General features: G+C 38.4%; 2 protein-coding genes across 3 annotated transcripts; one reads left to right on the forward strand and one right to left on the reverse strand.

The window, feature by feature from the left end:
• The first annotated feature begins 3,111 nt into the window (after positions 1-3,111).
• Positions 3,112-8,349, forward strand: LOC145120929 (Long-chain fatty alcohol dehydrogenase family protein). Of its 2 annotated transcripts, XM_079056719.1 has the most exons (4): positions 3,112-3,378; positions 3,453-3,733; positions 3,816-4,085; positions 6,425-8,349. In XM_079056719.1, exons 2-4 carry the CDS (start codon positions 3,467-3,469, stop codon positions 8,231-8,233), a joined length of 2,346 nt encoding a protein of 781 aa, XP_078912845.1. In that variant the 5' UTR covers positions 3,112-3,378; positions 3,453-3,466; the 3' UTR covers positions 8,234-8,349. The 2 variants fall into 2 exon arrangements, with proteins under 2 accessions (XP_078912845.1, XP_078912844.1); XM_079056718.1 differs by having other exon boundaries at positions 3,112-3,733.
• Positions 8,350-42,288: 33,939 nt separating this feature from the next.
• Positions 42,289-43,184, reverse strand: LOC145121060 (late embryogenesis abundant protein). The gene has a single exon (XM_079056845.1). The coding sequence runs from the start codon at positions 43,005-43,007 to the stop codon at positions 42,405-42,407; it is 603 nt and encodes a 200-aa protein (XP_078912971.1). The 5' UTR covers positions 43,008-43,184; the 3' UTR covers positions 42,289-42,404.
• Positions 43,185-72,089: the final 28,905 nt, after the last annotated feature.

Raw genomic sequence — 72,089 nt, forward strand, 5'->3', positions numbered from 1 at the left:
TGGCGGGCGCTGAGCCCGCTGGGCTTAGCCCGGCTGGAACGCTTAGCGTTTTGGCTAGGCGTGATTCTGTCGTGCCGTCTTAGGCACGTCATCATATATATATATATATATATATATATATATATATATATATATATATATATATATATATATATATATATATATATATATATATATATATATATAAAGTTCTATTGAGAAAGAGAAAAATGTTAAGATTACGATAATGAATAAGGACCATCCATTTCTTCAGTTCCGCTCCAACTATCTAGCATATCGATGGAGTGGTTGTATTCATATATGAAACGTAACGTCACCACCTCCATTTTCCTCCGCCACCCTTCACCACATCCGCCACCACTGCGATCGTCACCGCTACCACTGCCACCACCAACTTAGACACCATCCTCTACCAACTCCGCCACCTGTACCACCAATACCTCCACTACCAACCACTATAATCGAACATGAATAATCACTTGTGAATAGATATATACAAATAATCATATATGCTTACACTTGGTTTTATATTCACATATGAATTACGTCTCCCATCGCATCGGTATGCTTGATTGACATATGACAAATGTTGGAAGCGGTAACAATATTAGTAGTGGTAGTGGTGGTGGTTGTGGCTGAGGTGGTGGCGGCGGAGGTAAGTGGTGGTGGTAGTAGTGGCACTGGTGGTGAATGGCGGAGGTGTTGGTGGCAATGATGATGGCGGAGGTGGTGATGGTGGTGGCGATGGTAACGGTTAACGGTAGAAATGGTGGTGGCGTGATAGAGGTGGTGGGAGAGCTAGTAGAGGCGGTGTTGGCGGAGGAGAGGGAATCTATTGGCGTTGGTACGTAATATTCATATATTCATATATTTAATTTTATATTCACATATGAATATTACATCTCCCGTCTCGCCTGTATGACATATAGTTTTCGCAGTAATGAATAATTGTGGCCCATATCCATTCTTGCACGAGAGAGAGAGAGAGAGAGAGAGAGAGAGAGAGAGAGAGAGAGAGAGAGAGAGAGAGAGAGAGAGAGAGAGAGAGAGAATCCATATCAAATAAAAAAGGAATTTCTTATAGAAGGTAATAAGTTTTTTATGTGCATATTTTTTTGGCGAACCGACAAAATGAGTCATTAAATGATTCAAAATTAACATGATTTAGTAGGAAATAATGCTGAAGAAACACTTTCATTACTCATTTTTTAGTAAATTAACAAAAAATTTAGTTTATGGACAAAATTAATGAATAACAAAAAAAGCGTCGTAACAATGAACTATTGAGTCGTTTTTTTCGGGATTTTTTGTAAATGATGTTATTTTTGATTAATCTAATGTTTCATTTATAAGTTTCGCAAAAAAAAAATATCCAGATTAAAATTTGTTACCTACCTACCAAAAATATCATTTTTACCTGATATAAATATAAATATAAATATAAATATAAATATAATATATATATATATATATATATATATATATATATATATATATATATATATATATATATATATATGAAAAGTGAATATACCGTATTCGGTGTATAAGCTTAGGTACACAAATCCACTGTACTACGTCGTTTTGTGTCTTATATGTATTGTAATCGTCCAAAGTTTTTAAATTTCAACTTCTAACTTGATTTTCGACATTTCACTATTATATTCATCTTACATCACATCTTTTCACCGAACACCTACAAGACTATATGTATGTATGTGTGTGTGTGTGTATATATATATATATATATATATATATATATATATATATATATATATATATATATATATAATATTATTGTTGTGAATAAAAATTATGTAACAAGATAATGGTGAAATTTCTGAAAATCTTGGAAGTAAATGAAAATAGAAGTTAAATTTTAAGAACTTTGGACGTCTATAATGCATATATGATACATAAACGACGTAGTATATTAGGTTTGAGTACCTAAACTTTTATACTTTGTAGGTTATATTCATTATTCCATTATATATATATATATATATATATATATATATATATATATATATATATATATAGAGAGAGAGAGAGAGAGAGAGAGATAGAGTTAAGTTTAAGTAGGGATCACTAACTTTGTGAAGATCAATATGATCACTTTTTCAACCCTCATTTTATCGTTTATTTTCTATAGAAAAAAATATCTAAAAATATGTAAATTCAACATTTTTGAAGCTTTTTCCATATTGATATTCGGAAAAAAAAAATCTACAAAAAATGCGCATCATATGCATATTTAAAAAAATGGAAAACACTCATTTTTTCGAAAAATAAATTCAACGAATCACTTTATATATTAACATATTAGACAATTAAGACATTATAAAAAATATCAAAAAAAAGTTAAAACAAATGTGCATATATACACAAACTCAATTGTGCATGATTTTTCAACATTTGTTTTAAAGTTTATCTTATATCCAAAAAATAACTAAAATTATACAAATTCATCATTTATTAGCTCTTTTGAATATTACGTTAAATGTGCACTATATGTACATATACACATCTACATATATGCACATTAATTTACAGATGAAAAACATATTAATATGATAGGACACTGTTATAGAAGATGATTTTTTGAAAAAAAAACAAAACAAACGTTTTTCTACTTATGTGTATATGGTGCACATTTTACGTTATATGCATTAAAAAATCTAATATGAGTATGGTTAGAGGTTAAAAAGTGATGAATTTACATATTTTTAAATATTTTTTTCGATAGAAATAAGCTCTAAATTTTTTTTTTCCAAATAATATGTATTTGATGCGCATGTTATAGATTTTTTTTTAAAATATCAATATGAAAAAAGGTTTAAAAAATGATGAATTTATATACTTATTTTTTTTTTTGGTATTCGGTCGGTTCTAAAATGAGGGTTGAAAAGATAATAATAATGATCTTAAAAAAAACAATTATAAATAAATAGTTTTTTTTAACATACTTAAATAAATAAATAAACCTTATTAATAGATACTGGTGATATTATGTGGGCCATTTTAATAAATAAATAAACCTTATTAATAGATACTGGTGATATTATGTGGGCCATTTTTGTCTATATGGAGTTGCAACTGGACTTTCAAATTTAGCTTTGATATTGCAGAGGATTTACAAGAAGCTTGAAAGGGGCTTGCAACGTATTCCAATCAAAGACGACCGGACTTGAGCCTTGTGGAAAAGTGGTGCCCCTCTCCCTTATCCATCGGTCGACCCATGAGGCCATGACTCTCTTACCCTTCTACCTTTCATATTAAATACCTCTTCTTTCAACTTCCTAGCTAGAAATCCCACTTCCTTCAAATCTCTCTTTCTACATCCTCGTCTATTTTATTTATGTCAGCCTTTTTGAGTCGGTGAGTGTGTAATTTAATATACAGCAAGCTTCAGGAAATTTTACTTACAACGCCAACTTTACACGTTGCAACAGAATAGGGGGTGTCGATGAGAAGTGTTGGGGAAAAGCTGGTGATTTGGAAAAGAAAGAATATATTGAGGACTAGTATGTCGGGATCTCCTTTCAAAAACGAGAAGAGATGTAACGAACATAGTTATAACTATGCATGTCCACTCTCTTCTCGACAAATGGAGTCTTTGGTTGCCTTATGTGACACATTATTACCATCAATTAAAGTTTCTAAAGATCATGTTGATGGTTCACTTGTCAAACTTTACCAGACTTCAGCTTCCATGACTGGAACTCCAAATCAAGTGAACTCCTAATCTCTTTATGAATTACAATAATTCAATTAGTTTAGTAAAATTTGCTAATGTTGTTTTATGGCAATCGTAGGTTGCGATGATGATGCTATTGAAGACAGAGCACCCGAAGCAAATCTTGATTCGGTTGACCTTATGGTTCTTATCAACAGCAATCGGAACGTTGATTCTTTGCGGAAGGGAAAGTTTGTCAAATAACTTTCCTTACATACAAAAATTCTCTAGGCTTTCAACCAAGAAAAGAGAAAAAATATTGTATTCATGGTCTCTCAGCTACTTTTTTCTCCTGAGAATGTTTTTCCGTGCCCTCAAATTCGTCGTTCCATTGGCTTTCTTCACTCAGGCAAGTCCCTTTTCTTCAAATTAATCTCAGATTTACATATGATGAGATATGATAACTTAGCATGTCAAACAACAAAATGTGCCGTATTTTTAGACTTTTCAAATATTTTAACAAAATTTTGAATATAAAATGTATCAACATGCATTAATTATATAACTAACCTTTTTAGTTACGAAATAGAAAATACTTATATCTCACTTTCTAATACGGTATATAATTAAACTTATGGTGTTTGACATATCAACCTAACCGTCGTTGTAAAAAGAACTTACCTAATATATAGGGTCTAAGGTCCTTTTTATCACCAAACATGGATTAAAAACGCACATATTTATGTTACTGGTTTAATCGTTAATTACTAAACAAGGCATATTTTTCCATGCATCCGTCAGAGATCGGTTGCTACTTGTACGAGCCATCAGGGACCCAAAGTTATATTTAATTATAATTATCAACTGTTTATAATTAAATTTACTTTTTGTTTAGTATAATAAAATATTTAAAAACTTATGAATTATAACAAATTTTGTATCCTAAATTATCTGTTATAAAGAATTACTAAAATTATATCACTTAAATACTTTTAGACACACAAGTCATATTAAAGATCACAAAGATATATAGTGTCTCATACTGGGATAAGAAGCAAATAAAATAATCACACATGTTATATATATATATATATATATATATATATATATATATATATATATATATATATATATATATATATATATATATATATATATATATATTGCCGGAGCCTCGTGGGGCTCTGGTTTTGAGATTCCTAATTACCTGTATGTATATTAGTTAAGATATAAATATAATTACTAAAAGGACAAATTAGCCCTCACATAAGGTAGGTGCTTTCACGACTCACTAAACGGGGGATCAAAATCTTTGCGCAGTATCAACAGGCCCCTCTTCCGGCGAAAAAAAGCCCGCTTCTCTTTGTCTTCGAGCTTGGAGGTTTGGCTTAAATCCCCCTCCAGTTACTTTCATTTTAGATCCTATTAATTTAAGGCTTTGCCTTTCAAAGAAAAAAAATAAAAAAAGAAAGAACAAATTCGAACCGGCCTTTCCCCCCCCCCCCCCCCAATCTGCACTTTACGCCACGCCGACTCCCCGCACGAATGGTGTAACGACTGCCCCGCTGTCTCCGACATGGACCCGGTGAAATTGAATTCTCCGTGAAGATGCGGAGTACCAACGGCTAGACGGTAAGACCCTGTGCACCTTTACTATAGGTGTTTTTTTGTGGAAACTAAGACTAATTAAGAATGTCATTGCTGTTGATAGCACTTTTCCCAGGTTTGGAATGAATTTTGCCTCCAAATGTGTTTGCTGTTCCTCTCCTTGCATAGAAAGGAACATCAAATCGTGAATGAAAAAGAAAAAACGTGAGGAGAATTCTCAACTATATATGTTAGAAGGTGCAAAACTAATAGGGGCCGGAGCTGCTACAATTGCTTCAGCGGGAGCTTTTAAGCTGATTGTGTATATATCTGATATAGTTTCTTTATGCAATTTATTCATTAACTAAGAAACTAGATAACAAATAACAAAGTGAGATGAATTTCATTGTCAATCACAAAAATAGTCTTTAGATATCAAATAACAAAAAAATCTGAAAATATGTGAAATTATCAAACTCCGAAAATCTGTGAAATAATCAAAACTAACTTTATTTCACTAGGATTCTATGTAAAACAAAAACTGTAAACTTGTTGAACTCTATAAAAAACAAAAGAAAACAAAAATCGATCAAATGTACAAGTTTTTTGCCTCTAGGCTTTGAGTTTAATAGTAAACCCCAAAAATTTATTCCCCTTCTAGAAAAACGCGTCTTGAAACTCACCGGAAAAATAAAGTCGCCGACGGACTGCACGTGCACTCTCTCTACTCTCTGCCGGTCGCTGCCTCCGTTCGCTCTCTCCGACGGACTGCACGTGCACTCTCCATTGCTCGCTGTCTCCGTTTAAATTTAACATATAATTAGAAATTATTAACTAAAAGATATATCAAAATTTTAAAGTTATTATAATTTCAAATTTAACATATAATTAGAAAAATTAAATTGAATTTTGAACTGTTGTCTAATATATCTCTTCGACATGTGGTTTAATATTAACAAGGAGATATATTTGAATGACACATGACAAAAGATTATTAAAACTATTTTTTTATTAGAAGTGAAGAGATAAATAAAAAGAATGAAAAGCCAAAAGCCAAAAAAAAAAAAAAAAAAAAAAAAAATCTCTTTAAACGCCAAAAAAAAATTCTGATCTATTTTTAAGTCTTTAACACTATCTTTGAATTTTGTATACTATTTGCAGGTAAATGAAAAGAATGAAAACCCCTCTTGGAAAGCCATGAATTATTGCGGACCTGATCCTGATTTGATTCAACCCATCCATCATAATCTCAACACAGAAAACATTTTTGGCCCGCTTTACAAAGGCGTTATCTACCTGAATAAACCCAGACGAGTCGTGGCAGAAGCCCTGCAGAGATCGAGACTAGGCATTTCAGTTCCCCGTCACCCAGCCAGATTCTACAAGAATCCCAAACTTCCATCAATGATCATCAAATGTGATGCAGTAGTAGTTGGCTCAGGCTCCGGCGGTGGTGTGGTTGCCGGCATTTTGGCTAAAGCCGGCTACAAAGTTCTTGTATTGGAAAAGGGGAACTATAATGCAAGAAGTAATCTTTCTCTTCTTGAAGGTCCATCCATGGAAGAGATGTACCTTGGAAAAGGATTGTTAGCTACAAGCAACATGGAAGCTGTGATACTTGCCGGCTCCACAGTAGGTGGAGGCTCATCGATTAACTGGTCGGCATCGATCAAAACCCCACAACATGTACTGAAAGAATGGTCGGAATGTTATGAGCTGGAGCTGTTTCAAAGTAGACTATATGAAGAAGCCATGAGTGTTGTGTGCGAGAGGATGGGTGTCCAGTATAAAGTGGAAGACGAAGGATTCAATAACATGGTTTTAAGGAAAGGATGCGAGGAATTAGGTTATCCAATCAATAATATCCCTAGAAACTCACCACCAGATCACTACTGTGGGTGGTGCTGCTTTGGCTGCAAAGATGGAAGAAAGAAGGGTACCTCCGAGACATGGCTCGTGGACTTAGTGGAATCCGGTAATGGTGCAATTCTACCAGGATGTGAGGCCCTGAAAGTTGTGCATGATCAAAAGAAAGGAAGGGATAGGAGCACAGCCAAAGGGGTCATCTTCGAGTTCCTAAACCAAGACGGATCTAGAGAAGTTTGTTTTGCCGAGTCAAAAGTAACCATTGTCGCATGTGGGGCTATGTGTACCCCACAACTTCTTAAGAGAAGCGGGTTAAAGAATCCCAACATAGGCAAGAACCTGCATATTCATCCCGTGGCAATGGCATGGGGCCACTTCCCTTCAGAGAGGTGGCCGGAAGTCCAAAAAAAGAGCTACGAAGGAGGAATAATGAGTGTCATGTCCACCGTGGTTGCAGACTTCAAGGGGTCAGGATACGGTGCTATCATACAAACACCATCACTGCATCCTGGTATGTTCTCGGCACTAATGCCTTGGGTTTCAGGTTCAGACTTCAAGACACGGATATCTAAGTTCTCAAGAACAGCCCATATATTTGCACTGGCAAGAGACAAGGGTTCTGGAGAAATAGGACCGAAGACTTCGATTACTTACCAGATGGACATAACAGATGAAGAGAACCTAAAGAGAGGACTAGAGAAATCACTAAGGATACTTGCAGCTGCTGGAGCAGAAGAGATAGGAACCCTACACAACAAAGGGAGAACAATACATGTCAAGAATGTGAGTTATCATGAGTTTGAAAGGTTTGTGAGAGAGGAAAGCTCAAGGGTGTTGAGTGATCTATCAACACCTCTATGTTCGGCACATCAAATGGGGAGTTGTCGAATGGGTGTTGAAGCAAAAGGGTCTGCTGTGAATCCGATGGGAGAGACATGGGAGGTGGAAGGGTTATATGTTGCCGACACGAGCGTTTTCCCAACAGCATTGGGTGTGAATCCAATGGTCACAGTCCAGGCTATTGCTTATTGCACTGCTCAATCTGCTCTCGAATCTCTTAGAAGAATGAAGGGCACGGGATACCCTATGTTAAATAAAGTTTAACAGTTTGGTTTGTGATTAAATGCTATAAGTAATGTCATTTGGATATAAGATGTATAATAAGAGTTTTTCGGCCAATAAATCTATTACGACAATATTCTCAAAGTATTGCTATATAATGTGTTAAACAGTTAATTGCGGTTGGAAGTTTACCTAGAAGAAAATGACGAATTTCCTCTAAACAACTTTAAAGTAACTTTTACATTTATTTAGAATGAGTCTTCCCATTCAGTTTAAAATTAAGCACATCAGTTGAGAAACATGCTACTACTGAAGTTTACGAGGAGTCTTAAAACTAAATGATTGTTATAGCTTTTAACCTGGGTTAAGTTAAACCATTAAAAGGACTAAAATAGAAGGATAGCATAGGGGGGCCAACTTTTCGAAATTATAAAATAAATATTCCGTTCATAAAATAGATTTTGAAATTTTACTTAATTCTGCAAAATTATTTTATGAGCAGTATTTTCATAAAATATGAATAACATTGTAAATAATTCATACTCTATGTTAGCATTTAGAGTAGAGATTTTTTTTATAGCTTATTAGTCTTTGGGTATAGGTCACACTCTTCATATTAATTTTTTATTTCAATCACACCACTTTAATTTCCCTGACGTCTTTTTTCTTTTATTTTTTTCATTTTTCATTTTTTCAGTAATTATACAAAAAAAAAGTTATTGTTTTATGAAACATACAATATAAATAAATTAATCGCCCTGAGTATTAAGTGCTTTTCAAAATAAGACTTTTCTTCGTGTCCGATTGATTCAATCTAACTTCTTTTATTTTCAACTGGATTTTCTAAATAAAGATACAACTTTATTACATCTTTAATAAATGGACTACTTAGATAGACCATTATGTTCTACATATTGGGCTCCAACACTCGACCTATAATTCATGGGCTTCACTATAATTCGTATTCCTATTTATTACTCCTTCGTAGGCTTGCACAAAAAAACCGGTTTACGATCCGAACCGGTGGCCGAACCGAAAACCGGTTCACCCTTGAACCGGTCCACTGTTGAACCGATCCGATGTCGAACCGAACCGCCGGTTTGTAGTGATTAGGACTTCTAGCCATTCGAACCGGTTTATGCTGAACCGGTCTAGAAAACCGGTTTTGAACTGATTTTGAACCGGTCTAGAGAACCGGTCTTGAACCGGTTATGAACCGGTCTTGAACCGTTCTTACAAACTAACGATGCATATATTAGCCATGATATCCTAAGAAACAAAGCAAACATTGTAAAAAAGAAGCAATTCCGTCCGATTTTTTTTGAAATGGTTCAACGAACCGGTTTTGAACCGGTTTAGGAACCGGTTTATGGTGAACCGATTTGAGGTGAACCGGTTTGTACTGAACCGAACCGGTTTGTATATGTTCGAATTATTTTGGTGATGAACCGGTTTGAAACCGAACCGATTTAGGGGTGAACCGATTTTTGACTTCGTTGATCAGAACCGAACCGGTTTTTTGAACCGGTCCGGTTAAAAAAAAACCGGTTTGTGCATGCCTACTCCTTCGTCCATTCAATTGCATTACTACAAATACATAGTGGTGCACAAACCGGTTCATTTTTCAAACCGAACCGGTTCTTTAAACCGGTTCGGTTCACTACCTAGCCAAGCAAAAATTGGTTCGGCCTCAAACCGGTTTGATCGGTTCTATACCGGTTCCAAACCGGTTCACACGATATAAACCAGTTTCAATGACTAAAATCACGAACGGGTGTAAACCGGTGATTCGGTTCTCAAACTGGTTCGGCTCACTGTGGACCGGTTCAGCGTAAACCGGTTTATATTTGTATTTATATTTTTGTATTAAAATATTATTTGGGTTTAAAATTGAGTAACTAATGAGAAGGTTTTATAATATATATAATAGAATTGGACATGATTAAATGAAGATAAAGGGTTAAAAAAGGTTCCTTGGTTCCATGGCTTAAAATGGTTATTTGTTGAACTTTTGCCTCTCTCTCTCTCTCTCTCTCTCTCTCTCTCTCTCTCTCTATATATATATATATATATATATATATATATATATATATATATATATATATATATATATATATATATATATATATATATATAGAGAGAGAGAGAGAGAGAGAGAGAGAGAGGCAAAAGTTCAACAAATAACCATTTTAAGCCATGGAACCAAGGAACCTTTTTTAACCCTTTATCTTCATTTAATCATGTCCAATTCTATTAATTAGTCACCCAAGGGTATTTTGGTATTGCATAGTAATCTAACTGACGATCGTTATCTCTAATTATGTAAATCATATATCTTTTCCTTCTTATATTATCTTTATCGACGATAAGAAGATTTTCATTGTAGAAGTTTTTCATTGAAATCGTAATAGTAGAAGTTTTTTCATTGAAATCGTAGTAATCGATTTTGCATAAGGTACTGTTTTATGTCTTTAACCTATATTCAATCAATTTAACAAAGTTTTTTTGTTTTGATTGAAGTATTGATCGACTTTAAGTTTTATGAATTCGAAATCATCTTTCATTGATTCGTCATTGAAATCGATATTAATAATCTTCGATTATGCTTGTTGTTTATCTTATTCGATCTAGAAAAGTGTTTTTTTTACCGAAGTTTAAAATCGTGATTGATTTCAAGTTTTGTGGATTCTGATTCATCTTTTATTGATTCGATATTGAAATCAACATGCATTGTTGTTTGTTTTCTTAATGCGTTCATTGATTTCAGGTGGTATGGATTTGCAATTAACTTTTACGGATTCTGCATTGAAATCGACATTGACATCATCAAGTTTTTGTTAAGTCAAAATAATCGATTTATATTGTTGTTTTTGCATAACACTGATGTTTAAATGTTATGTTTTTCAAATTGTAGGTGATAATTCATCCTTACCTATGGAAGCTTCTCCTTTAGATGTTAATATCATCTTTTCTGATCATCATGTTGAATATAGTAAGTGTTTTTTATTTATTTATTTTATTCTATGTTTAATATTATGGAGTTTCCTTTGTTAAGCTTGTTTTATGTTTAGAAAATTATGTGTGAACTGTATCAATACTTCGTTTTATTATTCATCTATTCCGTTAAGGTTCACCATGTGATTATTTTTAATAATTTTATTAATTTAATATAGGCAAAAGTAATGCATCAAGTTGTGAATCAGAACAGTTCAGGAATGAAAGTGATTCTTCTGATGATGATGATGAAATGTTTATTCCTGAGGTTCCACATGAGATGAAGCCAAAAGAGAAAGATGTTTATAATTCTTTGAAGGATGGTGTTGAATTTTACTTGCAGTATGCTAAAGAAGCTGGATTTGATGCTAGTCTGTCAACAATAAAGCGTTTTAAAGGAGAAATTTCACTTAGATATGTGATATGTAGCAGATCAGGTTTTTCTGAATGTGTTAATCATGATTCTAACAATGAAAAGCAGCCAAAACGTAAAAGGAAAACATCATCAAAGAAGATGGGATGTCCAACTCTTATAACTTTCAAGCGTATGGCTTTTGGTTCACTGCAATTTTGGGTATATAAGTTTATGGAAAAACAAAACCATGTATTGGTTTCAAAAGAAAATCATCATTTGTTACGTGTTAATCGGAAGCTTGATATTGTTGAACAATCGTTCATTCACAAACTTGGAGCTTATAATATTGGTGCCACTAGAGCTTATACATTGTTAAGTTAAATTAAGGGTGGTTATAATGTTAGTGGTGGTACTATAACTGATTTCAAGAACTTTAAAAGGGATTTAAATGTTTCAGTTGGTAAACGTGATGCACAAATACTTATTGAAAGAATGGAAGATAGATTAAAGTATGTTCCAAACTTCTTTTTTGATTGCAAGATTGATAAAGGTCATGTTACTGGTCTCTTTTGGGCTGATGAGGCATCAAGAAGAAACTACAAAGAATTTGGAGATATTGTATCTTTTGATGCCACCTACAGTACCAACAGCGTGGGCATGAACTTCTTTTCCCGGAGAAGAAGCAATGACGGTATCTGGGGAATAAGCATCGGCTAACTCTGTGCCAGCAGCCGCGGTAATACAGAGGATGCAAGCGTTATCCGGAATGATTGGGCGTAAAGCGTCTGTAGGTGGCTTTTTAAGTCCGCCGTCAAATCCCAGGGCTCAACTCTGGACAGGCGGTGGAAACTACCAAGCTGGAGTACCCGACATTAGCCTCCGAAGACATGATCCATAGTAAAGAAGTAGACATGGTACGAATGGGATTGAGAAGGAGCTCTTCCCTTTTTGGGGTGCATTATAGCACAGTCCGTGACTACGTTTTTCGTGTCTGGTACTGCACGGTTCCACTCTGCAAAAATGCCTGTATGCCTAATCTATGCAGAGTAGGCGCTCTATTCAGCAATACAGGATGGTCATCCAGAATTTCCTGAAGTATTTCCCATACAATCGGTTTTACGACTTTTTAGGTCGACCACTACACTACATAGAAGCGATAGCGAAGCCAAGCCGTATAAAGGCGAGCAGCCCTTATAGCAATAGCAAACGGCCTACTTATAGCCCTTCCCAATTTCCAGTAGTAAACTTCCCAAGCCATGATTTTATTATATATCTTTGTCATTCGCTCCTTGCTCGCGGAGCGGCAATATGATATTTTTTGGGCATTTCTAATCATATCAAGTCTTATTCCTATTTTGGTATTTTTCATTTCGGGATTTTTAGCTCCGATTAGCAAAGGAGTAATGTAACACCCCGACTCTCAGGTATAAACTTTTTAGCTTTATATTCATTTTGAAAGGTCTACTCGACGAGTTGGAAGCCCTGACTCGTCGAGTAGGAACAAATTTGGTCGCGTATCTTAAGTGACCAACTCGATGAGTTGGAGGATACAACTCGACGAGTTGGAGCTGAAGGATGAAACCCTAATTTCCAGGGTTTTACACCCTATTTAAAGGGCCATTAGCCTCCCTTAGCCTCCCTTACATCCCCCCTTGAGGTCAGCAACCCTAAATCGTGTTTACTCTCCATATTTGTGTGTTTTAAGCTTGGAAGGTGGATCTTGGTGAGAAGAGCTTGAAGTTCAAAAAGCTTGGAACAAGGAGAAGTTGTAGATCTGAATTCTATTCCATCATAGCATCACTTTGAAGGTAACAAGTCGTTACCTTGGCTCTCCATTAGCTAGATCTCTTCATTCATGGGTTTAGAACCCTTTTAGTGTATTGTTGTGGTATTTCCGGTTTGACACTGAACTATTTTGGAAATAAGCATTTGTGCATCATTTTTACCAACTGAAACATTTAAATCCCTTTTAAAGTTCTTGAAATCAGTTACAGTACCACCACTAACATTATAACCACCCTTAATTAAACTTAACAATGTATAAGCTCAAGTGGCACCAATGTTATAAGCTCCAAGTTTGTGAATGAACGATTGTTCAACAACATCCAGGTTCCGATTAACACGTAACAAATGAAGATTTTCTTTTGAAACCTATATATGGTTATGTTTTTCCACAAACTTATATACCCAAAATTGCAATGAACCAAAAGCAACACGCTTGAAAGTTATAAGAGTTGGACATCCCATCTTCTTTGATGATGCTTTCCTTTTACGTTTTGGCTGCTTTTCATTGTTTGAATCATGATTGACACATTCAGAAAAACCTGATCTGCTACATATCACATATCTAAGTGAAATTTCTCCTTTAGAACGTTTTATTGTTGACAGACTAGCATCAAATCCAACTTCTGTTAGGCGTGTCAGACCCAACAAATACAAGGGGTACGATATACTCCAAAAGAATCCCACTATATTGCACTAAAAGGTAGTACAAGGCAACCAGGGTCGATCCACAGAGACACGGGATAAATAGTCTATACCTCTTTGCGCAAGGTACTATGGTCACCAACAGTAAAGAGGGGGGTTTAGAATGAAATAATTAAAACAAACAATTAAAAACACAAGTAATCAACTAAAAAGGTGAATTAAATTCAGAAATGGTAAGGACTCCAACCTCATGTATGAAAACTTAGCAATGTGATTCCAAGATAACATGATATTTGCTCAATTATATCTAAGTTGGTACTTGAAAGTGTTAACAAGCTCTAACACTTCCCATTCACCACATTAATTAACCAAAACAAGCTCTTTGATTAACCCTAACCTTACTAACCTAATCTAAACACGCTCTTAGAATTAGATTGAAAGATTGCATTAAACTTTATGTGAATGTTCTCAACAACACCCAATACTCCTCACAAGCTCGGGAGCGTAAGAGTGTGTGAATAAGATTTACACTAAATTCATTCAATGGAAATCAGTTTAGTGCTTGTTACTTGTTCAATTTCACAAAACAATTATGGATTTTGTAAAAGAGATAACTTGAATGACCTAACCCTAATTCAAATGGCCAATAAGAATCACAATTAGAATCAAACATTCGATTAAATCAAAATCAAATTCACTAGATAGAAATTAAAAACAAACATCAAGTCATATGATTGAAATCACAACTAAGAAGTCAAGACATGAAGTTGGAGAAACTAGGGTTCTAGCCACACATGGCTAGAACAAGATCACAAGAATAAAAGATGGAAATAATGTGCAATTACAACTTACAAATAAGAGAAATAATGTTTCCAAATGATAAATGATCAAATCCTTGCAAAAACCTTCGAAATCCCCTCTCAAAATGTGCCCTGATATGTTGTGTGTGTCTCAAAATGGCCCTCAACCCATAATATGAAAGATAGGAAAAACTGTCAAAAGTTGGTTTTTGGGTCGAACACGGCCCGTGTTAAAATAGGCTAAACTGACACGGCTCGTGTTCAGCAGCCAACACGGCCCGTGTTGATTTGCACTAAACTGACACAGCCCGTGGTCAGCATGGTCAACAACTCCTATTTTGGTCAACACGGCCCGTGTTGATTTTGCAGTGTAAATCCAACACAGCCCATGTACCCCTCTGACTCCGAATCCAAACTTGATTTTTCCATCTTTTTCGTTCTTCGCCCGATCATCTCGAAATCTTCACCAATGCTTCCCGGCACCTCCCAAAGCGCATTCCAAGCTCCGGTTTACCTGAAAAAGACATGAAAGTGTGCAAATAAGGTTGTTCTAGAGACTAACATGAATATGATGAAATGCAAGAAAAAGGAAGAACAATTATGCTAAATAGATGCATGAAATGGGACTAAAAGGTGTGCAAAAAGGTGCACAAAATGCACCTAACAAATCTCCCCAAGCTTAGACCTTTCTTGTCCTCAAGAAAGAACAAGAACTGAACAAACATGACGATTTCTAGATGGCAAAAAGAAACATAGAGCAAAAAGGGAAAGAAAGATCCTAAAGGCTAGGAATGAATGCATGCAATGAAAACCATGAAAAAGAAAAATATGTACAAAAGCACTAAAGATACAAAATGAACCAAAGAGAAATTTAAGAACACAAGTAATTTATCTATATAAGTATGATCAGACTTTACATCAATGTGGCTCCAATCATTAATACCTAGGCAACCATCCTGCTTCCTTCCACATATCACAGACTCCCAAAGTGAGGAAAACCCGAAACGGTGTAACCCAATAATCCAACCATAGTTTTATTTAAACTTCATACCTTAATTAGCTTTATGGGAAAAAATAACACAGTCCGGATCTCATGTCCTTAAGACTAGATGGCCAAGAATCAGTATCGACGCATCCTTAAGAACCCGTCACGGCGAATCAGCTTTCGCTGAAACAGTGAGCCCACCCGAAGTATCATATCACACAGTTCTTCATTCGCCAGATTTGACTTTGAGGCGGCTTTTGATTTTGATTGAAGTTGGATTTGTATCTTCATTTTGAACTTTGAATTCTTCAATCAACTTTTGAATTTCTGAAAGTTTCTTCGATTAAGTGCTTGAAATTTTTGATTTGGGTACTGGATATGACAGTTGTACCCATTCTTCCTTCTTGACTGTGTGGATCTGATACTTAAGCTCTCTGTTACCGCGAGGGTAACGCATTTCAACAAATAGGTCCGCATTCTGTTGGTCCAGAGTTGCCGAAAAAAATTCTTTTTAAACATTCAGAATCAAATCATCCTAAAGTTGTTATTACCGCCCACAAAACGTTTCAGTATGCAATTTTTTTTTTTATTTTCTAAGGCTGGGGTCTCGAATTACGGTGTTTGGGTCCCCTAGTTATGATAACTGATTCTACACTTCCGGTAACTATCCGGTCGCCTCGGGTATTTTGTTTTTCATTTGATTTCTCGTTTTCCCACTTCATGGAGCTATTGTATGTAAAGATTGTCTCATCTCGTATTAAATCTTTTTTTTAACGAAATGCATGAAAAAGAAAATGCATGGAGATGTTTTATTTTTTTTTTTGTTTTTTTTAAGAAACTAGGAAAAAAAATGGAAACTAAGAACATAAACAAAAACTTCTTTTTGGATTTTTTTTTTGAAATTTAATGCATGGAGGTGATCCTAATGTACAACTCTACCCCTCCCCAAGCTTGAATATAAGCATCGTCCCCGATGCTTGGAGAGGGTGGAACAACCTAATCACCGAAAGGTGGTGGGGGATGGTAGTCGGGACGGGTAAGAGTCCAAAATAGTCACAAATGCACACCAATTGGATTTTTACGCAAAATATGAACGATTAAAGATATGGAAAGAATTTACCAAATCGTTCTTGGAGCCTTGCAATTGTGGTGAGAACCTCCTCTTCATCTTCCCCAAGCTATCCGTGAAATATTTATGGAGCCCGAGATTCATTTTCTAGGTATAAAAACATGTTGCAACACATTTGGAACATTAAAAACTAAAAACTTCAAAGAAACGAAAATGTTTTGAAGGAAAAGACAAAAATACCCTCGGGTTGCCTCCCGGTTAGCCGCCCTTGTTTTAAGTCGTTGGCTCGACTTGGCCCCTTAATATGCTTCGTTCTAAGTATGTGGGCCTCTCCAACACATCAACCTTCTCGCCACCTCCTTCAATGGAACATTCAACCTTCCTTTGGCTTTCTTTTTACGCACAAACCAAAAAGGACTTAAACCCTTAATATCGGAGATTGTCCACTCAGTCCTTTTTTGGTATTTGTTCAGCAGGGTTATCAACTCATTCTCTTACTTCTTCGATAGTTTATTTGAGTTGATGACTGGTTGAGTGCTCTCCTTCTTGACATGTATATTCTTTAAAGGGTCCGGTGGAGTTTTTGCTCCCGAATCTTGTGCTTGTTCCACTGGTGGAAGAAATTTGGCTTTGGTAGTAGGTAATTCTACTTCTCTTCCATCAATCCGCATGTGCTTATCATCATTGAACTTCAAAATCTCCAGCACCTCCTCGTTTATACCGCACTCCTTTGCAAGTTCTTTGGCTTTGTCCCTGTCTAATTTTTGTGACAAGACTAACTCCATAAAATCATGGTTAATCGAGTTTAAGCTCTTTTCAGCCAATGGCTGGATCATATTCACAAAATTAACAGATTGAACATCAGAAGGAACCTTTTTTGCTTCATGAACATTGAAGTTGATAACTTCGCCATCAAATTCCATACTTAAAGTTCCGTTGTAGACATCAATTTTTGTTTTAGAAGTTTTAAGGAAAGGTCTACCCAAAAGTATGGAAGTTGAACTTGGAGAGTCATCATCTCCCATATCTAAGACATAAAAATCAGCCGGGAAAACAAATTCATCAACTTGCACTAACACGTCCTCCAATACACCTTTTGGATGTACCAAAGACCGGTCGGCAAGTTGGATTATCACACCGGTTTTGCTCAATGTTCCTACACCAATTGATTTAAAAATAGAATATGGTAGGACATTTATGGATGCACCTAGATCGAGCATGGCTCGAGGTACATAAAGATTCCCCAATTTGCATGGCACGGTAAAGACACCGGGATCATTGCACTTTGGGGGCATCCTCTTTTGCAAAACCGCGGATACATTTTCCCCAACTTTTACAATTTGGTTTCCTTTCAATTTCTTTTTAGATACACAAAGATCCTTAAGGAACCTTGCATATCTAGGTACCTGCTTGATGGCCTCGAGGAGTGGGATGTTAATGTGAACTTTCTGGAACATTTGCATAATCTCACTCTCCTCCCGTTCTTTCTTTGTGCTGTTTAATCGTTCGGGGAATGGAGCGGGTGTGGCTTTAGGCTCAGTGACGAAGGGCTTCTTTGCAGTTGTTTTATATTGCTTCTTCTCTTCTTTGGATGCCTCTTCGACCACTATTTCTTCTTATCTTGATCAACCGACACTTTTGGACCATCGTATCTCTTTCCGCCTCTCAAAGTGATGGCACACACATTGTGCCTTGGATTCTTTTCAGTTTGGGCGGACAACTTTCCTTGAGATTCTAGTTTGCTTATGGAAGTAGCAAGCTGTGAAACTTGTTGCTCTAAGTTCCTCATGCTTGCTTTTGTTTCTTGTTGGAAAGTTTGTGTACTAGTTTCTAAACTCTTCACTATGTCCTCTAAGGACATATTTGATGAACCCACTTGTTGAGGAGGGTGTTGTGGCTGCCTTGGCTGGAAGTTCTGTGGTGGAAAAAGTGGTCTTTGTTGGTATTGATGTGGTTGACTTGGTTGATAACTTCCATGTTGATATCCTCCCCAACCTTGATTGTTGTTCCATCTTTGATCACCCTGTGGCTGCTCATATCCCTTTTGATTTGACCCAGAAAAGCCTCCCATGGCTTTTGCTTCTTCATAATCCTCATCTTGAAGTTGAGGGCACATGTCGGTTGGGTGCCCCACTTGAGTGCAAATACCACAAGGGCGGGGTGTGGGCTGCACACCCTTGTCTTTAGCTAGCATCATGACCACTTTTGTAAGCTCGGACAATTGAGCTTCAATTTGAGGAGTTTGGACTTCCTTTACACCTCGGGGTGCATCCGTGTACCATTCTTCATCATGACTTGAATGCTTAGAATCTTCAGCCATGTTCTTGATTAAGTTGCGGATTTCGGTTGGAGTTTTGTCGGGTAAAGACCCACCACTGGAGGCATTAAGAAGCCTTTTCTCTATTGGAGTCATGCCTTCAATGAAATATTGGAGAAGTTGATACTCAGTAATTCCATGTTTAGGACAAAGGGCACACAGTTTCTTGAATCTCTCCCAATATGTGTGAAAAACTTCTCTTTTGTGTTGCTTGATTCCAATGATTTCCCTCCGTAGGGCTGAAGCTTTCATCTCCGGGAAGTATTTGTCCAAAAAGAGTCGTGCAAGATCTACCCAAGTAGTAACCGTCCCCGGTGGGAGGTCATAGAGCCAATCTTTTGATGTATCTTGCACCGCAAATGAGAATGCCCTAAGCTTGATTTGGTCCTCCGTGACATTGTGTGGTTTCATGCCAACACACACAACGTGGAACTCTGTGAGAAACTTGTGGGGATCCTCGTTTTCTAAGCCTCTAAAGGTTGGGAGGAGGTGGATAAGTCCGGATTTTAGTTCAAGGTTTGTGGCTGTCGGATAGGTGATGCAAATAGGTTGTTGTGTAACCTCTTGTCTCGCCCATTGACGAAGGGTTTGTTCGGGTGGTGGATTTGGAGGTGGATTTCCTCCATGGTTATCTCCTATTGTGCGAGTAGTTGTTGAAGTTTCTGTGGGTGTAGTGTTTGGGATGTTATAAGTGGGTGAAGATTGTGGAGTGGTAACTTTGGGTGAGGATGGTTGTGGTGAGAGTCAGAGACTTTCTGTTTCGGATGCAGATACACTTGAGAGGGGTATGTCCTCCCAAATGTTGATCACTGGAGGGTTAGATGATGAAGAAGTCCCGGAGCCCGGTTGCTTCTTACGAAGCTTGGCTTGCTTCCTTAACCTCTTTGCAGTCTTCTCTATCTCTAAGTCAATTGGCAATGTTGTACCTGTTCAAAAAGATCTTGGCATAAACAATTAGTAACACCGCGTCCCCGGCAACAGCGCCAATTTGTTAGGCGTGTCAGACCCAACAAATAAAGGGGTACGATATACTCCAAAAGAGTCCCACTATATTGCACTAAAAGGTAGTACAATGCAAGCAGGGTCGATCCACATAGACACATGATAACTAGTCTATACCTCTTTGCGCAAGGTACTATGGTCACCAACAGTAAAGAGGGGGGTTTAGAATGAAATAATTAAAACAAATAATTAAAACAAACAATTAAAAACACAAGTAATCAACTAAAAGAGTGAATTAAATTCAGAAATGGTAAGGACTCCAACCTCATGTATGAAAACTTAGCAATGTGATTCCAAGATAACATGATATTTGCTCAATTCTATCTAAGTTGGTACTTGAAAGTGTTAACAAGCTCTAACACTTCCCATTCACCATATTAATTAACCAAAACAAGCTCTTTGATTAACCCTAACCTTACTAACCTAATCTAAACACGCTCTTAGAATTAGATTGAAAGATTGCATTAAATTTTATGTGAATGTTCTCAACAACACCCAATACTCCTCACAAGCTCGGGAGCGTAAGAGTGTGTGAATAAGATTTACACTAAATTCATTCAATGGAAATCAGTTTAGTGCTTGTTACTTGTTCAATTTCACAAAACAATTACGGATTTTGTAAAAGAGATAACTTGAATGACCTAACCCTAATTCAAATGGCCAATAAGAATCACAATTAGAATCAAACATTCGATTAAATCAAAATCAAATTCACTAGATAGAAATTAAAAACAAACATCAAGTCATATGATTGAAATCACAACTAAGAAGTCAAGACATGAAGTTGGAGAAACTAGGGTTCTAGCCACACATGGCTAGAACAAGATCACAAGAATAAAAGATGGAAATAATGTGCAATTACAACTTACAAATAAGAGAAATAATGTTTCCAAATGATAAATGATCAAATCCTTGCAAAAACCTTCGAAATCCCCTCTCAAAATGTGCTCTGATATGTTGTGTGTGTCTCAAAATGGCCCTCAACCCATAATATGAAAGATAGGAAAAACTGCCAAAAGTTGGTTTTTGGGTCGAACACGGCCCGTGTTAAAATAGGCTAAACTGACACGGCCCGTGTTCAGCAGCCAACACGGCCCGTGTTGATTTGCACTAAACTGACACGGCCCGTGTTCAGCATGGTCAACAGCTCCCATTTTGGTCAACACGGCCCGTGTTGATTCTGCAGTGTAAATCCAACACAGCCCATGTACCCCTCTGACTCCGAACCCAAACTTGATTTTTCCAACTTTTTCGTTCTTCGCCCGATCATCCCGAAATATTCACCAATGCTTCCCGGCACCTCCCAAAGCGCATTCCAAGCTCCGGTTTACCTGAAAAAGACATGAAAGTGTGCAAATAAGGTTGTTCTAGAGACTAACATGAATATGATGAAATGCAAGAAAAAGGAAGAACAATTATGCTAAATAGATGCATGAAATGGGACTAAAAGGTGTGCAAAAGGGTGCACAAAATGCACCTAACAAATCTCCCCAAGCTTAGACCTTTCTTGTCCTCAAGAAAGAACAAGAACTGGACAAACATGACGATTTCTAGATGGCAAAAAGAAACATAGAGCAAAAAGGGAAAGAAAGATCCTAAAGGCTAGGAATGAATGCATGCAATGAAAACCATGAAAAAGAAAAATATGTACAAAAGCACTAAAGACACAAAATGAACCAAAGAGAAATTTAAGAACATAAGTAATTTATCTATATAAGTATGATCAGACTTTACATCAATGTGGCTCCAATCATTAATACCTAGGCAACCATCCTGCTTCCTTCCACATATCACAGACTCCCAAAGTGAGGAAAACCCAAAACGGTGTAACCCAATAATCCAACCATAGTTTTATTTAAACTTCATACCTTAATTAGCTTTATGGGCGAAAATAACACAGTCCGGATCTCATGTCCTTAAGACTAGATGGCCAAGAATCAGTATCGACGCATCCTTAAGAACCCGTCACGGCGAATCAGCTTTCGCTGAAACAGTGAGCCCACCCGAAGTATCATATCACACAGTTCTTCATTCGCCAGATTTGACTTTGAGGCGGCTTTTGATTTTGATTGAAGTTGGATTTGTATCTTAATTTTTGAACTTTGAATTCTTCAATCAACTTTTGAATTTCTGAAAGTTTCTTCGATTAAGTGCTTGAAATTTTTGATTTGGGTACTGGATATGACAGTTGTACCCATTCTTCCTTCTTGACTGTGTGGATCTGATACTTAAGCTCTCTGTTACCGCGAGGGTAACGCATTTCAACAAATAGGTCCGTATTCTGTGGGTCCAGAGTTGCCGAAAAAGATTCTTTTAAAACATTCAGAATCAAATCATCCTAAAGTTGTTATTACCGCCCACAAAATGTTTCAGTACGCAAATTTTTTTTATTTTCTAAGGCTGGGGTCTCGAATTACGGTGTTTGGGTCCCCTAGTTATGATAACTGATTCTACACTTCCGGTAACTATCCGGTCGCCTCGGGTATTTTGTTTTTCATTTGATTTCTCGTTTTCCCACTTCATGGAGCTATTGTATGTAAAGATTGTCTCATCTCGTATTAAATCTTTTTTTAACGAAATGCATGAAAAAGAAAATGCATGGAGATGTTTTATTTTTTTTTTGTTTTTTTTAAGAAACTAGGAAAAAAATGGAAACTAAGAACATAAACAAAAACTTCTTTTTGGATTTTTTTTTTGAAATTTAATGCATGGAGGTGATCCTAATGTACAACTCTACCCCTCCCCAAGCTTGAATATAAGCATCGTCCCCGATGCTTGGAGAGGGTGGAACAACCTAATCACCGGAAGGTGGTGGGGGATGGTAGTCGGGACGGGTAAGAGTCCAAAATAGTCACAAATGCACACCAATTGGATTTTTAAGCAAAATATGAACGATTAAAGATATGGAAAGAATTTACCAAATCGTTCTTGGAGCCTTGCAATTGTGGTGAGAACCTCCTCTTCATCTTCCCCAAGCTATCCGTGAAATATTTATGGAGCCCGAGATTCATTTTCTAGGTATAAAAACATGTTGCAACACATTTGGAACATTAAAAACTAAAAACTTCAAAGAAACGGAAATGTTTTGAAGGAAAAGACAAAAATACCCCCGGGTTGCCTCCCGGTTAGCCGCCCTTGTTTTAAGTCGTTGGCTCGACTTGGCCCCTTAATATGCTTCGTTCTAAGTATGTGGGCCTCTCCAACACATCAACCTTCTCGCCACCTCCTTCAATGGAACATTCAACCTTCCTTTGGCTTTCTTTTTACGCACAAACCAAAAAGGACTTAAACCCTTAATATCGGAGATTGTCCACTCAGTCCTTTTTTGGTATTTGTTCAGCAGGGTTATCAACTCATTCTCTTACTTCTTCGATAGTTTATTTGAGTTGATGACTGGTTGAGTGCTCTCCTTTTTGACATGTACATTCTTTAAAGGGTCCGGTGGAGTTTTTGCTCCCGAATCTTGTGCTTGTTCCACTGGTGGAAGAAATTTGGCTTTGGTAGTAGGTAATTCTACTTCTCTTCCATCAATCCGCATGTGCTTATCATCATTGAACTTCAAAATCTCCAGCACCTCCTTGTTTATACCGCACTCCTTTGCAAGTTCTTTGGCTTTGTCCCTGTCTAATTTTTGTGACAAGACTAACTCCATAAAATCATGGTTAATCGAGTTTAAGCTCTTTTCAGCCAATGGCTGGATCATATTCACAAAATTAACAGATTGAACATCAGAAGGAACCTTTTTTGCTTCATGAACATTGAAGTTGATAACTTCGCCATCAAATTCCATACTTAAAGTTCCGTTGTAGACATCAATTTTTGTTTTAGAAGTTTTAAGGAAAGGTCTACCCAAAAGTATGGAACTTGAACTTGGAGAGTCATCATCTCCCATATCTAAGACATAAAAATCAGCCGGGAAAACAAATTCATCAACTTGCACTAACACGTCCTCCAATACACCTTTTGGATGTACCAAAGACCGGTCGGCAAGTTGGATTATCACACCGGTTTTGCTCAATGTTCCTACACCAATTGATTTAAAAATAGAATATGGTAGGACATTTATGGATGCACCTAGATCGAGCATGGCTCGAGGTACATAAAGATTCCCCAATTTGCATGGCACGGTAAAGACACCGGGATCATTGCACTTTGGGGGCATCCTCTTTTGCAAAACCGCGGATACATTTTCCCCAACTTTTACAATTTGGTTTCCTTTCAATTTCTTTTTAGATACACAAAGATCCTTAAGGAACCTTGCATATCTAGGTACCTGCTTGATGGCCTCGAGGAGTGGGATGTTAATGTGAACTTTCTGGAACATTTGCATAATCTCACTCTCCTCCCGTTCTTTCTTTGTGCTGTTTAATCGTTCGGGGAATGGAGCGGGTGTGGCTTTAGGCTTAGTGACGAAGGGCTTCTTTGCAGTTGTTTTATATTGCTTCTTCTCTTCTTTGGTTGCCTCTTCGACCACTATTTCTTCTTATCTTGATCAACCGACACTTTTGGACCATCGTATCTCTTTCCGCCTCTCAAAGTGATGGCACACACATTGTGCCTTGGATTCTTTTCAGTTTGGGCGGGCAACTTTCCTTGAGATTCTAGTTTGCTTATGGAAGTAGCAAGTTGTGAAACTTGTTGCTCTAAGTTCCTCATGCTTGCTTTTGTTTCTTGTTGGAAAGTTTGTGTACTAGTTTCTAAACTCTTCACTATGTCCTCTAAGGACATATTTGATGAATCCACTTGTTGAGGAGGGTGTTGTGGCTGCCTTGGCTGGAAGTTATGTGGTGGAAAAAGTGGTCTTTGTTGGTATTGATGTGGTTAACTTGGTTGATAACTTCCATGTTGATATCCTCCCCAACCTTGATTGTTGTTCCATCTTTGATCACCCTGTGGCTGCTCATATCCCTTTTGATTTGACCCAGAAAAGCCTCCCATGGCTTTTGCTTCTTCATAATCCTCATCTTGAAGTTGAGGGCACATGTCGGTTGGGTGCCCCACTTGAGTGCAAATACCACAAGGGCGGGGTGTGGGCTGCACACCCTTGTCTTTAGCTAGCATCATGACCACTTTTGTAAGCTCGGACAATTGAGCTTCAATTTGAGGAGTTTGGACTTCCTTTACACCTCGGGGTGCATCCGTGTACCATTCTTCATCATGACTTGAATGCTTAGAATCTTCAGCCATGTTCTTGATTAAGTTGCGGATTTCGGTTGGAGTTTTGTCGGGTAAAGACCCACCACTGGAGGCATTAAGAAGCCTTTTCTCTATTGGAGTCATGCCTTCAATGAAATATTGGAGAAGTTGATACTCAGTAATTCCATGTTTAGGACAAAGGGCACACAGTTTCTTGAATCTCTCCCAATATGTGTGAAAAACTTCTCTTTTGTGTTGCTTGATTCCAATGATTTCCCTCCGTAGGGCTGAAGCTTTCATCTCCGGGAAGTATTTGTCCAAAAAGAGTCGTGCAAGATCTACCCAAGTAGTAACCGTCCCCGGTGGGAGGTCATAGAGCCAATCTTTTGCTGTATCTTGCACCGCAAATGAGAATGCCCTAAGCTTGATTTGGTCCTCCGTGACATTGTGTGGTTTCATGCCAACACACACAACGTGGAACTCTGTGAGAAACTTGTGGGGATCCTCGTTTTCTAAGCCTCTAAAGGTTGGGAGGAGGTGGATAAGTCCGGATTTTAGTTCAAGGTTTGTGGCTGTCGGATAGGTGATGCAAATAGGTTGTTGTGTAACCTCTTGTCTCGCCCATTGACGAAGGGTTTGTTCGGGTGGTGGATTTGGAGGTGGATTTCCTCCATGGTTATCTCCTATTGTGCGAGTAGTTGTTGAAGTTTCTGTGGGTGTAGTGTTTGGGATGTTATAAGTGGGTGAAGATTGTGGAGTGGTAACTTTGGGTGAGGATGGTTGTGGTGAGAGTCAGAGACTTTCTGTTTCGGATGCAGATACACTTGAGAGGGGTATGTCCTCCCAAATGTTGATCACTGGAGGGTTAGATGATGAAGAAGTCCCGGAGCCCGGTTGCTTCTTACGAAGCTTGGCTTGCTTCCTTAACCTCTTTGCAGTCTTCTCTATCTCTAAGTCAATTGGCAATGCCGTACCTGTTCAAAAAGATCTTGGCATAAACAATTAGTAACACCGCGTCCCCGGCAACAGCGCCAATTTGTTAGGCGTGTCAGACCCAACAAATAAAGGGGTACGATATACTCCAAAAGAGTCCCACTATATTGCACTAAAAGGTAGTACAATGCAAGCAGGGTCGATCCACATAGACACATGATAACTAGTCTATACCTCTTTGCGCAAGGTACTATGGTCACCAACAGTAAAGAGGGGGGTTTAGAATGAAATAATTAAAACAAATAATTAAAACAAACAATTAAAAACACAAGTAATCAACTAAAAGAGTGAATTAAATTCAGAAATGGTAAGGACTCCAACCTCATGTATGAAAACTTAGCAATGTGATTCCAAGATAACATGATATTTGCTCAATTCTATCTAAGTTGGTACTTGAAAGTGTTAACAAGCTCTAACACTTCCCATTCACCATATTAATTAACCAAAACAAGCTCTTTGATTAACCCTAACCTTACTAACCTAATCTAAACACGCTCTTAGAATTAGATTGAAAGATTGCATTAAATTTTATGTGAATGTTCTCAACAACACCCAATACTCCTCACAAGCTCGGGAGCGTAAGAGTGTGTGAATAAGATTTACACTAAATTCATTCAATGGAAATCAGTTTAGTGCTTGTTACTTGTTCAATTTCACAAAACAATTACGGATTTTGTAAAAGAGATAACTTGAATGACCTAACCCTAATTCAAATGGCCAATAAGAATCACAATTAGAATCAAACATTCTATTAAATCAAAATCAAATTCACTAGATAGAAATTAAAAACAAACATCAAGTCATATGATTGAAATCACAACTAAGAAGTCAAGACATGAAGTTGGAGAAACTAGGGTTCTAGCCACACATGGCTAGAACAAGATCACAACAATAAAAGATGGAAATAATGTGCAATTACAACTTACAAATAAGAGAAATAATGTTTCCAAATGATAAATGATCAAATCCTTGCAAAAACCTTCGAAATCCCCTCTCAAAATGTGCTCTGATATGTTGTGTGTGTCTCAAAATGGCCCTCAACCCATAATATGAAAGATAGGAAAAACTGCCAAAAGTTGGTTTTTGGGTCGAACACGGCCCGTGTTAAAATAGGCTAAACTGACACGGCCCGTGTTCAGCAGCCAACACGGCCCGTGTTGATTTGCACTAAACTGACACGGCCCGTGTTCAGCATGGTCAACAGCTCCCATTTTGGTCAATACGGCCCGTGTTGATTTTGCAGTGTAAATCCAACACAGCCCATGTACCCCTCTGACTCCGAACCCAAACTTGATTTTTCCAACTTTTTCGTTCTTCGCCCGATCATCCCGAAATATTCACCAATGCTTCCCGGCACCTCCCAAAGCGCATTCCAAGCTCCGGTTTACCTGAAAAAGACATGAAAGTGTGCAAATAAGGTTCTTCTAGAGACTAACATGAATATGATGAAATGCAAGAAAAAGGAAGAACAATTATGCTAAATAGATGCATGAAATGGGACTAAAAGGTGTGCAAAAGGGTGCACAAAATGCACCTAACAAATCTCCCCAAGCTTAGACCTTTCTTGTCCTCAAGAAAGAACAAGAACTGGACAAACATGACGATTTCTAGATGGCAAAAAGAAACATAGAGCAAAAAGGGAAAGAAAGATCCTAAAGGCTAGGAATGAATGCATGCAATGAAAACCATGAAAAAGAAAAATATGTACAAAAGCACTAAAGACACAAAATGAACCAAAGAGAAATTTAAGAACACAAGTAATTTATCTATATAAGTATGATCAGACTTTACATCAATGTGGCTCCAATCATTAATACCTAGGCAACCATCCTGCTTCCTTCCACATATCACAGACTCCCAAAGTGAGGAAAACCCGAAACGGTGTAACCCAATAATCCAACCATAGTTTTATTTAAACTTCATACCTTAATTAGCTTTATGGGCGAAAATAACACAGTTCGGATCTCATGTCCTTAAGACTAGATGGCCAAGAATCAGTATCGACGCATCCTTAAGAACCCGTCACGGCGAATCAGCTTTCGCTGAAACAGTGAGCCCACCCGAAGTATCATATCACACAGTTCTTCATTCGCCAGATTTGACTTTGAGGCGGCTTTTGATTTTGATTGAAGTTGGATTTGTATCTTCATTTTGAACTTTGAATTCTTCAATCAACTTTTGAATTTCTGAAAGTTTCTTCGATTAAGTGCTTGAAATTTTTGATTTGGGTACTGGATATGACAGTTGTACCCATTCTTCCTTCTTGACTGTGTGGATCTGATACTTAAGCTCTCTGTTACCGCGAGGGTAACGCATTTCAACAAATAGGTCCGCATTCTGTGGGTCCAGAGTTGCCGAAAAAGATTCTTTTTAAACATTCAGAATCAAATCATCCTAAAGTTGTTATTACCGCCCACAAAACGTTTCAGTATGCAAATTTTTTTTATTTTCTAAGGCTGGGGTCTCGAATTACGGTGTTTGGGTCCCCTAGTTATGATAACTGATTCTACACTTCCGGTAACTATCCGGTCGCCTCGGGTATTTTGTTTTTCATTTGATTTCTCGTTTTCCCACTTCATGGAGCTATTGTATGTAAAGATTGTCTCATCTCGTATTAAATCTTTTTTTTTAACGAAATGCATGGAGATGTTTTATTTTTTTTTTGTTTTTTTTAAGAAACTAGGAAAAAAATGGAAACTAAGAACATAAACAAAAACTTCTTTTTGGATTTTTTTTTTGAAATTTAATGCATGGAGGTGATCCTAATGTACAACTCTACCCCTCCCCAAGCTTGAATATAAGCATCGTCCCCGATGCTTGGAGAGGGTGGAACAACCTAATCACCGGAAGGTGGTGGGGGATGGTAGTCGGGACGGGTAAGAGTCCAAAATAGTCACAAATGCACACCAATTGGATTTTTAAGCAAAATATGAACGATTAAAGATATGGAAAGAATTTACCAAATCGTTCTTGGAGCCTTGCAATTGTGGTGAGAACCTCCTCTTCATCTTCCCCAAGCTATCCGTGAAATATTTATGGAGCCCGAGATTCATTTTCTAGGTATAAAAACATGTTGCAACACATTTGGAACATTAAAAACTAAAAACTTCAAAGAAACGGAAATGTTTTGAAGGAAAAGACAAAAATACCCCCGGATTGCCTCCCGGTTAGCCGCCCTTGTTTTAAGTCGTTGGCTCGACTTGGCCCCTTAATATGCTTCGTTCTAAGTATGTGGGCCTCTCCAACACATCAACCTTCTCGCCACCTCCTTCAATGGAACATTCAACCTTCCTTTGGCTTTCTTTTTACGCACAAACCAAAAAGGACTTAAACCCTTAATATCGGAGATTGTCCACTCAGTCCTTTTTTGGTATTTGTTCAGCAGGGTTATCAACTCATTCTCTTACTTCTTCGATAGTTTATTTGAGTTGATGACTGGTTGAGTGCTCTCCTTTTTGACATGTACATTCTTTAAAGGGTCCGGTGGAGTTTTTGCTCCCGAATCTTGTGCTTGTTCCACTGGTGGAAGAAATTTGGCTTTGGTAGTAGGTAATTCTACTTCTCTTCCATCAATCCGCATGTGCTTATCATCATTGAACTTCAAAATCTCCAGCACCTCCTTGTTTATACCGCACTCCTTTGCAAGTTCTTTGGCTTTGTCCCTGTCTAATTTTTGTGACAAGACTAACTCCATAAAATCATGGTTAATCGAGTTTAAGCTCTTTTCAGCCAATGGCTGGATCATATTCACAAAATTAACAGATTGAACATCAGAAGGAACCTTTTTTGCTTCATGAACATTGAAGTTGATAACTTCGCCATCAAATTCCATACTTAAAGTTCCGTTGTAGACATCAATTTTTGTTTTAGAAGTTTTAAGGAAAGGTCTACCCAAAAGTATGGAAGTTGAACTTGGAGAGTCATCATCTCCCATATCTAAGACATAAAAATCAGCCGGGAAAACAAATTCATCAACTTGCACTAACACGTCCTCCAATACACCTTTTGGATGTACCAAAGACCGGTCGGCAAGTTGGATTATCACACCGGTTTTGCTCAATGTTCCTACACCAATTGATTTAAAAATAGAATATGGTAGGACATTTATGGATGCACCTAGATCGAGCATGGCTCGAGGTACATAAAGATTCCCCAATTTGCATGGCACGGTAAAGACACCGGGATCATTGCACTTTGGGGGCATCCTCTTTTGCAAAACCGCGGATACATTTTCCCCAACTTTTACAATTTGGTTTCCTTTCAATTTCTTTTTAGATACACAAAGATCCTTAAGGAACCTTGCATATCTAGGTACCTGCTTGATGGCCTCGAGGAGTAGGATGTTAATGTGAACTTTCTGGAACATTTGCATAATCTCACTCTCCTCCCGTTCTTTCTTTGTGCTGTTTAATCGTTCGGGGAATGGAGCGGGTGTGGCTTTAGGCTCAGTGACGAAGGGCTTCTTTGCAGTTGTTTTATATTGCTTCTTCTCTTCTTTGGTTGCCTCTTCGACCACTATTTCTTCTTCTCTTGATCAACCTACACTTTTGGACCATCGTATCTCTTTCCGCCTCTCAAAGTGATGGCACACACATTGTGCCTTGGATTCTTTTCAGTTTGGGCGGGCAACTTTCCTTGAGATTCTAGTTTGCTTATGGAAGTAGCAAGCTGTGAAACTTGTTGCTCTAAGTTCCTCATGCTTGCTTTTGTTTCTTGTTGGAAAGTTTGTGTACTAGTTTCCAAACTCTTCACTATGTCCTCTAAGGACATATTTGATGAACCCACTTGTTGAGGAGGGTGTTGTGACTGCCTTGGCTGGAAGTTATGTGGTGGAAAAAGTGGCCTTTGTTGCTATTGATGTGGTTGACTTGGTTGATAACTTCCATGTTGATATCCTCCCCAACCTTGATTGTTGTTCCATCTTTGATCACCCTGTGGCTGCTCATATCCCTTTTGATTTGACCCAGAAAAGCCTCCCATGGCTTTTGCTTCTTCATAATCCTCATCTTGAAGTTGAGGGCACATGTCGGTTGGGTGCCCCACTTGAGTGCAAATACCACAAGGGCGGGGTGTGGGCTGCACACCCTTGTCTTTAGCTAGCATCATGACCACTTTTGTAAGCTCGGACAATTGAGCTTCAATTTGAGGAGTTTGGACTTCCTTTACACCTCGGGGTGCATCCGTGTACCATTCTTCATCATGACTTGAATGCTTAGAATCTTCAGCCATGTTCTTGATTAAGTTGCGGATTTCGGTTGGAGTTTTGTCGGGTAAAGACCCACCACTGGAGGCATTAAGAAGCCTTTTCTCTATTGGAGTCATGCCTTCAATGAAATATTGGAGAAGTTGATATTCAGTAATTCCATGTTTAGGACAAAGGGCACACAGTTTCTTGAATCTCTCCCAATATGTGTGAAAAACTTCTCTTTTGTGTTGCTTGATTCCAATGATTTCCCTCCGTAGGGCTGAAGCTTTCATCTCCGGGAAGTATTTGTCCAAAAAGAGTCGTGCAAGATCTACCCAAGTAGTAACCGTCCCCGGTGGGAGGTCATAGAGCCAATCTTTTGCTGTATCTTGCACCGCAAATGAGAATGCCCTAAGCTTGATTTGGTCCTCCGTGACATTGTGTGGTTTCATGCCAACACACACAACGTGGAACTCTGTGAGAAACTGGTGGGGATCCTCGTTTTCTAAGCCTCTAAAGGTTGGGAGGAGGTGGATAAGTCCGGATTTTAGTTCAAGGTTTGTGGCTGCCGGATAGGTGATGCAAATAGGTTGTTGTGTAACGTCTTGTCTCGACCATTGACGAAGGGTTTGTTCGGGTGGTGGATTTGGAGGTGGATTTCCTCCATGGTTATCTCCCATTGTGCGAGTAGTTGTTGAAGTTTCTGTGGGTGTAGTGTTTGGGATGTTATAAGTGGGTGAAGATTGTGGAGTGGTAACTTTGGGTGAGGATGGTTGTGGTGAGAGTCAGAGACTTTCTGTTTCGGATGCAGATACACTTGAGAGGGGTATGTCCTCCCAAATGTTGATCACTGGAGGGTTAGATGATGAAGAAGTCCCGGAGCCCGGTTGCTTCTTACGAAGCTTGGCTTGCTTCCTTAACCTCTTTGCAGTCTTCTCTATCTCTAAGTCAATTGGCAATGTCGTACCTGTTCAAAAAGATCTTGGCATAAACAATTAGTAACACCGCGTCCCCGGCAACAGCGCCAATTTGTTAGGTGTGTCAGACCCAACAAATAAAGGGGTACGATATACTCCAAAAGAGTCCCACTATATTGCACTAAAAGGTAGTACAATGCAAGCAGGGTCGATCCACATAGACACATGATAACTAGTCTATACCTCTTTGCGCAAGGTACTATGGTCACCAACAGTAAAGAGGGGGGTTTAGAATGAAATAATTAAAACAAATAATTAAAACAAACAATTAAAAACACAAGTAATCAACTAAAAGAGTGAATTAAATTCAGAAATGGTAAGGACTCCAACCTCATGTATGAAAACTTAGCAATGTGATTCCAAGATAACATGATATTTGCTCAATTCTATCTAAGTTGGTACTTGAAAGTGTTAACAAGCTCTAACACTTCCCATTCACCATATTAATTAACCAAAACAAGCTCTTTGATTAACCCTAACCTTACTAACCTAATCTAAACACGCTCTTAGAATTAGATTGAAAGATTGCATTAAATTTTATGTGAATGTTCTCAACAACACCCAATACTCCTCACAAGCTCGGGAGCGTAAGAGTGTGTGAATAAGATTTACACTAAATTCATTCAATGGAAATCAGTTTAGTGCTTGTTACTTGTTCAATTTCACAAAACAATTACGGATTTTGTAAAAGAGATAACTTGAATGACCTAACCCTAATTCAAATGGCCAATAAGAATCACAATTAGAATCAAACATTCGATTAAATCAAAATCAAATTCACTAGATAGAAATTAAAAACAAACATCAAGTCATATGATTGAAATCACAACTAAGAAGTCAAGACATGAAGTTGGAGAAACTAGGGTTCTAGCCACACATGGCTAGAACAAGATCACAACAATAAAAGATGGAAATAATGTGCAATTACAACTTACAAATAAGAGAAATAATGTTTCCAAATGATAAATGATCAAATCCTTGCAAAAACCTTCGAAATCCCCTCTCAAAATGTGCTCTGATATGTTGTGTGTGTCTCAAAATGGCCCTCAACCCATAATATGAAAGATAGGAAAAACTACCAAAAGTTGGTTTTTGGGTCGAACACGGCCCGTGTTAAAATAGGCTAAACTGACACGGCCCGTGTTCAGCAGCCAACACGGCCCGTGTTGATTTGCACTAAACTGACACGGCCCGTGTTCAGCATGGTCAACAGCTCCCATTTTGGTCAACACGGCCCGTGTTGATTTTGCAGTGTAAATCCAACACAGCCCATGTACCCCTCTGACTCCGAACCCAAACTTGATTTTTCCAACTTTTTCGTTCTTCGCCCGATCATCCCGAAATATTCACCAATGCTTCCCGGCACCTCCCAAAGCGCATTCCAAGCTCCGGTTTACCTGAAAAAGACATGAAAGTATGCAAATAAGGTTGTTCTAGAGACTAACATGAATATGATGAAATGCAAGAAAAAGGAAGAGCAATTATGCTAAATAGATGCATGAAATGGGACTAAAAGGTGTGCAAAAGGGTGCACAAAATGCACCTAACAAATCTCCCCAAGCTTAGACCTTTCTTGTCCTCAATAAAGAACAAGAACTGGACAAACATGACGATTTCTAGATGGCAAAAAGAAACATAGAGCAAAAAGGGAAAGAAAGATCCTAAAGGCTAGGAATGAATGCATGCAATGAAAACCATGAAAAAGAAAAATATGTAAAAAAGCACTAAAGACACAAAATGAACCAAAGAGAAATTTAAGAACACAAGTAATTTATCTATATAAGTATGATCAGACTTTACATCAATGTGGCTCCAATCATTAATACCTAGGCAACCATCCTGCTTCCTTCCACATATCACAGACTCCCAAAGTGAGGAAAACCCGAAACGGTGTAACCCAATAATCCAACCATAGTTTTATTTAAACTTCATACCTTAATTAGCTTTATGGGCGAAAATAACACAGTCCGGATCTCATGTCCTTAAGACTAGATGGCCAAGAATCAGTATCGACGCATCCTTAAGAACCCGTCACGGCGAATCAGCTTTCGCTGAAACAGTGAGCCCACCCGAAGTATCATATCACACAGTTCTTCATTCGCCAGATTTGACTTTGAGGCGGCTTTTGATTTTGATTGAAGTTGGATTTGTATCTTCATTTTGAACTTTGAATTCTTCAATCAACTTTTGAATTTCTGAAAGTTTCTTCGATTAAGTGCTTGAAATTTTTGATTTGGGTACTGGATATGACAGTTGTACCCATTCTTCCTTCTTGACTGTGTGGATCTGATACTTAAGCTCTCTGTTACCGCGAGGGTAACGCATTTCAACAAATAGGTCCGCATTCTGTGGGTCCGGAGTTGCCGAAAAAGATTCTTTTTAAACATTCAGAATCAAATCATCCTAAAGTTGTTATTACCGCCCACAAAACGATTCAGTATGCAAATTTTTTTTATTTTCTAAGGCTGGGGTCTCGAATTACGGTGTTTGGGTCCCCTAGTTATGATAACTGATTCTACACTTCCGGTAACTATCCGGTCGCCTCGGGTATTTTGTTTTTCATTTGATTTCTCGTTTTCCCACTTCATGAAGCTATTGTATGTAAAGATTGTCTCATCTCGTATTAAATCTTTTTTTTTAACGAAATGCATGAAAAAGAAAATGCGTGGAGATGTTTTATTTATTTTTTTGTTTTTTTTAAGAAACTAGGAAAAAAATGGAAACTAAGAACATAAACAAAAACTTCTTTTTGGATTTTTTTTTTTTTGAAATTTAATGCATGGAGGTGATCCTAATGTACAACTCTACCCCTCCCCAAGCTTGAATATAAGCATCGTCCCCGATGCTTGGAGAGGGTGGAACAACCTAATCACCGGAAGGTGGTGGGGGATGGTAGTCGGGACGGGTAAGAGTCCAAAATAGTCACAAATGCACACCAATTGGATTTTTAAGCAAAATATGAACGATTAAAGATATGGAAAGAATTTACCAAATCGTTCTTGGAGCCTTGCAATTGTGGTGAGAACCTCCTCTTCATCTTCCCCAAGCTATCCGTGAAATATTTATGGAGCCCGAGATTCATTTTCTAGGTATAAAAACATGTTGCAACACATTTGGAACATTAAAAACTAAAAACTTCAAAGAAACGGAAATGTTTTGAAGGAAAAGACAAAAATACCCCCGGGTTGCCTCCCGGTTAGCCGCCCTTGTTTTAAGTCGTTGGCTCGACTTGGCCCCTTAATATGCTTCGTTCTAAGTATGTGGGCCTCTACAACACATCAACCTTCTCGCCACCTCCTTCAATGGAACATTCAACCTTCCTTTGGCTTTCTTTTTACGCACAAACCAAAAAGGACTTAAACCCTTAATATCGGAGATTGTCCACTCAGTCCTTTTTTGGTATTTGTTCAGCAGGGTTATCAACTCATTCTCTTACTTCTTCGATAGTTTATTTGAGTTGATGACTGGTTGAGTGCTCTCCTTCTTGACATGTATATTCTTTAAAGGGTCCGGTGGAGTTTTTGCTCCCGAATCTTGTGCTTGTTCCACTGGTGGAAGAAATTTGGCTTTGGTAGTAGGTAATTCTACTTCTCTTCCATCAATCTGCATGTGCTTATCATCATTGAACTTCAAAATCTCCAGCACCTCCTCGTTTATACCGCACTCCTTTGCAAGTTCTTTGGCTTTGTCCCTGTCTAATTTTTGTGACAAGACTAACTCCATAAAATCATGGTTAATCGAGTTTAAGCTCTTTTCAGCCAATGGCTGGATCATATTCACAAAATTAACAGATTGAACATCAGAAGGAACCTTTTTTGCTTCATGAACATTGAAGTTGATAACTTCGCCATCAAATTCCATACTTAAAGTTCCGTTGTAGACATCAATTTTTGTTTTAGAAGTTTTAAGGAAAGGTCTACCCAAAAGTATGGAACTTGAACTTGGAGAGTCATCATCTCCCATATCTAAGACATAAAAATCAGTCGGGAAAACACATTCATCAACTTGCACTAACACGTCCTCCAATACACCTTTTGGATGTACCAAAGACCGGTCGGCAAGTTGGATTATCACACCGGTTTTGCTCAATGTTCCTACACCAATTGATTTAAAAATAGAATATGGTAGGACATTTATGGATGCACCTAGATCGAGCATGGCTCGAGGTACATAAAGATTCCCCAATTTTCATGGCACGGTAAAGACACTGGGATCATTGCACTTTGGGGGCATCCTCTTTTGCAAAACCGCGGATACATTTTCCCCAACTTTTACAATTTGGTTTCCTTTCAATTTCTTTTTAGATACACAAAGATCCTTAAGGAACCTTGCATATCTAGGTACCTGCTTGATGGCCTCGAGGAGTGGGATGTTAATGTGAACTTTCTGGAACATTTGCATAATCTCACTCTCCTCCCGTTCTTTCTTTGTGCTGTTTAATCGTTCGGGGAATGGAGCAGGTGTGGCTTTAGGCTCAGTGACGAAGGGCTTCTTTGCAGTTTTTTTATATTGCTTCTTCTCTTCTTTGGTTGCCTCTTCGACCACTATTTCTTCTTCTCTTGATCAACCGACACTTTTGGACCATCGTATCTCTTTCCGCCTCTCAAAGTGATGGCACACACATTGTGCCTTGGATTCTTTTCAGTTTGGGCGGGCAACTTTCCTTGAGATTCTAGTTTGCTTATGGAAGTAGAAAGTTGTGAAACTTGTTGCTCTAAGTTCCTCATGCTTGCTTTTGTTTCTTGTTGGAAAGTTTGTGTACTAGTTTCCAAACTCTTCACTATGTCCTCTAAGGACATATTTGATGAACCCACTTGTTGAGGAGGGTGTTGTGGCTGCCTTGGCTGGAAGTTCTGTGGTGGAAAAAGTGGTCTTTGTTGGTATTGATGTGGTTGACTTGGTTGATAACTTCCATGTTGATATCCTCCCCAACCTTGATTGTTGTTCCATCTTTGATCACCCTGTGGCTGCTCATATCCCTTTTGATTTGACCCAGAAAAGCCTCCCATGGCTTTTGCTTCTTCATAATCCTCATCTTGAAGTTGAGGGCACATGTCGGTTGGGTGCCCCACTTGAGTGCAAATACCACAAGGGCGGGGTGTGGGCTGCACACCCTTGTCTTTAGCTAGCATCATGACCACTTTTGTAAGCTCGGACAATTGAGCTTCAATTTGAGGAGTTTGGACTTCCTTTACACCTCGGGGTGCATCCGTGTACCATTCTTCATCATGACTTGAATGCTTAGAATCTTCAGCCATGTTCTTGATTAAGTTGCGGATTTCGGTTGGAGTTTTGTCGGGTAAAGACCCACCACTGGAGGCATTAAGAAGCCTTTTCTCTATTGGAGTCATGCCTTCAATGAAATATTGGAGAAGTTGATACTCAGTAATTCCATGTTTAGGACAAAGGGCACACAGTTTCTTGAATCTCTCCCAATATGTGTGAAAAACTTCTCTTTTGTGTTGCTTGATTCCAATGATTTCCCTCCGTAGGGCTGAAGCTTTCATCTCCGGGAAGTATTTGTCCAAAAAGAGTCGTGCAAGATCTACCCAAGTAGTAACCGTCCCCGATGGGAGGTCATAGAGCCAATCTTTTGCTGTATCTTGCACCGCAAATGAGAATGCCCTAAGCTTGATTTGGTCCTCCGTGACATTGTGTGGTTTCATGCCAACACACACAACGTGGAACTCTGTGAGAAACTTATGGGGATCCTCGTTTTCTAAGCCTCTAAAGGTTGGGAGGAGGTGGATAAGTCTGGATTTTAGTTTAAGGTTTGTGGCTGCCGGATAGGTGATGCAAATAGGTTGTTGTGTAACCTCTTGTCTCGACCATTGACGAAGGGTTTGTTCGGGTGGTGGATTTGGAGGTGGATTTCCTCCATGGTTATCTCCCATTGTGCGAGTAGTTGTTGAAGTTTCTGTGGGTGTAGTGTTTGGGATGTTATAAGTAGGTGAAGATTGTGGAGTGGTAACTTTGGGTGAGGATGGTTGTGGTGAGAGTCAGAGACTTTCTGTTTCGGATGCAGATACACTTGAGAGGGGTATGTCCTCCCAAATGTTGATCACCGGAGGGTTAGATGATGAAGAAGTCCCGGAGCCCGGTTGCTTCTTACGAAGCTTGGCTTGCTTCCTTAACCTCTTTGCAGTCTTCTCTATCTCTAAGTCAATTGGCAATGTCGTACCTGTTCAAAAAGATCTTGGCATAAACAATTAGTAACACCGCGTCCCCGGCAACGGCACCAATTTGTTAGGCGTGTCAGACCCAACAAATAAAGGGGTACGATATACTCCAAAAGAATCCCACTATATTGCACTAAAAGGTAGTACAATGCAAGCAGGGTCGATCCACATAGACACATGATAACTAGTCTATACCTCTTTGCGCAAGGTACTATGGTCACCAACAGTAAAGAGGGGGGTTTAGAATGAAATAATTAAAACAAATAATTAAAACAAACAATTAAAAACACAAGTAATCAACTAAAAGAGTGAATTAAATTCAGAAATGGTAAGGACTCCAACCTCATGTATGAAAACTTAGCAATGTGATTCCAAGATAACATGATATTTGCTCAATTCTATCTAAGTTGGTACTTGAAAGTGTTAACAAGCTCTAACACTTCTCATTCACCATATTAATTAACCAAAACAAGCTCTTTGATTAACCCTAACCTTACTAACCTAATCTAAACACGCTCTTAGAATTAGATTGAAAGATTGCATTAAGTTTTATGTGAATGTTCTCAATAACACCCAATACTCCTCACAAGCTCGGGAGCGTAAGAGTGTGTGAATAAGATTTACACTAAATTCATTCAATGGAAATCAGTTTAGTGCTTGTTACTTGTTCAATTTCACAAAACAATTACGGATTTTGTAAAAGAGATAACTTGAATGACCTAACCCTAATTCAAATGGCCAATAAGAATCACAATTAGAATCAAACATTCGATTAAATCAAAATCAAATTCACTAGATAGAAATTAAAAACAAACATCAAGTCATATGATTGAAATCACAACTAAGAAGTCAAGACATGAAGTTGGAGAAACTAGGGTTCTAGCCACACATGGCTAGAACAAGATCACAAGAATAAAAGATGGAAATAATGTGCAATTACAACTTACAAATAAGAGAAATAATGTTTCCAAATGATAAATGATCAAATCCTTGCAAAAACCTTCGAAATCCCCTCTCAAAATGTGCTCTGATATGTTGTGTGTGTCTCAAAATGGCCCTCAACCCATAATATGAAAGATAGGAAAAACTGCCAAAAGTTGGTTTTTGGGTCGAACACGGCCCGTGTTAAAATAGGCTAAACTGACACGGCCCGTGTTCAGCAGCCAACACGGCCCGTGTTGATTTGCACTAAACTGACACGGCCCGTGTTCAGCATGGTCAACAGCTCCCATTTTGGTCAACACGGCCTGTGTTGATTTTGCAGTGTAAATCCAACACAGCCCATGTACCCCTCTGACTCCGAATCCAAACTTGATTTTTCCAACTTTTTCGTTCTTCGCCCGATCATCCTGAAATCTTCACCAATGCTTCCCGGCACCTCCCAAAGCGCATTCCAAGCTCCGGTTTACCTGAAAAAGACATGAAAGTGTGCAAATAAGGTTGTTCTAGAGACTAACATGAATATGATGAAATGCAAGAAAAAGGAAGAACAATTATGCTAAATAGATGCATGAAATGGGACTAAAAGGTGTGCAAAAAGGTGCACAAAATGCACCTAACAGCTTCTTTAGCTTACTGCAAGTAAAATTCAACACCATCCTTCAAAGATTTATAAACATCTTTCTCTTTTAGCTTCATCTCATCTGGAACCTCAGGAATAAACATTTCATCATCATCAGAAGAAGAATCACTTTCACTCCTGAACTGTTCTGATTCACAACTTGATGCATTACTTTTGCCTATATTAAATTAATAAAATTATTTAAAATAATCGCACGGTGAACCTTAACTGAATAGATGAATAATAAAACGAAGTGTTGATACGATTCACATATAATTTTCTAAACATAAAACAAGCTTAACAAAGGAAACTCACATAATATTAAACATAGAATAAAATAAATAAATAAATAAAAACCACTTACTACATCAACATGATTATCAGAAAAGATGATATTAACATCTGAAGGAGAAGCTTCCATAGGTAAGGATGAATTATCACCTACAATTTGAAAAACATAACATTTAAACAGCGATGTTATGCAAAAACAACAATATAAATCGATAATTTTGACTTAACAAAAACTTGATGATGTCAATGTCGATTTCAATGCAGAATCCGTAAAAGCTAATTGCAAATCCATACAACCTGAAATCGATGAATGCATTAAGAAAACAAACAGCAATGCATGTTGATTTCAATAAAAGATGATTCTGAATCCACAAAACTTGAAATCGATCACGATTTTAAACTTCAGTTAAATAAAAAACTTTTCTAGATCGAATAAGATAAACAACAAGCATAATCGAAGATTATTAATATCGATTTCAATGAAGAATCATTGAAAGATGATTTCGAATTCATAAAACTTAAAATCGATCAATACTTCAATCAAAAGAAAAAAACTTCGTTAAATCGATTGAATCTAGGTTAAAGACATAAAACAGTACCTTATGAAAACTTGATTACTACGATTTCCATGAAGAACTTCTACTATTACGATTTTAATGAAAAACTTTTACAATGAAAATCTTCTGATCCTCGATAAAGATAATATAAGAAGGAGAAGATATATGTTTTACATAATTAGAGATAACGACCATCAATTAGATTACTATGCAATACCAAAAATACCCTTGGGTGACTAATTAATAGAGTTGGACGTGATTAAATGAGGATAAAGGGTTAAAAAGGGTTCCTTAGTTCCATGGCTTAAAATGGTTCTTTGTTAAACTTTTGCGCGCGCGCATATATATATATATATATATATATATATATATATATATATATATATATATATATATATATATATATATATATATATAAGGTAAAAGTTAGTTTATTATTAAAAGAATATTGACTTGACATTTGAAAGCCTTTCAATTATAGAAAGAAGTTCACCAAGGTGGGATGTAATTTGGACTAGGTGACATTGTAAGTAAATTTGAAAGAACCTCGTCGTAGATGGTCTAAGGTCTAAGGGAACAACTAGTTTACGCATAAGGAGGGAGGGAAGAAGGTATGATTGTAAACTAATTGAATATTAAGCAAAGTATTCTCCATCCATTTTGCCAAAAGTTAGTGTTTGTTTATTTATTTATTAAATGAATGAATATGAATAAGATTTTATATATATTTAATTAAAATGAGCAAATATAAAAAACAGTTCTTTTGTGCATAAATGTTTTGTAATGTGTTCGTTTATGTTTTTTATATTAAATCTACGCTTATTTATGTTCTTTACAGGTTGTATGTACAAATGCTATGCAAGAGTTATCTATTTGGATTGGCGCAAGAAACCTTTTAGGAGGTGGGATTTTTCGAAAATGTTTCCGTATGTTGCCAATGTTTCCAATGTGTGGATTTGTAGTTTTTTACTTTTGTTTAGGTGTTAATTTATGTGTTTATGAACATGTTTGTTTGTTTGTGTTCTTTTACCTTTTGTATGAACGTATATGAACGAACTTATCTTTAGTGAACAAACATGGACATGAATATTTTTTTCGTTTGTACTTTTGTGTTTGTAAGTTCGTAAAATTAAGCTAATGAACACAAACAAAGAACTTTCATGTTCCTTAAATATTTGGTGGAAAAAAAAACACTTGTTCCTGTAAATAAGTTGAAGATGGTGTAAATCTACACATCAAACTATACTGTGTCATCGATTTTGATTTTTAAAATATTATGATAAACATATTTAAATATTAACGAATGAAATGATTGAGGCTCTAAATCTACACATTAAAGTAGGACTCTTTCTTCATGATTTCGGAGAGAAAAAAAAAACTTTATATCAATGTGATTTTGTGCTACAATGGGAGTTTACCACGCTGCCATTGACGGGCAACAGGAGCTCACAGTCCATATGCAGCCAGAACTTGACAGATCCCAACGGGCCAACTCTCCACATCGTCCTCGAACTCCCTTTCAAGAAGAACAACATCAACTTACTTTTACTCAACGATTGCTGTGTCAAATACTGTTCCTCCGGCGGCAACGGAATCGGCGACGACTCCACCACATAATTCAACTCCCTCGTCGCATTCTTCCCAACGTCGAACGGATTCGCCACCAGTCGCGCGATGTTCTGCCCGTGGTAACCGAGTAACAATCTGGTGTCATAGAAGGTCGCATGTGCTTTCTGGTTATGGTTCTCTGCACGGATCAGGATCGTTAATCGTACAGCCATAACACCTGTTCGATCATAGTAAAGATGATCCAGACGAGATGCACGGACGGAGAGGAGCGGCATTTTTGGTCGGATCACAAGGTATCCTGAAAATACAACTATTCCGGCGATGATTACGGAGGTGGCGATGAGTGAGCAGATAACGGCGAAGCACCAGATGAAGGGGTTGGTGCGGCGTTGTCGACCTAGTACCGGTTGCTTTGGCATTGAGACTGGGAGGAGGGGGCTAACTGTAAATATTTGGGCAGCATAGAGGGGTTGGAAATGTAAATGGTGGATATTATGGGGGATTTTAAAGCGATTAAGGTTACGAGAGAGAAAATATAGGAGGTTTGGAGGAGGGGGTGAGCGCAGATCTTTGGGTCTAATTGGTGGGCAACGTTAATGTACGTTACCCTGATTTAAAGCCACCCTTCATTTCATATTATTATTTGCACATAACTTTTGTACCATGTTTCATAGGCTGATAGGCTTTCAAGCCTTCTAAACCTTCTTTATAATAAAGTACAAAAAAACATAATATGCATTTACATGTCACATATTTAACTTAGAAGCAATAGAGATGTTATATTTATATGAAATTTGCAATGATTTTTCAAACCAAAATATGCAATATTTTTTGGGTAATGTGTTTAGTATGTTAAATCGATTACATAATTTATGCGAGCAGTGATAAAGTATATAAATTGGTAAAAAAAAAAATAGTATCAATGCTTAAATAAATATTTGTACATTCTTTTCTCTTTTCCAATTGTCAACTCTCTTAACAAGAATGGGTTTTTCTTTTGAAAACTAATCAAATTGAATTGTCATATTAAATGTTGTTTAGATATATGATTACAAGTTATGTCGTTGCTTACAAACCTAGTGAAGACCCCAAAGGCACCTTCCCAGTGGCGGCCCTGGGGTGGTGCCGGCGGTGCGGTCGCATCAGGCCTCCGATTTTAGGGGGCCTCCAATTTTTAGGATAATTTATAGTTATAGTATTGGTATTTTTGTAAAATCTATTTTTATGTTTTATCAATAAATAAAATTAGCCCGATAACTTTTGGTTCCAATTTTAGATGCGTTTTAACATTTGGCCTCCGATGCGTTTTATTCAACAAACTGAAGTTGTTACAAAAACATTTACCGGTTGAACACAATACAGCTAACGGAATACTAAATTTCCTAAAAATGATGAACACTTATCCAGTTTCTTGTCTAGCATACAAAATATTGTTGACTGTTCCTATTACAGTTGCATCAACGGAAAAAAAATTTCAAAACTAAAGCTTTTAAAATCTTATTTGCGCTCGACCATGTCTCAAGAGAGATTAAACGCTTTGGCATTGATTTCGATTGAGAACGAGTTTCTTGAGAATATTGATTATGAAAGTCTCATAGATGAATTTTCTTCTAAAAATGCTAGAAGGTCAATGTTTAGAAAATAGTAATGCGTTGTTTTTTTTTGTTGAAAAGTTGTTTATAACAGTTTTACAGTTTTATTTGATACTAATGAGTGATGAAGACATTATTTTATGGTAGTGAATTTATGAGATGATTTTTAGCAACTTTATGTTTTGAATTAGTGGTAGCAAATGTAGTTAATAATATTTACAAGAAATATTTGTGGGGCCTAATTTTAGTTTTTGCACAAGGCCTCCGAAATGTCAGAGCCGGGCCTGCACCTTCCAAAAGTAAAGGTACACAAAGCATAAAGGACAAAGCCACAAATTCAAACCTTCTCCAATTAAGAAACCTTGTTTGTAACCAATTTTATATTATGATGCTTTTCAACCTGTCTACTTCTATCAAGGCTGTTATCGTACTTCCGTAGGGCGAAAGTTCATAAACATTGTATATAATGACTTTATGATATTTAATTACATATTTACATCATAATATCCGTACATTAATTTCCAAATCCTTTTCTCTTATCTTTTGGAAAGAATGGCTTGGATATGTTGGTCTTTAAGGTTATGTTCGCTTAGAGCGGACTCCTCCAAGGGCGGTTGACAGTTTTGGTGAAGAAAAAGAAGACTTATTTCCTTGCATTTGCAATTGATGTCACATTACCCCCTCCTGGCCACATTTGATTGAAATCCTACGGCTAAAACTTGGGACTTCGCTTATTGGGAGCCATTGTCTTACCAATTGAGCCATTAGAGGATGATTATATATTAGTCTTTAATATCACTTATTAACACCTTACTTCTTGGATTGCAGGCATCCAGAGATTTTGATATTCAATGGTTGTATGTTTATTCTTCCTATAGAAGAGTAAATATATACATGAGAAATTCTTATCTTATAAGAAAACAAGATATAAAACGAGACACAAACCATTGCAAATAGAAAATCATAGACAATTCCGAAAGATACAACCTTCCATACTTCTTAAGTTGGTAGATTTATTTCTACCATGCCCAACTTATGAATCGATTTGTCCAACACTTTTTGGCATGCCATTTCAGTAAGAACATCCGTTAATTTCTCCTTCGAAATTAAAAATGATAAACGAACCGTTTATTGTCATGATTTTCTTAAAATAACTTTAAACATCTAACCCCCTCCCCACCCACACCCACATATTTGTTGTTAGAAAATCGGGGTATAGATATACTTGGATCAATGAGAGTTGTGGGCGGGACTCGAATCTCCTAAACAGCGGAGTGTGGGTGGAGCCCGAATCTCCTAGACAGTGGAGTGGGCGGGGCCCGAATCTCCTAGACAACAGAGTGTGGGTGGGGCCCATATCTCTTAGTTGCATGATATTTGTATGGTATGTGATAGTTTGGGGAACTCACTAAGCTTCGTGCTTACAATTTCAGTTTTGGTTTTAGGTACTTCCACTAGCAAGGGGAAGGGCTCGGGATGATCGCATGACACACACCACAGTTTCAGTCTAGGATGTTTAGACTCTGATATTTTTATATGATCTTGATACAATATTTTCACACGATGTTTTGAGATACACAATTATGGTTTTCTTTATGATGATGGACGGCATATGGTTTTATTATAAATGATTTTTAAAAGAAATTTGTGGCCTATATTTTTGGGATGTTTCACACGACAAAGGGCATTGGAAACGAAGTTGCCCAAAGTATCTGCAAGACATCAATGATGGGAATATAAAACTCACCTTCACGGGTATTTATACTATTCAATCTAACAACTCATCACATGCTATTTCTTGGGTCCTTGATACAGGATGTGGTTTTCAAATTTGTTACGATTTGCAGGGTCTAAGAAGAAGTAGGGATGTGGAGCATGGGAAGATGAACTTGATCATGGGGAATAGGAAATCATCGTCTGTCACCAAGATTGGAGTTTATTCTTTAGTGCTTAGTAGTGGGTTAGGTTTAGAGTTGAATAATTGTTGCTACTCGTCAGAAATGACACGAAACATTATTTCTTTTCATGGTTTGTATAAACAAGGTTTTAGATTTTCATTTAATAATGAAATTGGTTCTATTAATGCTTTCTTGAATGGTACTTTCTATTTTGAAGCATTGTCTTGTAATGGTATATATGAAATTGTGATGGTTGTAGACAACTTAGGAAATAATGTGTTGCATATCGATTCGTCCAATGGTTTGGACAAAGCATGCTTGTGGCATTGTCGTCTTGGACATGTGAACAAGAAGCGCATATACCAACTCCAAAAGGATGGAGTCTTGGAGTCATTTGACCTTAGGTCCGATGACACGTGCGAATCTTGTCTGCTTGGAAAGATGACCAAGTCACCCTTCACTAGTACTTGTGAAAGGGGTGAGGGTTTATTGGATCTCATACATACGGATGTATGTGGGCCCTTTAGATCCACCACAACGGATGCGAACCGCTTCTATGTGACTTTTACTGATGATTATAACAGATATGGGTATATCTACTTAATCAAGCATAAGTCAGAAACTTTTGAAAAGTTCAAAGAGTTTAAGCAAGAAATGGAGAATCAACTGGGCAGGAAGATAAACATGCTCTGATCCGATCGAGGTGGTGAGTATCTTAGTATTGAGTTCCACGACTATCTTAAGGAATGTGGAATTGTTTCGCAATTGACGCCGCCTAGGACACCGCAGTTGAATGGTGTGGCTGAAAGGCGCAATCGAACCTTGTTGGACATGGTTCGTTCCATGATAAGTCGAGCTTCGTTACCTATCTCATTTTGGGGGTATGCCTTAGAGACTGCAGCCCATATCCTTAATCTAGTCCCAACTAAGAAGGTTGCCAAAACACCTCACAAGATGTGGACGGGGAAGGTTCCCTCGTTAGCACATATCAAGGTTTGGGGTTGCGAGGCTTTTGTAGACGAGAGACTCACGACAAACTCGAACCTTGTAGTGAGCGATGTATTTTCATCGGCTACCCGCAGAAGTCCTTTGGATATCTCTTCCATAGACCGAGTGACAATGTTGTCTTCGTTGCGAGGAGAGGAGTCTTTCGAGAGAGAGAACTCATATGCCAAGAGGAGAGTGGGAGGAAAATTGATCTTGAAGAGCTTCAAGAATCAAGTGATGAAGGAACCTCAAACACTAGAACACAACCTGAGGAGGAAAATCCTGTTGAATTAATTGACGAGTTTTTACCTCTGATACGTTCCAGTAGAGTTAGCGTTCCACCTGAGTTTTATGGTTTCCATATTACTACTGAAGGTGATACGTTTATTAGTGATAGTGCACTAATAAATATGGATAAACCTAACAACTACAAGGAAGCCATGGCAGGTCCGGAGTCTGCAAAGTGGAAAGAGGCTATGGACAGCGAGATTCAGTCCATGTGTGACAATCAAGTTTGGAACTTGGTTGACAATGTGCCAGGTCATAAGACGGTCGGGTGCAAATGGATCTTCAAGAAGAAGACCGACATGGATGGGAAAGTACACACTTATAAGGCGCGATTGGTTGCGAATGGCTTTACTCAAACTCCTGGAGTTGACTATGACGAGACCTTCTCACCAGTAGCGAAGATCAAGTCTATAAGGGTTATGCTAGCCATAGCTGCGTTTCATAATTATGAAATATGGCAGATGGATGTCAAAACCGCTTTCCTTAATAGGAAGTTGGCTGAAGATGTTTACATGAGTCAGCCAGAGGGTTTTGTCGATGCGAAGTACCCTAATAGAGTGTGTAAGCTTGAGAAATCCATCTATGGATTAAAACAAGCATCTCACAGATGGAATCTTTGTTTCGATAAGAAAGTCAAAGAATTTGGTTTTTCAAGAAGCGAGGATAAGTTATGCGTATATGTCAAAGCTAGTAGGAGTATAGTTAGCTTTCTCGAATTGTATGTGGATGACATACTGCTCATAGGAAACGACATCCCAACCTTGCAGGAGGTGAAGTCCTGGCTTGGGAAGTGCTTCGCTATGAAGGACCTCAGAGAAGCTGCCTATATCCTAGGGATAAGGATTCTGAGAAATAGGAGTAAGAGACTAATAGGACTTAGTCAAAGTACCTACTTGGACAAGGTGTTGAAACGTTTCTACATGGAGAATTCCAAGAAAGGAGAATTACCAATCAAGAGCAATACCAAGTTGAGTAAGACTCAGAGCTCGAGTACCGATGTCGAGATAGCAGAGATGAGCTGAGTACCATATGCTTCCGCTGTTGGCTCGATCATGTATACTATGACATGTACTCGCCCTGATGTGGCCTTCGCTTTGAGCATGGTCAGCAGATATCAAGGGAATCCTGGTAGAGCTCATTGGATTGTAGTAAAGAACATTCTTAAGTACATGCGAAGGACTAAGGACTGGGTCCTTATCCTCGGTGGGAGTGATGACTTGAGAGTGCGAGGGTACAGTGACGCCAGTTTTCAGACCGACTGAGATAATTTCCGCTCTCAGTCGGGCTGGGTGTTTACCCTGAATGGAGGAGCAGTAACTTGGAAAAGTTCCAAGCAGGAGACCGTAGCTGATTCAACGTGCGAATTAGAGTACATAGCAGCGAGCGAAGCGTCGAAGAAGGCAATATGGCTGAAGAACTTCATTGGAGACCTTGGAGTTGTACCTGCCATAAAGGAGCCTATGGAAATTTTCTGTGATAACGAGGGTGCGGTTGCCTTAACCAAGGAACCGAGGGATCATGGTAGATCCAGGCACATCGACAGAAAATACTACTTCATCAGACATCGAGTAGAAGAGGGACTCCTCTTAGTGAATAGGGTATCGTCAGAGGAGAACCCAGCAGATCCCCTTACGAAGGGACTGAGTAGGGTTAAGCACTTGCAGCATGCTATGAGTATTGGGCTGAAGGACGATATTATTTTTATTGATTAGATAGCTTTTTAGAAACTTCTAATAGATAAAATGTAATTGACATTTGATGATTAAATAAATGAGTATTATTTATGAGTAAAGTTACTGTCTTGTGTCAATTATTTATTATTGTTTCATTTTGCATGTTTTGACTTCCTGAATGATAAGATTATTTAAACTATCCACAGTCGATCATACTTTGGAAGTAGGTATTGAGGCAAGACTGTCGTGAATTGGTTTGTAGATTGTCTAAGCGTTTAGACATAGCAAAAGTTTGTTGCAACGTTCATGAGTGCTCTTGAAATAAGATTTGAGTATTAGATTAAACCCACGCTCACATGAATCACTTCATGGAATTTATCACGAGTGATTGTGAGACGATAATATCATATAGTCTTTAAACCTAGATATATGAGTTGTTGTTTACGAGTTGATTGTGCATTGATAATGTGTAAACGCATCAGTAACTTGATGTTATAAAACGTATTGTTGTGTACGATTTAATAAGTAAACAGTACAAGCATATAAGTCGAAGTTTATCTGTTCCTTTTATCCTAAGAGGATTAAAAGCGATATCTTGGACCCCTCGATGATTTTGTGTTGACTTATGTGTCGGGCCCGGTCAGGATTGAGTTGATGTGTTCAATTAAGTTCTATGTCATACAAATCAGAAATCGGGAAACAAACTGCTGGACAATAAGTATGACTATGTTCCATGTATTTGTCCGCATGATATCTTGAGAACGGAGGACTACATGATCCCTTATCTAAAGGCCACGTCTGAGTTCGACAACGGCTATTGAGAGCTACGATTTCTAATCGGATCCTGAAGTTACATTGGCAGTTATAGTTATTATACTTATCCAAGCGGGAGACTGTTGGATTAGGTGTTTAAGCTCATAACTATAATTGGGATATACTTGACCCGATAGTAGCATTGTCCTTTTGGGTTGCCCTCACACTGGTGACTAGACAGGATGAATGTTAAGGAGAGAGGCTGATTTATTATAAGAATAATATATTAATTAGGAATCATATTATTAATTAGTATTTAATCAGAAATTAATTTGGACTTAATTTTGGGATTAAAGGAACTAATTAAAAGTACACTAGAAGGATCTAGGAGTTTTCGTCCAAGGCCTAAGGCAAGGAGGTCCATGGACTTACTTAGGCCCTAAGCTAAGGGATTAGGGTTTCCACCCTGAAACCCTAGCTAGCCTCAAGTATAAATAGACCCCCTAGGCTCTAGATTTCGTCCACCCCTTGGAGAAACCCTAGAAGAGATGATTTTTGGAGCAAGCTACCCTCTCTCCTCTTTCTCATATTCATCCTCTCACTCTAATGTGTTTGTGAGCCATTAGAGGTACTACATCTCTGGTACTTGTTCTCAAGAGCTAAGGAAATTCAAGGAACTAGTTGTTATTACTATATAGAAACAAAGGTATGTATTCTAATCTTTTGTATGTGAATTTCGAAATTTTAGATGCATGTTAGGGTTTTCTTTTCTGTTCATTTGTTGTATGTCTAATAGTGAAAACATATATCCAAATTAGGGTTGCATGCACATAGGATTGTTTGTATAAAACCCATCACCGCTATCTTGGACAAATCCAGAATGAATCTCCGGTAGTAACCTGCCAACATAGACCCCTGTGCTGATCCCTGTAGTAGCTGAGGGCACTCGGCCTTCCGATGGCCGGTCTGGTTGCAATGAAATCAAACCGAGAATCATTTGGGGCAATCCCTCGCGAAATGCCCCTCCTTCCCACACTTGTAACACACCCCAGCTCTGCACACCCCCTCGTGACTCTTGCCGCACTTCCCACAAGTGCGGCCCTTCGGACCCCCAGATCTCGAATCAGCGGGCTTTGCCCGCTTGGCTGTCGGTTGCGCCTGTGCCGGTCGCCTGTCCCTCCTCTGAGACTCGGCCTCCCCCCTGACCTGAGTCTCCAGCTCAATCTCTCTCTTCCGGGCATTTGCCTGAAGCTCGGCAAATGTCCGGTATGACGAGTTCGCCACGAACTCACGGATATCCCTCCTCAGTATGCTCAAGTATCGGCTCATACGTGCCTGCTCAGTCGACACGTGCTCAGGGCAAAACAACGCCCTCTCGTGAAACATCCTCGTAATCACCGTCACAGACTCAGTTCCCTGCTTGAGGGATAAGAACTCCTGGGCTAGACGTTCCCTCTCCATAGGGGGAACATACTCATCTCGAAACATCGTGATGAACCTCTCCCAGGTCACCGCAGTAAGCTCTGCCATAGTGAAGTCTGTCGTCACAAACTTCCACCAATCCTTCGCTCCCAAGCGAAGCTGGTTAAGCGCAAACCTAACCCTCAGATGCTCCAGACACGAGCAGGTGTAGAAGCATCCCTCGATGTCAGAAATCCACCTCATCGTAGAAATCGGGTCCTGCGTCCCATCAAACTCTGGTGGCTTCGTGTTGCTGAACTCTCGGTACAGCAATGAGTCACCTCCCTGGGGCCTGGCAGCAGCGACAGCTGCGGTGGCCGCAGCAACAGCAGCCTCAGTAAGAGCAGCGTACCGCTCATCAAAAGTCTCGATCAGCATGGTCTTTATAGACCCGAACATCTCTGGTATCTCAGCTTGAATGGCCGCATCCACCTCCTCGTGAATCAATCTACGAATCTCCTCATCGCTGGTACCACTGGTACCACTGCCTCCTGGGTGGTGGCGCGTCCCAACCATGATGTCTCTGAAATACAACACAAAAGAATCAGAGACTCGTTCGAGTATACTCGCACTCGATACTCAACCCTACTTGTTCTTTAGTACCCTGAGGATTCTTACTTGGACTGCTCACCGATCCGGTGTTTCCAGTAGTACGGGCCCTTATACCACCTTCCACAACGCATCGGTATTCACCCCAAGTCCTCCTCCTAGGGTCCCAGATCACAAGTACTCTATATCTCACTAAACTCAGGCTACTCTCTGGTAGACCACTCATAAGTTCCTCGCTGCTACCTACTTACTCTCGAAGTATCTCATAGTAGCAGTAACTCCTAGGCTAAGGCATCACAAATCAGTCCCACTCTAGTCCTAACCATGAATACCTAGCCTACTCTAGCATGCATAACATATCACATAATATCTCATAACACATAATGTAAGGGTATTTTGGGAAATCACCGTTCGGGCGCTGGCTGATCGTACACACTGCTCCGTTCCACTTTTCTCAAAAGTCCTTTACTCTTTTGGAAAAATTGTTTCTTTTATGAAAAATTCTCTCAAATCCTCAGTTTGAGTTCAGATACGCCCGGAGGTGTATCCGAGTCTCTCAAACCAAGGCTCTGATACCAACTTGTAACGACGTAAATTTCCAAAACACTTTTTCATTTTAAAAACATACTCTCATTCATAAAATATCATAGTAATCCAATGTAACACATGTTATCTCAATAAACAAATCCCAAGATCCTCAAATACATAAATCCTCTCAGTGTGTACGGATCATGCCGGCGCCTTCCCGCGATCCTCGCTAGTACCTGAAACACATAACACAACAACTGTAAGCATAAATGCTTAGTGAGTTCCCCAAAATACCAAATGCAACACATACGCCACTCGAGGCTACAATACGACCCTCCGGTCGATGTGTCTCAGCGGGACCCTCCAGTCTCGTAGCTCGTTGGACCCTCTGGTCCGGTCATAGCTCGTCGGACCCTTCGGTCCAGTCTGTGTCGTTGGACCCTTCGGTCCGGAATTTCTGAAGAATATTGTGAAAAATGAGTGGCAAAAAACGACATAAATTTGCTAATTATCATTATAAGAGATTCAATTTTTTGGTCATTAAGGAGCACAAAAAGTATAAAAATAAGCTTCGAAAAAATATCGTTGGGTCCTCCGGCCCGGTCTGTTCAATACATAGCATACATACAACACAATGCACATAACTCATATATATACACATAGCATACAAGACCCTCTGGTCTACACATAAATCCCGCTCTAGGTAATGTATAGTGAGAAGACTCACCTCAATGAAGTCGGATAAACTCTCGTGCTCAACGTCCCGACTTAGCCTCCTCCTATTATTCAGATAACATCCCCGATCAATATTCACTCATGATCTCATCTCTATAGATTGGGTAGAAGGACATTCTACCCTTCCCTGAACTCTCCTGAATCAGTCTTGACCAGAACCCTAAAGTCAACGAAAGTCAACGGTCAACTTTGACCCGACTCGTCGAGTGCACAAGGGCGACTCGGCGAGTCCATGCGGGTCCTCTGAATCCTTTCAGCCACTCTTGGCTCGTCGAGTCATCCTTCCACTTGACGGGTTACACCTGTCACGAATCGCGGGGCAACCCCGACTCGACTCGTCGAGTCCACTTATGGACTCGGCGAGTTGCCTCCGTGTTCATCCTCAAATGACCTCCTAAGGTCAGATCTGCTTCCCTAATTATCAGATCTACCCTTCAAATGTTCAAATGTCACGTAAAGGTGCAACCTTTACGTGCATGCAACCCACAACAAGTCATAAATGGGGAAATAACTCTAAAAATGGCAACCTAGTCCCCAATCTTTCATTTTCTTGCATAAAGCTGAGGGATAGTGACTCTATGGACCTTTCATGGTCCAGATCTAATGCTATTAACACAAAGGGGGCCTCATACTCACTAGATCTTACATAAAATGGAGGTAAAAACCCTAAAATCATGAAATCTATCATATCAACACGAAATAGAAGGGATTATACCTCCAGAGATGAACTCTCAAGATGATTAGCCCAGATCCAAGCTCCCTTCACGCTCTAGATGGGTGTTTCCTTCTTCCTTCTAGCAAAACTACACCAAAAGTGATGTATTAGCCTCTTCTTGCTCTCAACTCTCTCACTGCTCTCTCTAGGGTTTCTCTGGGGTGCATTGGCCGCAAATGGAGGCCATAAAGACCTTTAAATAGGGCACAGGCCCGGGGATTTAGGGTTTCACTTTACAGCGCGGACTCGCCGAGTCCACGTATCTACTCGTCGAGTCCGGTCATTAATCCAGTCAAGAACTCGCGATCCTACTCGGTGAGTCTGAGCGTCTACTCGCCGAGTCCCTCCATAAAACCCAAAATAAATAACTAAAATAAGATACCTGAGAATCCGGATGTTACAAGTCCATTGACCTCCTATCGAGAATCCTTGGACGAAATTCTATAGGGCCTTCTATAGATTTCATCCACTCCTCCCAAAGGAGTCCATCAGCCCAACTTTGCAACTATCAATGATTTGCAAAACCAGTCTCCGTTCTTTAAATTAGTTCCTTTAATCCCAAAATTAATTCCAAATTAATTTCTGATTAAATACTAATTAAACAATATGATTTCTAATTAATATATTATTCTTATAATATATTAATAAATCATTTATTTGGTATGTACTTGACCCGACCCGGCATGGTCCATTTGGGTTGCACTTCACCCGAACAATTTACGGATAATCTTTTGAGAATAGTATAAGTTATGATTTATTAATATATTATAAGTTCTAATATATTAATATAAAATCGTATTATTTAATTAGTGTTGATCTATAATTAATTTAGAATTAATTTAGAGATCAAAAGTATGACTAATTAAATATGGGCTCTTGTATTTATATAGTCTGGGCTAATGCTTATTTGGAATGGGCTAGGCTTGCATGGAAAGTCCATGGATACTCCATGGAGCTTTAACCCATGGATCTCATGGAAATGAAAAGACATAGGTATTAGGGTTTACATGGATGTAACCCTAATCCACCACACTATATAAAGGAGGCTTTGGTTCTTGAAATAAGACTAGTTGATGTGTGTAAACCAAGAGGGCCGATTTCAAGAAGTTTGTGACTATTCTCTCAAGTTTCCAAGTTTGTGGTGATTTGTGACTTCCATTTGAGGCATCCACATTATTGGTGCTAGGCTCTCAAACTCCAAGCAATCAACTACTACTACAAGGTAAGTAATTCTACTAGTTTTATTTGATTCAAGTATCCCATGCCATGCTAGTTAGGATAAGAACCTTGGAAAAATAATTATTTGCATGTATCTTAGTGATGTGTAAATTTCACTCTAGTCTTAAATTTATAGGGTCGAAATTACCGATGCTAGAATTTACTACACGACTTAGGCAAGTGTACCTAATTGTAATTGTAATATAGCAATGGTAAGAACGGATGTCGAACACTTGGGGAAACGAGTATGATTTACGTTTAGACTATTTGTCGCTAATTAACTTAAAAGATAAGAAACTTGGGGGAATTTTTAGTAACGAGACAAATAATGAGAATTTTAACGATTAAAGTGTAAAAACAAATATAGAACAAGAATTGGTTTTTAAGAATCAAGAATGATAAGGATGCTTTCACTTAGATTTAATTCCACCTTTTAGTAATGAATGATTTATATTAAGTGCAATGGATATTATTAGTTATTTACCGATTTCTAAAATTGGTTAAAAATCATGATCTAATTTTTACCGTTTTGATAATAAAAATAATTAAAAACAATTGTCATGCAATTAACAATTTTATTAACAATATTTAATTCGTATCATGCAAACATTTGATCAAACTATTAATTTTAGTGGTCGTAAAACTAATAGGAATCGTAAGTTGGTCATACGATACAAAATATACATGTTAAATTTTTAGTATTTTATTTTGCCTAATCCTAGGATTTTGTCCATCACTAGTCATAAATATCAATGGTCATGAAAAATTTATGATTCAAGATAATATATTTAAATTGATCCTTTAAAAATATTAACTTAGTTATAGGAAAATTTATTACAAAAATTCAACGTATAAAAATAAATGATCAAATATGCATGATAAAATAAATAACAATTAGTATCCGAATAATATAAATTAAATCATATTTTCAAGGTTTCATTATCCAAGTGAAAGCAAAGGGAATTTTAGCCCATAATTAAAGTTACAACATATATAGAAAACATATTGAGAATGTTAAACATTTCGATAAAACAAACCCGATGTAGTCCCTAATGCCACTGCAATATTCAATTCCTTAGCTCTTTGACTCTTGAATCCCCAATTGTAGAAAATTGGTTCAAAGGTTGGAAGAAATTTGTGTATCAAAATGCATAATTGCAATGTCTTCCCTTTTCTCCTCCCTTTTTTTGGTGAAAAATGGTGGTATTTATAGTAAAAATTGGGAGAATTAAATACCAAAAAGAAATAAATTGAGATTGGATCTAATGAAAAAGAATTCAAAAGAATTAAAAAGATGGGAATAAAAGGTTGGAAAGTTTAAAGGTGGTGAATTATTGAGTATTGGTTGGAAAGGAATGGGTTTAAAATAGGAAAAAGTGGAGAAAAAATGGTTAAAAATGGAATGGAATCGGAATTGGCAAATCTGGAGCATAAAACGACGTCGTTTAGAAGCTGAATAGTTCCGAATCGGATTTTGGGTCGGAATCGGGTCGACACGCGGATCTTCATGTGAGAGAAAACGAATCGGAGCTCGGGTCGGAGCTGGGTCGAAGCCGGGCATGGATCGGATCCGAGTGACGTCGTCGATGACGTCATAATCGAAAAAAAGCGCGGATCCTAAACCCGGTTCGGATCTCTGGGTCGGGTCGTGTACCGGATCAGTTTGTGAGGGCAATTGGACGCGGGGCGGACGGGTCGGATCTCGGATTCGGTTCGGGTCTTCTGGTGGACGGATCAGGCCGTCTTTGGGCTCTGGGTTTTGGGCTCCGATTTTGGGCTAGATTTTTGTTTCTTTTCTATTTCTTTTTTTTTTTCTTTTTCCAATTTAAATTAAATTAAATTAATTTAATTAATATAAATTATTTAGAAATTAAATAATTAATTCCCAATAATTTATTTTAATTAAACCTCATTAATTAATTTAAATTCCTTTTTTTTTATATTTTTATTTTGTTTTCTCGTCTTTCCAACGTGGCTATTTTTGAATTCTTTGACTTTTTGATCTCGTTTTTCTTCGTGTAATTTCTTTCACTTCTTTTTGCGGATTTTTGCACATTTTCTTCTCCTTTTTCTTCAGAAATGATTTTTAGCTGTAAAATGGAATTTCAAACTTTATAAGTACCTTTTATCTTAAATCATACCAAAATATAGCTAAAAATACATAAATATCGCTCGAAATATATGTATAATTATTGCGATATCAAAATACCCCACACTTGAACTTTGCTTGTCCTCAAGCAAAACTAACTTTAGCATGTCATCATATCAAAACTTTCATCACCAACATCGCACAAGACAATCCGTCTTGAACCCAGCCATTACATCGAAAACTCAATGCATACATTTGTGTCTAATGATTCTTAAAACTTCCCCAATCCTAAATACTCACAATCTTCATAAACACTTGCCCACTTCATTTGAACAACATTCATTTTATGCATCCCTCCGAATATATCCTCAGAAATCTTTCTTAACCTCAAAGTATTTTTACTAAGTCCCCAAGCATACATATGGAAAAATAACCTAGAAATAAAAATTACAATAACTAATAACTTGGCAAATTGCCTTTATTCTAGAGTCTTCATTGATTTTTGGAATTTTTCTTCATGATATTTCTTGATCTTCATAGCTTTGTAGACTTTTATTCTCAAACTTTGTAATTTTTTTATTTTTTTTTTTACTAGCAATCCTGAAAAATAAAAACATATGCTTAAGCAAGGGAACTTAACTTCAACTCTTATTGGTTAGAGATATTAGTTTAGAGTGCAATGACTACATAAGCTCTCCTGGATATATTTCTGGTACACGATGCTAAACATATTATGGCCCTCAAACTAAGCAAAGTTGTGTTTTTGTTCCATGATTTCACTAGGATAGGGAAGCCACAAATGTCCTATAACATACTATTGGTTCAATTAAACATTTGAGTTCGCATTGGATCATCCCACACAACGTTAACAACTTAAGTTTCAACACAATAAAACTTTTTAATTTTTACTAGATTTCTGAATTAAACCATTATTCAATAAATGTGAATCTAGCAAAAATTTTCAAAATTTTCAATTTTTATCAAAAATGCTTGGTTTCCTTATTCGACCCTCAATTTTTATCAAAAATGCTTGGTTTCCTTATTCGACCCCATACCCCACACTTAAATCATACAATGTCCCCATTGTATGTAAAATTAAAGCACATAAAAGTAAAAAGGGAGAAAAAGGAACAGACTCCTCTGGGGTATTGTAGTGGCGAGGTCGAAATCCTAAATTGCGTGGGACAAGTGTTGAGTGCATTTTTCTGTTTATGATGTTGAAGTGCATGTAAATCTTTTCTTTTTGAACCAGCTGGAGATTTAGGTAAGTGTGGCATCTGAATCTTTTTCCGCACAATTTCTCTGAACAGGTGCATTTACGTGTCGCGTATAAGATTTGGACGCGTCGCGTAATGCAATTGTTGGGATTCTCTTCGCAATTCTTGAATTTAACGCTTTGTATACTGGCCAAGTACACATTGCGTTATTAGATCAATTACTCCTTTTCGCTGAGTGAATTGGATTTGACTTGTGTCGGCCGAACACTTGCTTCATCCTTCGAATAATGCTCTCCCGTTGGTCAGTGTTAGCTTCAGTTCTCCATCCTCCTCTTTGTGGGGAATCACCCCACACTTATGTGATGCCATTGCTCCAATTGTAATTTGTACTTCAGAAATTTACTTTACACCATTCTCACCATCACCTGTTTCTAAACTGAAAAGTAACTTTCACAGAAAAATAAAACCATTAAAAAGCACTTTTATTGAAAACAAAAACACAAACTAAAAAGAAAATTCACACCAAACATACTGAAAATAAACACACCAAATTCAAAAATCAAAACAAACATCGGGTTGCCTCCCGCAAGCGCTTCTTTTTGAATGAGTCATGAGCCAGACTCTACCCCTCACTTAATTGTTTTCAGTGAGTTGGAGGGGTATATCCTCTTTCTCTTTTTGCAAAAGGAGTTTCTCGTAGAAGGTGAAGAAATTGTCCTTTCAATTCGAAATTTAAAATCATTTAAATTAAATAAAGTGAATTGATTATACTGCATAAATTATTTATTTAATTTTTGTGTAATACTTCGACTATCAAATAGAGAACAAACAGAGAGAGGCAGCCGGGAGGCAGGATCATTTCGGTGTATATTATAAATATAACTTTTCTGAAATCCAGCAACCAAAACCAACGTACTAATTCCAAACTCTGTTCTGGTAAGTAGAATTACTCGTATTACATGCGAATTAAATAAGGTTATTAATGCAATATAAACATGGCTCTGATACCATTTTTTTATTTTTTTATTTTTAAAAAAAAAAATTTTAATAAATTTTTTTAAATATATATATATTATTTTTTTTATAATATTTTTAATTTTTTTTTTATAAGTAAATTTAACAATCTATAATTAACTAAGAAAATTTAACAACCTATAATTAACTTACAACTAAGAAAATTTATGCAATACTAAATTAAAAGAAAAAATATATATATAATAATTTTTTTTTTAATTTTTTTTTTAAAAATTTTTAATAAGTAAAATTAATATTTTAAATCAATTTCGTCTTTTTTTTTTTATTAATTTTGTTTTTAATATTTTCTTTTTAAAAATTTTTAAAAAAAATTTTAATTTTTTATTTTTTTTATTTTTTTTTACGTTAACTAACAAACAATAAGACTAAACCAAATACAACACAATGCACATAACTCATATATATACACATAGCATACAAGACCCTCTGGTCTACACATAAATCCCGCTCTAGGTAATGTATAGTGAGAAGACTCACCTCAATGAAGTCGGATAAACTCTCGTGCTCAACGTCCCGACTTAGCCTCCTCCTATTATTCAGATAACATCCCCGATCAATATTCACTCATGATCTCATCTCTCCAGATTGGGTAGAAGGCCATTCTACCCTTCCCTAAACTCTCCTGAATCAGTCTTGACCAGAACCCTAAAGTCAACGAAAGTCAACGGTCAACTTTGACCCGACTCGTCGAGTGCACAAGGGCGACTCGGCGAGTCCATGCGGGTCCTCTGAATCCTTTCAGCCACTCTTGGCTCGTCGAGTCATCCTTCCACTTGACGGGTTACACCTGTCACGAATCGCGGGGCAACCCCGACTCGACTCGTCGAGTCCACTTATGGACTCGGCGAGTTGCCTCCGTGTTCATCCTCAAATGACCTCCTAAGGTCAGATCTGCTTCCCTAATTATCAGATCTACCCTTCAAATGTTCAAATGTCACGTAAAGGTGCAACCTTTACGTGCATGCAACCCACAACAAGTCATAAATGGGGAAATAACTCTAAAAATGGCAACCTAGTCCCCAATCTTTCATTTTCTTGCATAAAGCTGAGGGATAGTGACTCTATGGACCTTTCATGGTCCAGATCTAATGCTATTAACACAAAGGGGGCCTCATACTCACTAGATCTTACATAAAATGGAGGTAAAAACCCTAAAATCATGAAATCTATCATATCAACACGAAATAGAAGGGATTATACCTCCAGAGATGAACTCTCAAGATGATTAGCCCAGATCCAAGCTCCCTTCACGCTCTAGATGGGTGTTTCCTTCTTCCTTCTAGCAAAACTACACCAAAAGTGATGTATTAGCCTCTTCTTGCTCTCAACTCTCTCACTGCTCTCTCTAGGGTTTCTCTGGGGTGCATTGGCCGCAAATGGAGGCCATAAAGACCTTTAAATAGGGCACAGGCCCGGGGATTTAGGGTTTCACTTTACAACGCGGACTCGCCGAGTCCACGTATCTACTCGTCGAGTCCGGTCATTAATCCAGTCAAGAACTCGCGATCCTACTCGGTGAGTCTGAGCGTCTACTCGCCGAGTCCCTCCATAAAACCCAAAATAAATAACTAAAATAAGATACCTGAGAATCCGGATGTTACAAGTCCATTGACCTCCTATCGAGAATCCTTGGACGAAATTCTATAGGGCCTTCTATAGATTTCATCCACTCCTCCCAAAGGAGTCCATCAGCCCAACTTTGCAACTATCAATGATTTGCAAAACCAGTCTCCGTTCTTTAAATTAGTTCCTTTAATCCCAAAATTAATTCCAAATTAATTTCTGATTAAATACTAATTAAACAATATGATTTCTAATTAATATATTATTCTTATAATATATTAATAAATCATTTATTTGGTATGTACTTGACCCGACCCGGCATGGTCCATTTGGGTTGCACTTCACCCGAACAATTTACGGATAATCTTTTGAGAATAGTATAAGTTATGATTTATTAATATATTATAAGTTCTAATATATTAATATAAAATCGTATTATTTAATTAGTGTTGATCTATAATTAATTTAGAATTAATTTAGAGATCAAAAGTATGACTAATTAAATATGGGCTCTTGTATTTATATAGTCTGGGCTAATGCTTATTTGGAATGGGCTAGGCTTGCATGGAAAGTCCATGGATACTCCATGGAGCTTTAACCCATGGATCTCATGGAAATGAAAAGACATAGGTATTAGGGTTTACATGGATGTAACCCTAATCCACCACACTATATAAAGGAGGCTTTGGTTCTTGAAATAAGACTAGTTGATGTGTGTAAACCAAGAGGGCCGATTTCAAGAAGTTTGTGACTATTCTCTCAAGTTTCCAAGTTTGTGGTGATTTGTGACTTCCATTTGAGGCATCCACATTATTGGTGCTAGGCTCTCAAACTCCAAGCAATCAACTACTACTACAAGGTAAGTAATTCTACTAGTTTTATTTGATTCAAGTATCCCATGCCATGCTAGTTAGGATAAGAACCTTGGAAAAATAATTATTTGCATGTATCTTAGTGATGTGTAAATTTCACTCTAGTCTTAAATTTATAGGGTCGAAATTACCGATGCTAGAATTTACTACACGACTTAGGCAAGTGTACCTAATTGTAATTGTAATATAGCAATGGTAAGAACGGATGTCGAACACTTGGGGAAACGAGTATGATTTACGTTTAGACTATTTGTCGCTAATTAACTTAAAAGATAAGAAACTTGGGGGAATTTTTAGTAACGAGACAAATAATGAGAATTTTAACGATTAAAGTGTAAAAACAAATATAGAACAAGAATTGGTTTTTAAGAATCAAGAATGATAAGGATGCTTTCACTTAGATTTAATTCCACCTTTTAGTAATGAATGATTTATATTAAGTGCAATGGATATTATTAGTTATTTACCGATTTCTAAAATTGGTTAAAAATCATGATCTAATTTTTACCGTTTTGATAATAAAAATAATTAAAAACAATTGTCATGCAATTAACAATTTTATTAACAATATTTAATTCGTATCATGCAAACATTTGATCAAACTATTAATTTTAGTGGTCGTAAAACTAATAGGAATCGTAAGTTGGTCATACGATACAAAATATACATGTTAAATTTTTAGTATTTTATTTTGCCTAATCCTAGGATTTTGTCCATCACTAGTCATAAATATCAATGGTCATGAAAAATTTATGATTCAAGATAATATATTTAAATTGATCCTTTAAAAATATTAACTTAGTTATAGGAAAATTTATTACAAAAATTCAACGTATAAAAATAAATGATCAAATATGCATGATAAAATAAATAACAATTAGTATCCGAATAATATAAATTAAATCATATTTTCAAGGTTTCATTATCCAAGTGAAAGCAAAGGGAATTTTAGCCCATAATTAAAGTTACAACATATATAGAAAACATATTGAGAATGTTAAACATTTCGATAAAACAAACCCGATGTAGTCCCTAATGCCACTGCAATATTCAATTCCTTAGCTCTTTGACTCTTGAATCCCCAATTGTAGAAAATTGGTTCAAAGGTTGGAAGAAATTTGTGTATCAAAATGCATAATTGCAATGTCTTCCCTTTTCTCCTCCCTTTTTTTGGTGAAAAATGGTGGTATTTATAGTAAAAATTGGGAGAATTAAATACCAAAAAGAAATAAATTGAGATTGGATCTAATGAAAAAGAATTCAAAAGAATTAAAAAGATGGGAATAAAAGGTTGGAAAGTTTAAAGGTGGTGAATTATTGAGTATTGGTTGGAAAGGAATGGGTTTAAAATAGGAAAAAGTGGAGAAAAAATGGTTAAAAATGGAATGGAATCGGAATTGGCAAATCTGGAGCATAAAACGACGTCGTTTAGAAGCTGAATAGTTCCGAATCGGATTTTGGGTCGGAATCGGGTCGACACGCGGATCTTCATGTGAGAGAAAACGAATCGGAGCTCGGGTCGGAGCTGGGTCGAAGCCGGGCATGGATCGGATCCGAGTGACGTCGTCGATGACGTCATAATCGAAAAAAAGCGCGGATCCTAAACCCGGTTCGGATCTCTGGGTCGGGTCGTGTACCGGATCAGTTTGTGAGGGCAATTGGACGCGGGGCGGACGGGTCGGATCTCGGATTCGGTTCGGGTCTTCTGGTGGACGGATCAGGCCGTCTTTGGGCTCCGGGTTTTGGGCTCCGATTTTGGGCTAGATTTTTGTTTCTTTTCTATTTCTTTTTTTTTTCTTTTTCCAATTTAAATTAAATTAAATTAATTTAATTAATATAAATTATTTAGAAATTAAATAATTAATTCCCAATAATTTATTTTAATTAAACCTCATTAATTAATTTAAATTCCTTTTTTTTTTATATTTTTATTTTGTTTTCTCGTCTTTCCAACGTGGCTATTTTTGAATTCTTTGACTTTTTGATCTCGTTTTTCTTCGTGTAATTTCTTTCACTTCTTTTTGCGGATTTTTGCACATTTTCTTCTCCTTTTTCTTCAGAAATGATTTTTAGCTGTAAAATGGAATTTCAAACTTTATAAGTACCTTTTATCTTAAATCATACCAAAATATAGCTAAAAATACATAAATATCGCTCGAAATATATGTATAATTATTGCGATATCACTTAGTCAAACATAGATCAAAGGTTTCTAGGGTTGCATGTACACCATAGGAGTGATAGAATGCTCAAAACCCATCAGTGGTATCAGAGCCTGGTTTGTTTATTTGATACTTGATGCAAAAAAAAAAAAAAAAAAAAAAAAAAAACTTGAAAATCGAAGTTTTGTTCAAAAGCTCGTATCAAAATTTCAATTTTTGTATATGTACTTACGATTCTTGAAGGCTCCTCTTCAAGCAAAACTTGAAAATCGAAGTTTTGTTCAAAAGCTCCAACTGCGGCCAATGTCTTGGCAATCAGGCATGGCAAAGGGAAGAAGAGAAAGAACCCTTCTAAGGGTACCAAGGGTAAGACCCTTGAAGGCTCCTCTTCAAGCAAAACCAAGAAAGGTTTTGTCACTCCTTCTGCTAACCCTAATGAGGCTGAATGCTTCTATTGCCATGAAAAGTCGCACTGGAAACGAAACTGCCCAAAGTACCAGCAAGATTTGAAGGATGGGAAAGTAAAACCCAACCATGCAGGTATATACACTATATTGTCTAATAACTCACCTCATTCTAAGTCTTGGGTCCTTGATACAGGTTGTGGTATTCACATATGTTGTGATTTGCAGGGACTAAAAAGAAGTGAGAATGTGGAGCAGGGAAAGATAAACTTGATCATGGGAAACAGGAAAGCTTCACCTGTCACCAAGTTAGGAGTTTATTCCTTGGTGCTAAATAGTGGGTTTACATTAGATTTGAATAAATGTTATTATTCGCCAGAAATGGCAAGAAATGTTATTTCCTTTCATGCATTGTATAAACAAGGTTTTACCTTTTATTTTGATAATAATAATGGTAGTATTGATGCTTTCTTTAATAATGTTCTTTATTTTAAAGCATTACCTTGTGATGGCGTGTATGAAACTGTATCTGTTGTAGATAATCTAGGAAATAATGTATTGTGTATTAACTCTTCCACTAGCTTAGATAAAGCATCCTTATGACATTGTCGTCTTGGACATGTAAGCAAGAAACGCATAGGCCAACTCCAAAAGGATGGAGTCTTGGAGTCATTTGACCTAAAGTCAGATGATAGTTGTGAATCTTGTTTGCTTGGTAAAATGACAAAGTCACCTTTTACTGGCACTTGTGCTAGGGGTGAAGGTTTGTTGGACCTCATACACACGGATGTGTGTGGACCCTTCAGAACCGCCACAAGAGATGCTAATCGGTTCTATGTGACTTTTACTAATGATTTTAGTAGATATGGATATGTCTACCTAATCAAGCATAAGTCAGAAACCTTTGAGAAATTCAAAGAGTTTAAGCAAGAAGTGGAGAATCAGTTGGGCAGGAACATTAAGATGCTTCGATCCGATCGTGGTGGTGAGTATCTTAGTACAGAGTTCCTTGACTATCTTAAGGAACGTGGGATTGTCTCACAATTGACACCTCCTAGGACACCACAGTTGAATGGTGTAGTTGAGAGGCGCAATCGGACCTTGTTGGACATGGTTCGTTCCATGATGAGTCGAGCTTCGCTACCAATCTCATTTTGGGGGTATGCCTTAGAGACTGCCGCCCATATCCTTAATCTAGTCCCTACAAAGAAGGTTGCCAAAACACCTCACGAGTTGTGGACTGGAAAAGTTCCCAATCTAGACCACATCAAGATTTGGGGTTGCGAGGCTTTCGTGAGATGCGAGACTCACGATAAGCTCGAACCCCGAAGCGAAAGGTGTATTTTCATCGGCTACCCACAGAAATCCTTTGGTTACATCTTCTACAGACCCACTGATAATGTGGTCTTTGTAGCAAGAAGAGGATTCTTTCGAGAGAGAGAATTCATGAGCCAAGGAGACAGTGGGAGGCAAATTGACCTTGAGGAAATTCAAGAGTCAAGTGGTGAAGGAACCTCAAACCCTAGCCCTCAACCTAAGGAGGAAACTCCTGTTGAGCCGACTGAAGAATCTATACCTCTGAGGCGTTCCACCAGAGTTAGGAATGCACCTGAGCATTATTATGGTTTTCATATTACTGCAGAAGGTGAGACACTTATCAGTGATAACACACTGGTAAATCTGGATGAGCCTAACAGCTACACGGAAGCCATGGCAGGCCCTGAGGCTGCTAAATGGAAAGAGGCTATGGATAGCGAGATACAGTCCATGTATGACAATCAAGTTTGGAACTTGGTTGACAATGTACCTGATCGTAAGATAGTTGGGTGCAAATGGATCTTCAAGAAGAAGACCGACATGGATGGTAATGTACACACTTATAAGGCACGACTGGTTGCAAAGGGTTATTCTCAAACTCCAGGAGTTGATTATGATGAGACCTTTTCACCAGTGGCCAAGATTAAGTCTGTTAGGGTTCTGTTAGCCATTGTTGCATTTCATGATTATGAAATATGGCAAATGGATGTCAAAACCGCTTTCCCTAATGGAAACTTGGCTGAAGATGTTTACATGGTTCAGCCAGAGGGTTTTGTCAGTACAGAGTACCCCAGTAGAGTGTGTAAGCTCGAGAAATCCATTTATGGATTAAAACAGGCACCTCGCAGATGGAATCTTTGCTTTGATGAGAAAGTCAAAGAATTTGGCTTTTCAAGGAGTGAAGATGAATCTGGTGTCTATATCAAGGTTAGTGGGAGTATAGTCAGCTTTTTGGTACTGTATGTGGATGACATACTACTCATAGGAAATGACATCCCAACCCTGCAGGAAGTAAAGTCCTGGCTTGGGAAGTGTTTCGCTATGAAGGACCTTGGAGAAGCTGCCTATATCCTAGGGATAAGGATTTTGAGAAACAGGAGTAAAAGACTAATTGGAATTAGTCAAAGCACCTATGTGGACAAAGTGTTGAAAAGGTTCAACATGCATAACTCCAAGAAAGGAGAGCTACCCATCCAGAGTAACGCCAGATTAAGTAAGACACAAAGCCCTAGTACTGAGGCTGAGATAGCAGAAATGAGTCGAATACCTTATGCTTCAGCTGTAGGATCGATTATGTATGCTATGACGTGTACTCGACCTGATGTAGCCTTTGCTTTGAGCATGGTTAGCAGGTATCAGGGGAACCCTGGCAAGGCACACTGGACTGCGGTAAAGAATATCCTCAAGTACCTACGGAGGACTAAGGACTGGGTCCTTACCCTCGGTGGCAGTGAGGACTTCAGAGTTGTAGGGTACAGTGATGCTAGCTTTCAGACTGACAGGGATAATTTCCGCTCTCATTCGGGCCGGGTCTTTACTCTAAACGGAGGGGCAATTACTTGGAAAAGTTCCAAGCAGGAGACATTGGCTGATTCCACTTGTGAATCAGAGTATATAGCAGCAAGCGAGGCAGCAAAGGAGGCTATATGGCTAAAGAACTTCATCGGAGACCTTGGAGTTGTACCAGCTATAAAGGAGCCAATGGAGATTTTCTGTGACAGCAATAGTGCGGTTGCCTTAGCCAAGGAACCAAGAGATCATGGGAGATCCAGACACATTGACAGAAAATATCACTTCATCAGACATCGAATAGAAGAAGGAATCCTCGTGGCAAAGAGGGTATCATCGGATGAGAACCCAGCAGATCCCCTCACGAAGGGACTGACTCGGGCTAAGCATCTCCAGCATGCTCGGAGCATAGGGCTGAAGGATGATATTAGTTTTAGTAGTTAGATAATCTTGAAATTTGTAAAATGTAATTGACATTTGATGATAAATAAAAGCTGTTATTTATGAGTAAAGTGTTGCTATCTCTTGTCAATCGTTTACTATTATTTCTTTTTGCATGTTTTGACTTCCAGAATAATTATGTTATGGTTTATATCATATTATTCAAACTCTATACAGTCGGTCATATGTTGGAAGTAGATATGAATCAAGACTGTCATGGGTTGGCTTGTAGAGGTCTAAGATGTTAGACAAAGCGGGGCTACAGCACTCATGAGTGCTCATAAGTTCTGAGTATTGGATTCAACCCACGCTCACTTGTATCACTTCATGGAATTTATCTCGAGTGATCGTGAGACGGTAATATCATATAAGTCTTCAAACCTAGAGATATGATTTGTTGCCTATGAGTTGGTTATGCATTGATTGCACGAAAACGCATTGGTAACTCGATGTTATAAACCGTGCCTTTGCGTGTAGTTCAACAAGTAGTAGAGCAAACATATGAGTCGAAGTTTATCTGTTCCTTCTAGGATTAGAAGCGATATCTGGGCCCCTCGATGATTTTGTTTTGACCTATGTACCGGGCCCGGTCATAACTAAATTGATGTGTTCAGTTAAGTTCTATGTCAAACAAATCGGAAATCGGGAAACAAATGTTGGACAATAAGCAAGACCATGTTCCATGTATTTGTCCGGCTGATATCTAGAACAGAGGATTATATGATCACTTATCTAAAATGGCGTTTCATAGTTCAACAGAGTTTTAAGATCTACGATTGCTGATCGGTTCCTGAAGTCATACTTGCAACTGTAGTTATTAGACTTATCCAAGTGGGAGACTGTTGGAGATAGTGTCTAAGTCCATAACTATATTTGGTATGTACTTGACCCGACCCGGCATGGTCCATTTGGGTTGCACTTCACCCGAACAATTTACGGATAATCTTTTGAGAATAGTATAAGTTATGATTTATTAATATATTATAATTTCTAATATATTAATATAAAATCATATTATTTAATTAGTGTTGATCTATAATTAATTTAGAATTAATTTAGAGATCAAAAGTATGACTAATTAAATATAGGCTCTTGTATTTATATAGTGTGGGCTAATGCTTATTTGGAGTGGGCTAGGCTTGCATGGAAAGTCCATGGATACTCCATGGAGCTTTAACCCATGGATCTCATGGAAATGAAAAGACGTGGGTATTAGGGTTTACATGGATGTAACCCTAATCCACCACACTATATAAAGGAGGCTTTGGTTCTTGACATAAGACTAGTTGATGTGTGTAAACCAAGAGGGCCGATTTCAAGAAGTTTGTGACTATTCTCTCAAGTTTCCAAGTTTGTGGTGATTTGTGACTTCCATTTGAGGCATCCACATTATTGGTGCTAGGCTCTCAAACTCCAAGAAATCAACTACTACTACAAGGTAAGTAATTCTACTAGTTTTATTTGATTCAAGTATCCCATGCCATGCTAGTTAGGATAAGAACCTTGGAAAAATAATTATTTGCATGTATCTTAGTCAAACATAGATCCAAGGTTTCTAGGGTTGCATGTACACCATAGGAGTGTTAGAATGCTCAAAAACCATCAGTCTACACCTGCTGCTAGAGCTATCGAGGTCCGGCCAGCGAAGGCTGAGGCACCGAAGGCTCGCGGGAGAGCCTTCCAGTTGACAGCGGAGGAGGTCCGCGCAGCCCCCGATGTCGTGGCCGGTATGTATTCTTTTACTTACCTATTTTGAGTTTGAGATTTTGTGCTTATATTGTGTTATGCTTAGGTACTTTTCTTGTGAGTTCTGTACCTGCGTTGGTGTTATTCGACTCGGGTGCGAGTCGATCTTTCGTGTCATTAGCATTTAGTCAGCACATCAGTGTTCAGCGAGAGGCGTTGAGTCGACCTCTATGAGTTTCTATAGCCGACGAGCGAGCGGTGTATGCTACTGATGTGATCCGAGGATGTGTACTCGAGATCTTCGGCGTTGAGTTTCCGATTTATTTGGTCCCGATTGCGATGGGAGATGTCTGTGTCATCGTGGGCATGGTGGGGGAGTTCTTACGGTGTACGGCGAGGGTACCCGTTCAGGGTCAACATTCTGTTCGGCTGCTAGAGCGAGGCAGAGTCTACAGCAGGGCTGTAGTGGGTTTGTGGCCTACGTGATGGACACACAAGTAGCAGCGGAGAGGCCTAGTTCTGTTGATGATGTGCCGATAGTGCGTGAGTTCCCGGACGTTTTCCACGAGGAGTTGCCGGGTGTGCCTCCCGAGAGGCAGGTGGAGTTTCGCATCGATTTGGTTCCGGGAGCGGCGCCTATCGCCAAGGCGCCCTATCGCCTTGCGCCACCAGAGATGTAGGAGTTATCTTCACAGCTTCAGGAGTTGTTGGGGAAGGGATTTATCAGACCGAGTAGCTCGCCGTGGGGAGTGCCGATCCTTTTTGTCAATAAAAAGGATGGTTCACACCGGATGTGCATTGATTACCGGGAGTTGAACAAGTTAACGGTCAAGAACCGTTACCCACTGCCGATGATTGATGATCTGTTTGATCAGTTGCAGGGAGCGTCTTGGTTCTCCAAGATTAATCTGAGGTCTGGATATCATCAGATGAGAGTGCGTGATGAGGATGTCCAGAAGACGGCGTTCAGGACTCGTTACGGGCATTACGAGTTCGTGGTGATGCCTTTCGGGCTCACCAATGCACCGGCAGCGTTCATGGATCTCATGAACAGGGTGTGTAGGCCGATGTTGGATCGATCGGTGATCGTGCTCATCGATGACATATTGGTGTATTCGAGATCCAGAGAGCAGCATGAGGAGCATTTGAGGGAGATCCTCGGAGTTCTGAGATCGGAGAGGCTTTACGCCAATTTCTCCAAGTGTGATTTCTGGTTACGAGAGGTCCAGTTCCTGGGACATCTCGTTAATCAGAATGGGATATTGGTCGATCCGGCCAAGATTGAGGCGGTGATGAGTTGGGAGGTACCGAGATCCCCCACTGAGATCAGGAGTTTTCTGGGGTTGGCCGGCTATTATAGGAGATTTATTAAAGATTGCTGAGAGGCTGGCAGAGTTGTTTGTGAGGGAGGTGGTATCGCGGCATGGGGTGCCGATCTCGATTGTGTCAGATCGAGATGTATGTTTCACTTCCAGGTTCTGGAAGAAGTTCCACGAGGAGTTGGGTACGAGGTTGCATTTCAATACCGCCTACCACCCCCAGACGGACGGACAGAGTGAGCGGACGATTCAAACACTCGAGGACATGCTTCGAGCATATATGTTGGACTTCGGGGGAAGTTGGGACACGTACTTGCCGTTGGCTGAGTTTTCCTACAACAACAACCACCATTCGAGTATTGGTATGCCTCCCTTCGAGTTGTTGTATGGGAGGAGGTGTCGGACTCCTATTTGTTGGGGAGAGGTAGGGCAGCGTGTGATGGGTAGCACCGAGATAGTGCTTCAGACGACAGAGCAGATACAGCAGGTTAGACAGAGGTTATTGACGGCTCAGAGTCGTCAGAAGAGTTATGCGGATAGGCGACGATCCGAGCTTGAGTTCCAGGTGGGAGACTTCGTACTCCTGAAGGTGTCTCCTTGGAAAGGAGTGATTCGGTTCAGGAAGAGGGGCAAGCTGGGGCCCCGGTACATCGGTCCGTTCAGAGTGACCGCGAGAGTGGGCAGGGTAGCGTATCGTTTGGAGCTACCTGCGGAGTTGAGCCAGATTCATGATACCTTCCATGTGTCTCAGTTGAGGAAGTGTGTAGCCGATGAGTCAGCGGTAGTGCCGCTGGAGGACCTTCAGGTAGATGCGAGGTTGAATTATGTTGAGAAACCGATCGCGATTTTGGATCGGAAGATCAAGGTTCTGAGGAACAAGGAGGTGCCCCTGGTTCAGGTCCAGTGGCAACATCAGAGAGGGTCCGAGCTGACTTGGGAGCCGGAGTTGGAGATGCGGGAGCAGCATCCAGAGTTGTTTGCGGGGCAAGACTTCGAGGGCGAAGTCTGATTCTAGTGGGGGAGAATTGTAACATCCGGATTCCCAGGTATCTTATTTTAGTTATTTATTTTGGGTTTTATGGAGGGACTCGGCGAGTAGACGCTCAGACTCGCCGAGTAGGATCGCGAGTTCTTGACTGGATTAATGACCGGACTCGACGAGTAGATACGTGGACTCGGCGAGTCCGCGCTGTAAAGTGAAACCCTAAATCCCCGGGCATGTGCCTTATTTAAAGGCCTTTATGGCCTCCATTTGCGGCCAATGCACCCCAGAGAAACCCTAGAGAGAGCAGTGAGAGAGTTGAGAGCAAGAAGAGGCTAATACATCACTTTTGGTGTAGTTTTGCTATAAGGAAGAAGGAAACACCCATCTAGAGCGTGAAAGGAGCTTGGATCTGGGCTAATCATCTTGAGAGTTCATCTCTGGAGGTATAATCCCTTCTATTTCGTGTTGATATGATAGATTTCATGATTTTAGGGTTTTTACCTCC

The sequence above is a fragment of the Lactuca virosa genome, chromosome 6 (assembly GCF_052849685.1).
Source record: "Lactuca virosa cultivar CGN04683 chromosome 6, Lactuca_virosa_CGN04683_v6, whole genome shotgun sequence".
NCBI classification, from domain to species: domain Eukaryota; kingdom Viridiplantae; phylum Streptophyta; class Magnoliopsida; order Asterales; family Asteraceae; genus Lactuca; species Lactuca virosa.

What these genes read in the sequence shown, in the direction of transcription:
- LOC145121060 (XM_079056845.1), bottom strand. Translation starts at nt 43,007, where the DNA reads ATGCCAAAGCAACCGGTACTAGGTCGACAACGCCGCACCAACCCCTTC.
- LOC145120929 (XM_079056718.1), top strand. Translation starts at nt 3,467, where the DNA reads ATGAGAAGTGTTGGGGAAAAGCTGGTGATTTGGAAAAGAAAGAATATA. An exon ending in TGACTGGAACTCCAAATCAA is followed by an intron (nt 3,734 to 3,815) that starts GTGAACTCCTAA and finishes TGGCAATCGTAG; the next exon opens with GTTGCGATGATGATGCTATT. An exon ending in CATTGGCTTTCTTCACTCAG is followed by an intron (nt 4,086 to 6,424) that starts GCAAGTCCCTTT and finishes TACTATTTGCAG; the next exon opens with GTAAATGAAAAGAATGAAAA.